This window comes from Mytilus edulis, chromosome 10 (assembly GCF_963676685.1).
Source record: "Mytilus edulis chromosome 10, xbMytEdul2.2, whole genome shotgun sequence".
Lineage (NCBI taxonomy): Eukaryota > Metazoa > Mollusca > Bivalvia > Mytilida > Mytilidae > Mytilus > Mytilus edulis.
This window is the reverse complement of record NC_092353.1, coordinates 72419126-72480073: the sequence shown is the minus strand read 5'-3', so window position 1 is coordinate 72480073 and position 60948 is coordinate 72419126. Positions and strand designations below refer to the sequence as shown.

General features: G+C 31.0%; 2 protein-coding genes across 16 annotated transcripts; one reads left to right on the top strand and one right to left on the bottom strand.

Annotated features, from left to right (window-relative positions):
* Positions 1–388: 388 nt before the first annotated feature.
* Positions 389–22091, bottom strand: LOC139491826 (protein FAM228B-like). Of its 12 annotated transcripts, none has more exons than XM_071279701.1 (9): positions 21856–22091; positions 20291–20452; positions 19290–19310; positions 14772–14849; positions 13149–13346; positions 12393–12473; positions 10895–10963; positions 8021–8253; positions 389–2963 (listed from the first exon to the last, which is right to left on the bottom strand). In XM_071279701.1, exons 1-9 carry the CDS (start codon positions 21961–21963, stop codon positions 2648–2650), a joined length of 1266 nt encoding a protein of 421 aa, XP_071135802.1. In that variant the 5' UTR covers positions 21964–22091; the 3' UTR covers positions 389–2647. The 12 variants fall into 12 exon arrangements, with proteins under 12 accessions (XP_071135802.1, XP_071135806.1, XP_071135801.1 ...); XM_071279705.1 differs by lacking the exon at positions 10895–10963 and adding an exon at positions 9505–9537; XM_071279700.1 differs by lacking the exon at positions 19290–19310 and adding an exon at positions 18308–18343.
* A 128-nt stretch (positions 22092–22219) lies between these two features.
* Positions 22220–39283, top strand: LOC139491832 (profilin-4-like). Of its 4 annotated transcripts, XM_071279719.1 has the most exons (6): positions 22220–22308; positions 27068–27152; positions 32974–33102; positions 33550–33684; positions 37605–37710; positions 39040–39283. In XM_071279719.1, the coding sequence occupies exons 2-6, from the start codon at positions 27099–27101 to the stop codon at positions 39066–39068; spliced, it is 453 nt and encodes a 150-aa protein (XP_071135820.1). In that variant the 5' UTR covers positions 22220–22308; positions 27068–27098; the 3' UTR covers positions 39069–39283. The 4 variants fall into 4 exon arrangements, with proteins under 4 accessions (XP_071135820.1, XP_071135823.1, XP_071135822.1 ...); XM_071279722.1 differs by lacking the exon at positions 27068–27152 and having other exon boundaries at positions 22231–22308; XM_071279721.1 differs by lacking the exons at positions 22220–22308; positions 27068–27152 and adding an exon at positions 30530–30641.
* Positions 39284–60948: the final 21665 nt, after the last annotated feature.

The window sequence follows — 60948 nt, the reverse complement described above, 5'->3', positions numbered from 1 at the left end:
GGGGAGGGTTGGGATCCCGCTAACATGTTTAACCCCCACATTCTGTATGTATGTGCCTGTCCCAAGTCAGGATCCTGTAATTCATTGGTTGTTGTTTGTTTATGTGTTACATATTTTTTTTTGGTTCTTTTTTTGTACATAAATTAGGCCGTTAGTTTTCTTGTTTGAATTGTTTTGCATTTTCATTTCGGGACCTTTTATAGCTGACTATGCGGTATGGGCTTTGCTCATTGTTGAAGGATGTACAGTGACCTATAGTTGTTAATTTCTGTGTTATTTTGGTCTCTTGTGGAGAGTTGTCTCATTGGCAATCGTACCACATCTTTTTTTTTATATATTACTTATGCAAAGATTTACAGATCGTTAAAAAAACAAAACAAAAAACATGTCAGTTTTTCATTAAATGTATTCTCAACATATTGAGTCATATCACAGATTTCATGACAAACACATTTCATGAAACAAGAGACAAATTATTTCACAAAGTCACATTTTGAATTTTAGTAATACATGACATGATTAGTTAAAAGATAATCCTGTCCAAAGGAGTTAATAAAATGATCCAGTGGAAACACTATAAATATAAAACCATGTGAAAACAGAATCGCCTGGCTAAACGGAAATTTCAACATTGAACCCATACTAAGCTTCAATCATTTTTAAAAGATAGCAGTGCTTCAACAAAAGTTTTTGTGACAAAAGAAAGGTTAAAAAAGGTTTGATTAAAAGGACTAACTATGCCTGTCCTACAAATTTATCTTCTATAAAACTAATTTTCATATGGTTTGTATTTTACAGGTGGGTACAAATACCTCTACACAGAAGCTTATACAATTAGGTTAAACACAATTTTTTTTAAAAACAACTTGAAACAAATTAATTTCATAGCAATAAATATTCTGATTAGGACAAATAAGCTTTATATCTATTTGCTGCAAGTTAAAAAAGAAGCACTTTCAATATTTACAAGTTTTACACGGACTTACCGGTAGTTTCACACACTGCACACAATGACTAGCACTGTACATTAATAAATGCATAAATACATTAGTTACTAGAAAATAGGTTCACAAACGTAACTTGAAAAATTATTAGATTATCTTAAAATTATCTTAAAATAGTTATTGGAAGACAAAAATGATGACATCTCAGTTAAAAATTTGAACAACAAAAATTTGATTGATTGATAATGCACGCAGCAAAGAGACGATTACCATTTTATTAAGCATATTTTGAGAGAAATGGTGCATTTTTCAGTATTTTGATTTTTTAATAGTATTTGTTCATACATACATGTTACATATTCTTATACATATATAATATACATTTAAAATCAAATTTACTGGAAATGTACAGTATGTAGAAAAGCCATTCAATTCCATATGGGTATATTACATATACCGGGGTAACTGGTTTTTTTAATATTTCGACTCATTCCAATTGATACCTATATGTATTTCAGAGTTAAATTCAAAAAGGATATACAAATGTGTACAAAGTACTTATTTTTTGTAAAAATGTACAAATTTGTACCACTTAAAGGAAGATAGCTAAATAAAATCTTTTTTTTCTTTACATATATTAGTATAAAACATTGAATCAATACTGTAAATAACACATAAAATTAACATAAAAATTTTCAACTTGTTAAAAAAAACAAAAACCTTTTCAACACATAATAAGTAAAAATTAATAACTTATTTCATCATTCTTTTTCATTTTGTTTGATTTTTTAATTTTTAGTCCATCTTCAACATCTTAAACAAATTCTACTTATAAGTTCAAGTCTCTTAAACTGAAGAGTATCTAAAACTTTCATAGATGTTATATAAAAATACTGTTTTGCTTTTTTCCCTTTACTTGCATAAATAAATACAATCATACCTCTTGCAATTTGAAGATCACCTTAAAAAAAAACCAACCAACCTTGAAACAAAACAAAATAATCAAGATGTATACCCACGTTATTTTTTTGTGTCTCTTTTTAAACTAAAAATCATCTAAATAAACACCCTGTATATATATATGGAATGAATTTATAAGGAGTTACTTCCCATTATAAGAACAATTTGACTAGAAAAAGCATGGAAACATTAACAATTTCACAGTAAATTTATGTTCAAGTTCTGCAGGCCTATCATAGATGAAAATAGGTATGAGGAAATGCCAAAATAAAATATGATTGTATACAAAATACAGTGTTTTGATAACAAATAAGTGAAAATGTAAAATAACAACAGTGAAGAAAGATTTTTAAAAAAAATTTCTGGAAATAATATAATTTAAAAACATCGTGAAGGCTGCTTCAATCCTTGGTGTTTAAAAATTAAAAGAGGAAACAGAGGCATGAAACTGTAGTCTGTAAGCATTGAAAACAAATTAATGAAAAAGATAAAAACAATTTCTCGTCATAATTATTTAACAAACATCAGTAAAACTTGTGCCCCTTCTATGTACAAAGCAAACAGTCATTTTAAGAATTAACAAAATAAAGAGTCAAACATAACAAGCAGCTTCATGTCATAATTGACAGTCAGTAAATGCAAATTAAGCTCTTGTTTACATCTATATTTCTAACTTTTACACAAAAAATGCACTTTTATTGCCATAGTGATTGAGTTCAAGCTACAAAGGACAAGGTCATTGATTAAGAGACAGCCATTGTTTGTTGATCTATTCCATTCTGAGTCTGTTGCATGGAAACGGTCAACCTTTCCTCTGGAATTGAGTCCATGTTACTAATTAACATATCCTCGGGAATAACTTGTGTATAACTATCATATGAAACACATTTTTTCAGACCTTGAACCTTTTTGGGGGGTCTGTTAAAAGGTGGAACTTCTTTAAACATTCTCTTTTTCTGTATGTGAAGTTCTTCGTCGACTAGACTGTGGTTGTACTGTGCTTGAGACCATTCCTCAAAATCTACATTACACTGATTGAAGACACCCTGCATCCTCCTTCTGTAAATAGAAATTAAAACTTTTAAATGACTGGATATTTTGACCTTTTAAAGCTTTTGATTTCTGATTGGTTATTGGAATTATAGTCATTTCGTACCCTAACCATTTCGTACCCTGCATTTCGTACGAAATGGATATTATCTTGGGTGCGAAACGGTAAATGTATGGTACGAAATAACTTGCTTCCGGTTATTGACTGTGGATTTATTATTTTTCTTAAGATAACAATTTTTATTTTTATTTTATTGGTATACACAGGAACCACGAATATAAAATTTTTATTTTTCTAGGCTTGTATGCTCACTTTGGAGAAAACCATAAAAATGCAATTTTTCCTTATGAAAATTGGAACATAGAAATATTAAATAATTCACAGATATAAGGGGAGAGTATAATTTTCTACACAGGAACTGAATGCTTCTAATCTAATTGGCTCAGCTCCTGAGTAAACATTTTCTTTTTCTAATTGCTTCAGAACCCGAGTGTTCTATTTGGCCAAGATCCCTAGTAATATTATATTGGATGTTTAGATTGTTTCACAATCTTAGAAATACTATACATTGTATTGACTTTTCTTATAGGCTGATATATTATAGATAATATTAATATTAGGATAAACAAAAGTACAATAAATAAAATATAAAAATGCATAAATCCTGCCCCCCCCCCAAAAAAAAAAATCAGTTCTAAATAATACTCTCTTTACAAAACAAATTCATATACCTCATGTATCTATATAAAATATACAATTGATGTTAAAGTGACTGTCATCTCCTAGTCCTATGAATCCCAAGTAATCCCCATAAAATTTACAGGTGATATATTGCTTTATATCATCATAAAAATATTGTTTCCACCACCATGTACATAAGGGTGCACTTAAGGTCAAGGTACAGTAAATGGGCTTTTTCACAGATTTTGATAAAATTTTGCTTTGAAATTTGGTTTGTTAATCCAACTCTAACTAAAAATTGAAAACAAACATTCATTTATCTCTTATTTTCCAAAACAGTACTGAATTATAACTCTTTGAAAAAAGGCAATCATTTGTACTGAAAGTTCATAACCCATTTACTGTACCTTGACCTTAAAGTTATATATTTAAGTGTTAATATAAGTTGGAGTTCAGGAGCAATGGTGGCCTCAATTAAATAAAAAAAATAATGAAACTTTCAAAATACAGTCTGAAAGAGAGTAGAAATTGTAAGATGCATGTTGATGTATATAATAAGCATATACGATTTTATAATGAATAAAGCAATAAGTATGAAAACTATGTTTTCTATTCTTTCATAAGAAACAACAATTAAATTATCTAAAAGTTGATAGTATAAATGACTAAAAATTAAAAGATAGGCAACTGGACAATGACTTTTAATTTAAAAAATAAAAAGAGAAAAATATGGGAATTATTTGTGGATTAATTCATAAAAATTCGAAGGATTTATATTAAGAAATTTAATTTTTAGGTGATAAAAAAAATTCTCATTTTTTAGTTCAAATTCTGCAATAAAAGTAAAATTCTGTATTTCATTGTTTTTTTAAATTTCCCCCAAGAAATCAAGCTAAAAAAAGTAACATATAGAAAATAGTCTTTAGGGTAATCTTTTTCTAGTCAAGTGTAAATACAAATTGAAAAAGTCGCATCTGAAATAGAATCTAATAAATTTAACCTATGAAGTATCTGTATTCTAATTTCATAAATTATTGGGATATACTGTGAATGCTGATTTACAACAGGGTGTGCGATTGCAAAATAAACTTCAATTCAAATATATAGCATGCTGCAATGAACAGAACCATGGTAAAATAACTCTAAGACAAAACCATGAGACACACAAAAATTATATATTTATTATCTTTTCAAGAATGTAGTCTTTGAATTTAAATAATTTGTGTATTTATTGTAATCTCATGTTTTTCTCTCAAATTTTACCATGGAATAGGCCTTACTTGCAGAAAGAAGATCAGGTTCATTAATGATCAGTGCTGCCACTATAAAATTTCATGAAATTTTAGTTGAATAAACATCGCATAAATTCAATAAAAAGAATATATATCAGTGCTAGCTAAACATCATATAAGAGATGTGCTCACGATCGTTTTCTTTGTCGTGCCACAATTTAAATGTTTGCCTCGGGAAACGTTTGCAACAAAAAATGACCTACACAATTTTTTTGTGAGATTAAGTCAAGATGCTTGATCTGAAATTCACTATAACAAATTCCCTACTGGAATTTCTATGCAACAGAACATTTTATTGTGCAAGAATGTAATGTTAGTGCCATATTGTAAAGCTGGAATTTATTTTTTAATTCTAACTTGTTAAATAATATATATAATATTTTCTATAATTCTTCAAAAAATACCTAACAAGTATAAGTATGGTACATTTTTAAAGAAATTGAAAAGAAAAGCATTTCGTATGTTAAACTATTACAGAAAATCAACTGACATGAAACTAATTTTTTGATATTAAAGATAAGTAATAAAAAGAAATCCAGATTCCAGATATCAAGATTTGTATAGCGTTCAAGAGTATCCACATGTTCAAAATCTAAACTACCCAGGGACTTGACAAGTGATGCATTTAAACACACGACTTTTCTGGGTTTGAGAAAACTGGAGCTCCTGTCCACCAGGACCTACAAAAATCAGACAGGTTCTCCATCTTGGTTTTGATGTCCAATTAAATGTTTGTGGTGTTTTAATATATATGGCATCAAATATAATTAGCCTAATCTAAATTATAACTATGGAAATAATTAATAGCAAAAATTTAACTGGAAATACAGGACCATCAATTTTTCACTGGGTTCAAAATATTTGAAGGCATTAAATTTCTGCCATTAGCACCAAAAGAACATAAGATACATTTAAACCTATATGAAATTCTGTATATCATGATAATTACAATAGCTGTAAATAACACTAACAGTTAATTCAGACGAATTTTAATTTTAAACAGACGGTCGGATTGTTGTCGCTTTGACACATTCCCCCCATTTCCTTTCTCAATTTTATTTCAAAACTCTGCCATAAATACCAAACCAGCATGAATTTGAAATACAAGTTCACTGTTGTTTCAACCTAAATACAAATCTCTATATAATGACCATCAAATACACTAGCCATAAATGGTATATAAATTTTACAGTAAATTTTAACGAACTAGGTCAAGGTATCTAAAAGGTAAAGGTAGAGGCAGGATTAAGGTACTAAATATACATGGGTTACTGACTAGTCTAAATATTCCTTACCTCAAATCTTACTCTACAGGGAAAAACATAGTATTCAGATCTACAGAAAATGTATCATATAATCTAAAGGAAAAAGTTCACCTTCAAATCTACAGAAAAATTGCCCTCTAACACTTTTACGCTAACTGGGAAAAGAAATCTTTATTCTCTACAGAAAATACGACTTGGCACAAGTTCAAATGTACTGTGATTTGATTATTCCTAATTAACCTTATAACATTTAGATCTCAAATCTGATTCTAATGAAATATGTTAATTTCACAAAATTTTCTGTTGAAGTTCAGTGCATACAAATTCCTCCAGCAAATACAAAATAAAATCATATGTGCCAAGTCTAATGTTCACATTGTATTGAAACTCACATGCACACACACAAATTTACTTTTTATCAGAAAATGGGGTCAGAACCAGACAAATCGAGTTATCTACATCTATGACTATATATATACACATTTAAAGTTTTTTTATAATTTTTATAAAACCATACTCAGTCCTTAATTTTATATAAAAAATTTGAATGGCAGGGTGTTCTGCAGTTTATGTATGTGATATATTGATAATTAGTTTTTCAAAAAATTATATTGTTGGTTGGAATAAAGGTGACAAGAAGTAATTCAAATTTCAAAGGGAAATAATTCAAATACCAAAGGGAGATAATTCATTACTTTTTGATAGAAACTGGATGCAAAAACTTTAATAGCAACATTTCAGGAATGATTTCAGTAACTTAAAATGTAAAATAAGTTATATTTGTATATTTTTACAATGCCAAGTGTATGAACTTTAACTGACAATACCATTCTTAGAAAAACTAACAATGATATATATTAACAAATGGGTATTACAGCCATATTACAGCTGCTATATTTTGGTAATTTGGTGTCTGAGTACTGTCAAGTATTAGTTTTGTATTGATATATATTGTTGATTATTTCACATAACATTTTAAAATTTGAAAATAACACCACATCATAATCTTATCAAGTAGAGAAGCTAAGCGACTTTTTTTAATGGAAAAAGATCACAAAAAATTTCCTATAATATTCACATGTAGTTTTCAATTTAAGACCTTATATATCTTATTATTTATAATTCATTTCAGAATTCATTAAAAATTAGCTGGACAACATTAACTTTTCTTTATACTATATGAGAATATTGATATTGAAAATAGATTATGTTTTAACTGTACTGATGACGTTGAAGATGAAAAACATGTTTTGTTAAACTGTCCTGTATATTCAGAGATTCGTAATGTTATTTTTAACCATGCTAGTATTGTTGATGAGAATTTTTTACATATGTCTGATAATGAGAAATTTATATTTCTTTTTACAAATGAAAATATGGTATTTTATACTGCCAAAATCTGCTATGAAATTTTAATAAAGCGAAAATGTATTTTATATTCGTGATAGTTGACTTACGTTGTATTTGTATTATAATTTAAAAAAAAATGTTTTATAGTCTCTCATAACTCTTTATAGAGTGGCTCTTGTTGTTAATTTGTGTTTTAAAAAGCTGTATATTTTATATGTAACAAGTGGTGAGACTTTAATAAAGTATTTGTCTTGTCTTGTCTTGTCTATAAAAAACAGTGAGCTTTTTAATTATAAACTTGAATTATTCATCACATGACTCAAAAGTGAGAAAGTTGGCTAAAAATAAAGATAAGTAATTTAAAGAAACAGACACATGCTATTATAAAACACACAATATCCACACTATTAAAATACACTTATAACCACTCTACAGAAAGATAAAAATCAATATTTTGGGTTAATAACAAATGTATACCTGCTAGCCATTCGTGGAGTACTCTCAATATTATGCAGTGGCATCTGAAGCCACTTAATACTGTCTGTGCCGTGTCTTCCTAGTGGCACAAGGGGTAAGGGAGGTAACTTGACCTGGTCTATATCCTTGTCTGTGTAATTGTACCCGGTCATGCATCTCATTATTGTACGCTCCTCTTCGCTACGTTCACGGCCTTGAGACAAAAGTGGGTCACGGAACTTTTGTGTCTGTACCTAAATAGAGTAAATCAGATTAGAAAAATGGTTTTAATAAAAGACAAGTTCATATGAACAATTTAAAAATTTTCAATTATCATAGAATTTTCTGAATTTAACTTTTAACATTTATTTATTATATCTTTAATTTTAAGAATTTCAAAGCAATTTTAAATTAAAACAGATTTCATAATATTGAATAAGAAACAATCACATAAAACTGTGTACAAATAGAAATGTCATAAATATCTTGAGAAATATACCAAAAAATAAACAAACACAAAAATCAATCTTTTAAATTCATATTACCTGTAAAAACCTCATCCTCAGAAAGGAAAAAAACAATGAATTTTTTGTATCATATCCTACTATGTGCTAAAGATTTTTTAAAATCAGGTTTTGGACTCCCTAATTTTGAAAAAAGGTCCAGGAAATAAAATTTTATGACCAGGCCTTGAAGGCATAAAACTTTGCTCAGTGCTCGGAACACAAAAATCATGCTCGAAACATGAAATCCAGCAATTTGATTGGTTGATTTTCGAGTCTGAGTACAAAAATCATGCTCAAAAGTTTTATGACCGTGAGTATGCCAAGAAACACATTATCGATGCTATATAATTCATTAATTCAGGTTCAATGACCAACAAGAGATTCTAAGCATGTGAATTATATACTTTGGTAATTTATACATGTGTTTAATCTACTATTCTCATACCAAAGCTAACCTGTCACAATAAATGGGTGGCAATAATAAAATTAAACTGAACTTATTTTTGTACCAGTATATAAATTAATACAGCATCTATTAAACTAATTATGGGAAAATAACTTAGCTCACTTATTAGAATACCATGGACCAATTGTAGCTTGGACCTTTAATTCATCTTAGAAAAGTTTTATAATAAATCTGTTAGTATTAAATTGTTAAAGTAACAGTTAATCAAATCCATTTCATCAATATTAAAGTAAAACATGGTTAACAATCTCTTTTATTTATTTTTTGTCTCTCCTTGTTACAATGCGACAGTGAAAAGAGTTCTCAAATATAAATTTTGTAGTTGCTTTTATTACATTGTAAAAAATCACAGGTGTTATAAATTTCAATCGTTGCCTTGTTTGCATTTTTTTCAACTGTTTAATAATACACATCCGGGTTCCCATTTGCAATTCTAAGTTCATAAATACACACACAAATATTTTTGCCTAAAACCAAAAAAAATGATGTCCAGAATCAAAACACCCTTCACATGTAACCTAACCCAAAATTACCTGTTCAAGATCTTCATCGCTAGCAAATGCTACCTGAACACATAAAACATCTAACAATTGAATTATCTCCCTTTATTATAACTAAATCATCCTTGAAGGATTTTTCTACAATTTATCTAAATTTTCTTTTTTGTTTAAATACCAACATTTCATGTTGATATTTTAATCTAAAAATTGGAATATTTTGTATTTTTGTAGAGGTTTGCCATTATATAGTACAGGTATATGTATAATTTATTAAATTATCCTCAACAAAATAAAACAAACCAAACCGTAAAAAAAAACACCTAAGAATATCCATCCACAGGACACCATACCCTGCCTTCAATATCACATAGGCATATTCAGTAAACCATGAATTAAGATTCATAGTCATATATGGTATGGGCTTTGCTCATTGTTGAAGGCCGTACAGTGACCTATAGTTGTTAACGTCTGTGTCATTTTGGTCTTTTGTGGATAGTTGTCTCATTGGCAATCATACCACATCTTCTTTTTTATACACTTACTTTTTGGAGGTTTTGCCTATTATGTTAAAAATTTCTATTAAGCACTTAAAAATGTTAAATTGTCAGCGCCAATATTGATGTCTATTATGAAGTATAGCAATCATCAGGCTTGCTTTTAATATATCTTGCATTTTACCAATAATCAGTTATAACAGTAATTCCTGAATTTAAAACTTCAGTATATTTAATTTTCATTTTGATGGAAGGGGCCTCCCTTCTGGGGCACCATCCAAAAATTCCCCTTTCGGAGACCTGATGACTACTGTTTGATTATTACATATATATATATATAATCTGAACCTTCTGCTTAGAAGTGAAATTCTGAATCAAACAATGAAATTATATAAATGTGTAGATAATATTGTGATTTCACAACAGAAAAAACATTTAATGCCAACGTAATTGTTATGTCAAATGTGATACAAGGTTGTGAGTTTAATTTTAACAAAAAGGAATATTAAATGAATTTTGTGATAAAATAATATTCAACAATTTAAAAAATCAACAATTTCAACATTTTTACACAAATTCTTGCACAACTAAGCCAACAAAAGTGAGAATATTTGTTTCATGAAAAAAGTATTAAATCCTAGCCTTCTGGATACTTTCTCTAGAAAGGTGATACAGGGGTGATCATTTCCCAAATACCATTTCTTTTTGTAACTCTCCCCACTTCTCTCTTCTTTTCTTATTCTTTTCCCCAAATCCCAAATAACCAAAATCCTGTCACCCCCGCTCTCTTCTCTTTGTACTGTCAATCTTGAAGGGGACTCATAGAAAACCCTGAAGCTCTAGGCAAGTAATCATTTTCAACTTAATATTCTAGCCACACACATAAGTCACAGTTTTGTTTCATTGTGGCGTAGTTGTGCATTCTATACCTTGAAATGTTGTGTGTTGAAATGCGCCTGAGCCTTGACCATGTGCTTACTCCACTTTAAGCACAAATTCTGATTATAAAATCATTAGTATGTTATTCAATAGCTGTTTTTTATAACTTCAATTAAACAGTTATAATCAGAGCATGCATATTCACTAATTAAATTTTATTAATTTTTATGTTATTGTTTACATGATGTAAAATATATACATGCATTTTTAAAAATAATATATATAAAAATAAAAATCAATTTCAATAGTATATAATATGAGGCAGCAAAATCTAGTACAAAAATGTTTTTTTTGCATATTTCATTTTAAACTGATGCATGGCAAACTACATTTTAGGGAATCAATAAAAAAAAATCCACAAAGTTTAGTATTCTAAAAAAGCAGCAATTTCTTAAGTAATGAAAAAAAAATAGGCAATTAAAAAAAATTATCATTCAAAATTTATGCAAATGATTTTTTTTACTCGAATCCTAAAAAAAAAATGAAGCAATTTATGTTAAAAAGTTTCTGAATATTATAAGTTTTAATGGCTAAAAGAAGCTATTATTACTACGCTACAAAGTTAACCCTGTTACCTCCTTGGCTGTGAAAAGGGCCTGTTCATATATACAATTCTGATCATTTTTTTTTCATTTTAGATGATTTTCAGCCAAAACTTGCATTAAAGTACATTTCTACATGACAGTAAAACTGCCAGCTACCTTTTAACAACTAACATTAAATTACGATTTAATTCTTAAAAAGGTTCCTTTATTAGAATAATAAAAAAATAAACACCCTAATATATTTTTTTCTTTTTGGCTTTTCAGATTTATAAGGTCAGAACTCCAGATCGAGAAAAAAAAATGAGCACATTTAAAGCTCATGGAAAGGAAATAACTCTGGACGGCTAAAATAATCACCAAAGTCAAAGAATAATTTTACAGCAAAGTAAAACCAAAGTAAACTGTTCATTGTGATTTTAACATATTAAAGTTAATTGCCAAAAGAATGACAAAGTAATTACAACCGAAAGTTTCTGGAGTTCGGGTTACCACAAACATTCGTTTGAGGGACGCCTCCGGGTGCGGGAATTTCTCGCTACATTGAAGACCTGTTGGTGACCCTCTGCTGTTGTTTTTTATTTGGTCGGGTTGTTGTCTCTTTGACACATTCCCCATTTCCATTCTCAATTTTATGTTATTGGCCCTAAATTTCAGCTATGGACTGTTTGGGAACAGATTTTGTTTTTAAATTATGAACTAAAAATCTCAAGTATATAAATAATAAAGATTGCCTTATCATTTCCCCCCCCCCCCCCCCCCAGAAACCCTGCCATTTTATTTCCGATTTTATTAACATGGTTACAAGTAGCAAAACATCTAATGAAAATATATATAGTGTTGTATTAAAATAATTTTCTTAAAAACAATTATGTAAAAAGTTAATATATATTTATTTATTTTAATTTTTTTGATATTTTATACCAATTTACATATTGAGTCATACCTTAATTGGCGCAGGTCTGTGTCCATTCAAAGCTTGTGCATAATATTCTCTTGGGTCCATTGTGTCCAAGAAAACATGACCCTGTAAATAAACCTTTTTCCTTAATTATCGAAGTTTTTTATAACAAGAGTTATCTTTCTTGTTTCACCTAGAGTTTGAGCAAAATTATGAAACAACTTCAATTTTATTGAAAAGTGATATATATCTTCTTTAAAAATATTGTTGTTCCTTGAATTTGATGTATACACTTTTTTCTTCAAAACAAATTCAGTTTTAGGCCAAAAATGTTACAATATCATAAAATAATAGATAAATGTTTCACATTTGAATTTGCGCTTGTAAGTCCGAAATTCCAAAGTTATATAATGCAAAATTTGAATAATTTGTCACATTGCCCAATTATTGTATCCTATGAAATAAATAATTTGGAAAAAATTATAAATCATTCAACATACATTTTGTTTAGTCATTAGTGGTTGTTGTTTGTTGATGCGATTCACTAGTGTTTCTTAATTTTTTTTTATATAGATTAGACTGTTGGTTTAACTGTTTGAATGGTTTAACAGTTAGTCGTTTTGTGGGCCCTTTATAGCTTGCTGTTCGATGTTAGCCAAGGATCCATGTTAGCCGAGAATCCATGTTCTTTGACAACACCTATACAGGTTTACTTTTCCAAATTGTGACTTGGATGGAGAGTTGTCTCATTGGCACCCATACAACATCTTCTTATATCTAATTTGTTTTTTGTTGTTATACCTTTTCATTAACAAATTCTAAATACTGTTTATGTAATTCCCTCTTTCGTCTGTCCAGTTCTGGCCAATCGTCACCGTCCATTACATCAATGATCTTTTTACGTAAGGGTTCATGAACTCTATCATTCCATTTTTTATGCAGCATTTCTTTCTTACGTAAATCCATCACATCTTTGTGACAAACATATTCTTCTATATCCTAAAATGAAAAATACAGGTAAATTGTAAACGTTTCTAAAAAAAAGTACTGACAAGAGGCTGTCACAACGACAGCAAACCGGATTTATTAACATTTATTTGTGTCCTGGCAATATCACAAGAACCATAACTGATGAACGGTGAAAGTGAAAATCGTCAATATCAAATTTAACTTCCATTTTGTCATCAGTATCAACACATTAAAATTTGAAAGAGCTTAGGTTGAATGGTTCATGAGTAAATGCAACAACATGAATGGAAACACCATTTTTTTTATCTTTCAAGAACCATAACTCCTGAACGGTAAAAGTCAAAATCAACATTATTGAACTTGACCTCCATTTTGTCATCAGTAACAACATATTAAAATTTGAAAAGCTTTGGTTGAACAGTTCATGAGTAAAAGCAGGGACACAGCTGGAAATGCCATTTTTCTATCTTTCAAGAACCATAACTCCTGAACGGTAAAAGTCAAAATCGTCATTCTTGAACTTGACCTCCATTTTGTCATCAGTAACAACATATTAAAATTTGGTAAGCTTTGGTTGAACAGTTCATGTGTAAATGCACGGACATGACTGGAAACGCCATTTTTCAATCTTTCAAGAACCATAACTCCTGAACGGTAAAAGTCAAAATCGTCATTCTTGAACTTGACCTTCATTTTGTTAACAGTAACAACATATTAAAATTTTAAAAGCTTTGGATGAACGGTTCATGAGTAAATGCACGGACAACATTTGGTTGCCGCCCATCCGACCGCCGTACATCCCCAAATCAATAACCGACATTTTTGTCACAAAAATCCGGTTAAAAATTTATGTGTACATTGTAAGTGTTTCTCAAAAAGTACTAAAGATGTATTTGTACATTTAAATGTTTCTGAAAAAAAAACACGTTTAAGTTATGCATAAAATTGAGATTGAAATGGGGAATGTGCCAAAGAGACAACCAACCAAAGAGCAGAAAACAGCCAAAGGCCACAAAAACAATTATGTCACTAGATCAGTGTAAATGGATGACAATTTCGACAAAAAGTGTTGTAAGTGTATGTATACAACTTGAGGAAAAATTGTTATGAAAGAGCACTCAGAGCTCTGTTTATATTTAAATGCAAAAAACTTTCTTTTTAAAAAGGAAACTTTCTATTATCACGAAAGTGACTACCCAACATCAAAATGGGCCATAACTATTGAAATAGAGGAAATATTAAATAAGTCAACTCATTCTGAAGTGAGTGATTCCATGAGTGTGAAAGTGTACAAAAAATGATAATACTCATAAATAGGTATGCTTATATTTTCTATTTGAAACTGAAATTTTCATTGACAGGAATACGGATCCCTTTTTTAGTATAGAAAAGCTCTGTCAAATAATAAAATTCTTAACAATTACCTTGACGAATAATAAAATTCTTAACAATTACCTTGACGAAAGTGCTTTCTGTTTCCAAGAGTGGGTTGTACAGCTGTCTGGCTGCCTTTGATTCCACATCAGACTTTTCCTAAAAATAAAATTACAGAGAAAATGAGCTGGATTTTTTGGAAAGTGCAGGCAATGTTTATTTTTGTTTTTAAATATCTTTCTGTATACAGTTTTTAAAAGGACTAACTTAAGTACATGTACATCACATATGAAAATTTGTGAATAAGGAATGAAATCAACTTAATTATAACGTTATGAATGAGTCCTATAAAAGTATATGAATTAAATACATTTTTGAACTTATCTCTAGCTGACTTCTAGATTTTCTCCAATTGACATATAATAATAACTTTTAAATATAATGATGCATGAAATAAAAAGCAGTGTCAAAAGTTTTTAAGAAATGTTTGTACACCTAGTTGTTATGATTTACAAATTTGCAAATCAACAGGTATCTATAAATAACCAAAAGATACAAAATCTGCCAGTTTGTCAAAATGAACCATCTGAATGTCTGTTCAAATTCTTTTTGTCTTTCCCAAATCTTTTATATATTAATTTGTTCTTTTACTTTTAAATTTATCATTCTTTAAAAATTTGTTAGCATTGTTATTTTCTAAAGAATCTAATATCAAATAAAAAAATCCTATCTACCATATAATTCATAAAAAGAGGAATTATATATCCATGAAATAAATTGAAGGAAAAAGAGTTAGCTTAAAATTCCTATCATTCTGTTTTGATTTTAACATCTCCTGATTTTGGTACTTGTTTCTTTATTTTGTATTCTCTGCCCTTTAGTGGCTATAATGTCAAATTCCCTATTGTATGATTTTGACAATGCAATGTGAAAGGCAAGAAAGAGAAAGCACACACAAGAAAAATATCATGTAGAAAGAGAACTTATTAACATTTTGTAAATCCTTAGAAAAGATTGATTCATTCCATTGTGGTGTCTAAGCAACACTTTCAGCATATTTTATTTGGCTATATCTTTGTAACCAGTTTGTATTTCTGAAGGAAGGAAGCCAAGAGTCTTTGAGATCCATGACCTTTAACTAAGGAAAGGAAACTGGTAATCCTAGCTAATTATAGCTCAGTAAAGAACAGAAAAAAAGTTTAACACCAGAGGAGCCACCATTAGAAAAGAACATCAATCTTTTATCACAAGAGAACGAATTATAAGTGTAACTGTGTTAAGTTCTTTCCAGTGTGTTCTGTTTTGACAAGGCTTTATAAGGTCTTAGAAAGACACCAAATTTTTGTGTGCAAGAATTCCTCTCAAGCCGGTGCTAGAATCTATCTTATACTTACAGTGAGGCGAGATTTTTTTATTTTTGATCAGTGTTGAAGACATCACTATGACTTTGAGATGAAGACCAGCAATAAAAGCACTGTTCGTTTGCTAAATTAATGTGTGTTTTTCTTGGTTGTGTCTATACTAGTTTTATGTCATGGATGGATACCCTATATCTTTTGTTTTTCTATTCTACCAATGAAAGATAATGACATTTCTACCTCTAAATTCATTGTAATAAGTGAATTTTGAAATAATTTGAAATAATTTTGAAATAATTTGAAATATAATTTGAAATATATTTTATCACATATCACAATTTACATCATAATTAGCAAGGATATAGGCTATTAAATATTTTAAGATAATAGACATCTATAGGTGTTCAGTACTTTGTGTCTTAAATGTTTTTGTAAGTTGTATATGTGCTGTGTATACATATCTATCTGATGAGTTTCACCTTCTAAACATTGTCTCAATCACACTCATATCACATCTTCTTTTTATATACAGCTTTGATTTTTTAAAGCAAATTTTATTTCAAAACATGACATATATACCAAATCTGATTCAGAAACATTTGTCCTTATATCAATCATGTAATAATTTTAGTTATTAACTAGACTACATGTAAATTATATATATATATTTCACAATTATCATGGCAATTTGGTAAAAACTAAATTGACTTTCTAATTTGATATTTTATTATTCAAGTAAAACAATTTTTGTTATTTATAATTTATGAAAGAAATTTGTTAACAGAAAAAGGATTGACACAAAAAATGTTTCGACAAATAAAATGATTTTTTTTTAACTTTCATTGTAAATTGTAATATAAAAAAAAACTCCCAGAAATAAAGCAGAAGAAACTCTTCTATTTTTATCTTGTATAAGTCATTTGACTATAATTCTATGGAATTTATTAACCACTTAATGGATTTTCTCAATGCACTTAACACTTTTCTTACTGAATTATCATTTTCAACTGAAAAAAATGTTTAACATTGTTTTAAGAAGACCTAAATACATGTATTTCCAATTATTTTCCAAATTGACTAATGTTATTAACAAATGGTAATCTATCATAAATTCATGTGCTCCATTTCCTCCCTTTTTCAAATATTTAAGGTGGTAGACCTTGGTTCAGGGAGATAACTCTTTAAATCAGTTATGTGTTTGTTAAAGTCAAGTTTCATCAATGTTTTTCAAGCATTTACCTGAAACAGATTGGAAATAATCTATGTAACGTAGAAGCTTAGAATATATTTATGAAAACGGTTGACACAAACGTACTGATGATTTTATGAGTTATTTCCCTTAACCTAGGTCTACCTCCTTAAATGATATACATTAATAAGAAATCAGAGAAATGTGAAGACCTGATTACCCAACATACAGTTAAGGAGGAGTGGAACATTATCCTTAAGCAAGACTATAAAGCAAGATAAGAGAAATGCCTGTAATGTCATGTGCAATCTGATTGAAACACTGATCTGTGTCCACACTTTGCTTACAAAGTTTCGAAAAGCCTTGGTTCTACTTTCTTTTTTAAAAGCCTTTCTGAATCCTCCAGTGTTTTTGTATTGATACACACCTATCACATTTTAGAAGTAGAAATTCTTTTGGCTGATGTAATATAATTACCAGAACAGAAACAAGAATGCAGGATGGCCAGATCTTTGTAAGAAAAGTGTGGACACAGATCTATATTTCAATAAGATTGCAATATGTGTAGTATATAGTATTGTGCTTTCCTGTAAGCTGATGAATGTATAATAAGTCAACAATAATATTCAGGAGTCCTGACAAGTTTGATGATTGATTGATTAAAGTGCATTTAACAAAAAGATTATCTCCTCTGATATAATGCTGCTACAGGGAGATAACCCATTGAACAAAAGAATTCCCTGGCAGATTAATACATACTTTACTTATACTGTGGTTTCATTAATTGTCATGAGTACCAATTTTCATAGATTAGATTGAGGAAAACATTTTTTTTTGTGGCTTTGCCAATGTCTATATATATTCTCACAGAACATGTGTAATTCCATGAGCAAATTTGTAAATTTGTAAATTTATGGGTCCTATACATGTATGTATGTACCATCAAAATCAATGAAAATTGGTATACAACAAGTTATAATGAATCCCCAAGGCAGTATTTCAAGAAGTTTTCAAACTTATACTGACTCCTGTCTTTGCTGACAACAGTTATACAGGGTTACCATGGTTACCTGTTTATCTACCCATGCTTGTGGAATCGTAAACAACTGGAAACAAAAAACATTCACATGCAACAAATGTACAACATGCAATTAAAATAAAGACCAATATACACTGTTGTAAAAACATAACAAACTGTTTGACATGCAGTTAAATGGAAGAAATTGAACATGCATTATGGGTAAAATAGGCATTTGCTCTACATTTACAAAAAAATCTACCCCTTATAAATTTAATACATTTTAGTATCGATGCATCTGGTGTTTAATGGATGAAACTTTCTGTCAAAGTATGACTACTTATATCTAACAGCCAACAAGGCCTACAGCGATTTTTCAAAATATCATAAGTGAAACTGCATTCATGACTACAACATGATTTTATATTTCACGGGAAACATATATGTACATGCAACCTACATATTGGCCTATTTCAATTTATCGACCTAGAATCTTATTGTAATGAGTCCCATTAAAAACCCTCATATGTATGTATGAAACTGTAATTAAAAAAAAAGAGAAAAAGATCAGCCTTCACTGTAAGTCTTAGTCTAATGCCCTAATTTTATTTAATACGACTACAAAATATTTCTTTTGACACAAACTGAAAATGTTGAAAAATGCCTAATTTTTACTTCATCATGTTCTTAGAACTTTCTAAGTAAATGGTATTTGTTTACATATTTTTCAAATCAAATAAAACCTTTTATGATCATTTATCAGAAAATTTAAATGTAACCAACAAAAAAAAAACAAATAGCCATTAACCTTTACTTTCAGTACTTCTGACCTGTATGAGTGTTGTACAAAAAGCAGACAATATAATTACTTTGCATATTTACCATATTAGAAACTGATTATGAATTCAAAACCTTTTATGGATTTTTGGTAGCTTATAAGTTATGTATTAGTTATTCCCCCTTTCACAGTAGAGCAATGTTAAAAATAATATATTTAAATTAAATCAAAAAGGCTTGAGTATATATAGACATACCAGACGTAATTTAGCCGAACTCTATGGATACAAGAAAAAACAAATCTAGCATATTATGAATTTGCTTCCTTATATATAATATATTCATGTATATTTTTAAGCAATATTGATACAATATACATATTAACTTATGGATATGAATATATATTTATATCAGTATATAAATGTATATATTTAATAAGCAAATGCTGCAATATTGGGCAATGAACAAAGTCATTTAAATTCTATGATAAAATTATGGCTATTTCAGAAATAAACATATGGGTCTAGGAAGCCTCAATTAACATGATTATTACAGTTGTTCATGAAACAAAGGTTTCAATACACAACATGTAAAACACCTTGAGTTGTAAGTGTTGGAGCTCACTGGGCTTGTTTAAACATAGTTCAGCGTGCATTTAGCAGCTTATTGTGCATTTTGAAGCTTTTATGCTTTTTGCAGCTTACTGTGCATTATCATAAGAAAAAAAATACTTTGGAAGTTTTATTGATTATAAAATTCTTCCTAATTTCCTTAATCTTTAAAGCATATGAAGTGAAAAAGTATTAAGAAAATAAAGTAATGTATATATATATATTTCTATTCAATTGTAGTGAACAAAATTGAAATAATATTCTTTCGTGAAATCAAAGGTCTTATTATAGAAATCCTTGTTGTAAAACTGAAATGTTCATACTTAAACAAGTATGTTTTTATTTCTTTAAGACTTTTTGTGTGAAATAAGTCCCTGGAGTATGTCTTATAATAAACATTAATTTGTAATCATTCTAATTGGTACTAATTTTACTACTTGTTGACAGATTTTTCTACATAATTTCAAAATGTCGGAGAAATCATATCATTTTCTTTTTATAGTCAGCTTCTATATAATGTATTGTTTCCTACAACTGATAAATCACAATCAGTAAGTGATCATAAATTATATAAATTTCTATGTTCAAAATTGCTACATCACACAGTACAGTATTACTGGCTGTGGCTCAATGTAAAGTTAATTTACCTGTAAACTCTTGACTGTCTTTTCATTCAACCAATCTTGTACTTTGAGTGTCTGTCCAATCAAACTTTTTGAATCCATTCCTGTACCAGGTTTGGCCCCAGCTGGAGTGGAATATGGTCTCTTTGATGACCGCCTCCTCTGCACAGCTGATCGGTTCATCATCTTAATGAAAAAAATACAACAGTTCAAATATTAAAATAGAAAATTTAAGGTAAACTGTGGGATTTTGTCAATTATCATGCTGATATGGCTTTTAAAGTAAGACATATTTTTTCCATCCATGGCTACATATATTATATATTCATATGCTTAATAAATTTAATTCATTTTTTCTCTTTAAACTACATACCATGTCACAATGCCTATATTCATTATATAATGTTATGAACATAACTTTAAGCTACCAAAAATCCATAAAAGGTTTTGAATTTATAATCAGTTTCTAAATATATGGTAAATATGCAAAGTAATTATATTGTCTGCTTTTTGTACAACACTCATACAGGTCAGAAGTACTGAAAGTAAAGGTTATGGCTATGTGTTTTTTTTTGTTGGTTACATTTGAACTTTCTGATAAATGATCATAAAAGGTTTTATTTGATTTGAAAAATATGTAAACAAATACCATTTACTTAGAACTATGAATGGATTTCCAAATAGCCATAAGGTGAATAAAAATGTGAATCAGGGTCTGGTCATCCTTGTAGCTGTTCGCCCAGAGTACGTTCGCCCTGAGAGCCCTATTCGTACATTATTATTTTTTTTGTACTCATTCCAAGCCGACTAGTTTATCAAAACAAAATGTTGTTTTTATCATTAATCCATCAAAGAAAATTATTACAACAATCAGTGATAAGTATAATTACAAACAATTACAAAATGTAACATAAATGCTGGGACGTCTGAGGATCAGGTGTTTTAAAGCTCAGAATATTGGGATTGATCCCTTTAGGATTCAGGGTTCATTTTTCGAATTTCAGGATGGCAGGATTTTAAGTTCTTTATATATAGGACTTTTGGATTTCATATTTTTAAGCCCTGGAATTAGGGATCAGGACCCCTCCGACTCCGTCATATCTGAATAAGTTTAATTACCTTTAACATGTTTAATAGTTATTCCCTCAATATTAAAACTTTTGTCAAAAAAGTAGGGAGAATGAATCATGGGCAAACAGACTCTATGGGCAATGGACCTAGGGGAACAGACCTTATACAGATACACCTTATCGCTAATCCTGGCTGACCCGGCCGCTTGAACTTTTGACGCATACAACAATCACTTTTTAATTGTGGCGTCAGATATTTTGTATTGTGACGTCAAAATTTTACGGGAACCTGAGTGATATCTAGTAATGGCGGACAAATAGCAATAAGGTGTATTGATATTTGGTGGTGTTTTTCTACCACATTTTGTAGTACACTTATTATACAGATGTATAAATAATATGACAACAAAAATGGCATTTCCTTTTCATGAAATGCGATCAAATGGTCAAGTTTTTGATAGTCTTTGATTAAAAAATCCTAGCATATTACAGAATATGTAAATCGTTAGGTGAACAAACCGTGGTTGTGATATGATCCTGACTGTCGATCATTAATTCTTCAATGGCATCGTTATTGTGGACTTGTAATTTACCACCTTGTTGTTTCACACACAGCAGGGACGCCATGGTGCTGCTACACACCAGTTATTGTCCAAGATAAATGTTTGTTTAGGAGAGAACCTTAAAAGAAAGAGAGGCTGATGTTGAGCATCAGATGATGGCCGCCATTTTCGTAAACAATCTGACGTCACATGGAGATATATATTTAGACTGTTATTTGCGAAGGTATAACGTTTAAACGATGTCTACGGTATTTGAAAATAAAGTTTATTATAAAATCAAAGTGTCACTTTACTAAATACACAATATTATTCAACAGGCAAAGAGAAAATGCTGCAAAACATCTCCTTGACGACAAAGAAGATTTCCTATCAAGGGAGGTAATTGTGTTTGCACATAAGAGAAAATATGGTAAAGATTTGTTATCATTTTGTGGATACGTAAAACTAGGTTACTGTGTGTTATAAATTACCCCCAATTTGAGTATGATGCAAATTTATTGATTGTGTATCAATGTTATCAGTCCCAAAACATCGAGCTAAGTTATTTTGTGTAAATAAACCACTGGCACTGGAGTAGTGGTGCCAACTTTTAGCATGATGTACAGGCCTTTTATTTAACACATTAACAAAATGTTGTCAGATTCTCGCTATATGTAGAGACAATGGAAAAAATATATTTATAGCAATACACTGACCATGTTTACCATTTATTCAACACCCCAAAAAAAAACTTCGTCAGAATCTCACTTTATTTAGTCTTTAGTATCAATGAATTTTTTTTTTATAGTAATACACTAATCAAAACTCGATTACAAATTATTGAGAGTGAATGTGTAGAGTGAGAACGGACTTTTGGTGCAAATATATAGGTGCAAAAGTGAAAGGGGGCGAACGTGAATTGGCGTGAATGCACTGAATTCCTTGACTCCCCCCTCTCATGTACATTGAAAATAAAGACAGCTGTAGTGTATGTGTCATTTTTGTAGGAGGGTTAATTTGGGACCTTGATTTCTTTCATACACAAGTTGCCTTTTTATGTTATCTTTTATAAATATCATGAATATTTGGCACCTGATTATTCTCATTTCTATAAGAAATTTTTGGCCTTTATTCTGCATTTTTTGTCAGTAAATTTATACTCTATTTTGTAAATCTCATCCAGACATTCATGAAGTTAGCTATCAGTGCAAAAACACTGTTGGTGTCCCCTGAGGCTACCCTTTCAGGGTTTGTTTTTACCTAATGTGAGTCAATTCTTCTTTATTAAAACATTTAAGGAATGACTGTAATATTTTTTCTGTCTATGAAGAAATAACATAAAAAATTTGGTGCACACTGAATAACGCACGTAGCGGGTTATTTAACAGTGTGCACCACATTTTTTATTATTTCGAATAGACAGAGAAAATAATACAGTCATTTCTTATAATTTAATTCTAAATTATATTTTAAACCGTAGAAAACCATGAAAAAACGTTGATGACGTCACGGTCACATGACTAAATTATGTCTATGGGCTCATAACAAAATAACGTCAGCCAATCAGAAGACGCGTTACATCCAAAATTAAATTATATGAAAATAATAAATTTAAAGATTCTCTTTAAGAAAATTTTCAATGATGCTTTAACTGTTTGACTATTCTTTGAAAATGTTTAATTTATTATTCATCAAATTTAAAATAGCTTAAATATACTTATAAATTATCGGTGGTAATCTCAACAAGATTGATTTTCTCGCAAGCTGGTATGGCTATAAATACAATGAAGTTGACAGAGATGAAAAAATGGTCCGTTTACTGCTATTTTAAATTTGACAACATTTTTAAATGGCAATGGCACATGTGTTTCTAGCAATTATTTTTCATATAAATTTTGAAACTTTACTGTCATGACTGTGCTGAGAAAGGAAATTACCGGTCAGTAAAGATCAGAGGAAAATTTTGTAAATTAGCAATAATTCACAAAACAGGTCCAGGTATTATGTCAAAATATTTTTTTCCACAATTTCCTGTCAGTCATGGTTTTAGAAAACATTCTCTTAAACAAAACTGCATGTGCTTTGTTTGATTTTTCACAAAATGATAACAATAAATTGAAAAGTTTTTCCTGTCTGTCTCTTTAATACCCTTTTAAAATTTTCATGTCCTAATTACGGGATAACAACATTCAGTTTCCAATGGCCTTAATGATATAAATACTGTTCCAATATATATAATTTGAAAAGATATTGACTACAAATGGCCTCTTTGTATATATATATGTAGGACTCTAAAGTGCGACGGTACTCTAAAGTGAGATGGTTACGCTAAAGTGCAATGGTCTACGCTAAAGTATGATGGTGTCTCACGCTAAAGTGCTATGGTTGTTTGTTTGCTAAAGTATGATGATGTATCATGCTAAAGTGCAATGGACTAAATGGGTAAGATTCAAGGGATTAAAACAAGGAGGTTAAAAGCAGTCTTTTTACAAAAGACAATTGGTGTAGATTGCCGTTCACACAGTCTATCACTGATTGGAACACCTTCTCATACAGCCGTTATTGTAAATTATAAATACAAAATTAGATTATTGTCGGTATATGTCACATTTTTATGCCCCACCTACGATAGTAGAGGGGCATTATGTTTTCTGGTCTGTGCGTCCGTTCGTTTGTCGTCCGTCCGTCTGTTCGTTCGTTCGTTCGTTCGTCCGTCTGTCCCGCTTCAGGTTAAAGTTTTTGGTCAAGGTAGTTTTTGATGAAGTTGAAGTCCAATCAACTTGAAACTTAGTATACATGTGCCCTATGATATGATCTTTCTAATTTAAATGCCAAATTAGAGTTTTGACCCCAATTTTACGGTTCACTGAACATAGAAAATGATAGTGCAAATTTCAGGTTAAAGTTTTTGGCTTCAGGTTAAAGTTTTTGGTCAAGGTAGTTTTTGATGAAGTTGAAGTCCAATCAACTTGAAACTTAGTATACATGTGCCCTATGATATGATCTTTCTAATTTAAATGCCAAATTAGAGTTTTGACCCCAATTTTACGGTTCACTGAACATAGAAAATGATAGTGCAAATTTCAGGTTAAAGTTTTTGGTCAAGGTAGTTTTTGATAAAGTAGAAGTCCAATCAACTTGAAACTTAGTATACATGTTCTCTTTGATAAGATCATTCTAATTTTAATGCCAAATTAGAGAATTTAGTCCAATTTCACAGTCCTTTAAACATAGAAAATGATAGTGCGAGTGGGGCATCCGTGTACTGTGGACACATTCTTGTTTGGTAAGTTTTAATTTAAACGAAAGAGAGGGGCGATGTTTGCTGACTTTTCTTCTTTGTCATAGTGACCACACAATCATATTATATTTTCCTTCAATATACAAAATAATGTTTTAGCTGACTAAATCAAATTATAATTAACGCATGAAAACAGTCAAGTACTTTTATTTTACCGACGTTACTTTCCAATAATATCGACAATATTTTAACTGGAACTGCAAAGTAAACTACAACATGAACAATGATTGAAATGTATCTGTTCGCTTCCAACAAAAGCAGGATAAATGATATCCATGCTAATACTATTTTGTATCTATATACTTGTAGTAAAATGGTCGACTGCATGATACCAGTTCTTCCAGCTATTGAAAAAAAAACACATTTGCCTCAGCCGACAAATTACAGTCAGGTTTCAATCAAAATTTTGTTTTAAAGGTGTTAATAAAATATTTGTACTTTATCTTCCGGCATGTTCAATTTATAGTTTGTATAACTGTTAACGTCATAATTAAACTACGTTTTTACGTTTATATTTCCCCGGACCATCGCACTTTAGCATATGGAATCATCGTACTTTAGCGTAGACCATCACACTTTAGCGTGACCATCGTACTTTAGCGTCACCATCACATTTTAGAGTCCTACATGTGTGTATCAATGATATAGTTTTTATTATTTTAGAATTTACCTCTAGTTTAGTACATTTTTAGTTCCTATTCTTTCAATAAATGTATAATCAGTATGTGAACATGATTGAATTAGACTACTGTAAAGAATGATATCAGAGTGTGAAAAATAAGCATAAACAAAGTGCCAATATCTAACATTTATGTTTAAATGGTAAAAATTATAATTTTTACAATTGTGATCTTTTGAATTGTGAAAAACAACTGTATATGGTTTTACTCACTTTTCTTATATAAATTATTAATCTAGTTTTGAATTTCACCTATTGATGTACATGTACAAAGTATCTCAATTTCAACAGTTTACATTTACATTGAAACATTAACATTCCTACTTCAAAGCCTTTGTGGGAAAAGTTGTATTTTTAGATCTGTTTTATTTGATTGATTCAAATTAAACTACAGTTTAATCAAGGGGTAATTTAACAACCTATATTTGTGATATCTTCAAAGGGGAGATAATTTATAATGTTTGGTTGACAAGTTTTAAAGGTTTATCTATTAAGAAAATTGTAAACATTATTGAAATGGAAAATTAGAACCCAAGTTTATCAATTTGATATAAGGATGTTTGTTTATTTTATTTGATAAAAATTAAGTATTCATTTTAAGATTTTTCATAAGGGAAATTTTTAAAACGGAATGATTCTGAAAAATGATATAAATATTTTAGACATCATTTTTTATGAGAAGATGATTTTGTTGATTTATTTTGAAGGTTTCATTTGTAATTGATAAATAAGCCTGACAGGCCTAAGATATTTTGATCTGAAATTTCAATAACAAATTGGAAAAAAATATTTTACCCCATTTTACCCCCTTCTGAAGTTCATATAATTGGTTAAAAGTGAAATTCGTAAACACAAATAACAAAATTGAATATCTCAGTGATGGTTATGAATTATGCTTTACTTCATATTGGTTTTTTTCATTCATGATATTTAAAAAAAAATTCAGTCTCCAACTTATTAAATTGAGTAACAAAAATAATTATTGTTACGTACTGTATTATAAAAATAAGAAGAAGTGCTTTTTATTTGTTTGAATCAGTGATTAGCAACATTTGTAATAATTACAGGATAATGTTGCATGGAATATTCTTTTGAATAGTCATCATTATATGCATGGAATTTTACTTGAATGGTCGTATTTAGATGTTATTGTGATCAACATTTATGATTTTTTTCATTATTAATCAACTTATTTTATGACATTTTAAGCAATTGGATTAGATAAGACATAAAAAACAAAATGGGAGATATTGATTTGAAAAGGAACCCACAATTCCAAGTCTCTGGACTTCCTGTAAGTAGAGCATGGTCTTTTGATAACAGTTGCAGCATGTGTTTCTTAATCATAAGCATGATAATGTTTAATCATGATCATAATAATTGCGTTTTGAAATTAATAAAATTTGTTGCATAAGGTTTCGCAATAACAAAGTTTTGTGTTCAACTAATTAGTTTCAAAACCTGTGTGTTATTTCCCTTATACCTAACAATAATGCCCTCGTGAAGTATGATTTTTCTTGGGTGAACAAATCTTCATATTTCCCTCAAGCACAGGAAATAAATGTATAATGTTCAATGTTAAAATGTATTGTAACTGGATCTCAAGGATTCTCATTAAGGATTTTTCAAGACGAGGCCATGGACTCGTCATTTTTGGCAATGGTGATCGAGTCCAACAGTGGGAAGATGAAATTTTGTTGAGCTAAGACTGCTTCATTATTTCAGTCTCCATGACAAAAATAAAAAGCTAGACTAATTATGACATATAATTTTGATTATCTTAAACCTTTGTTATAAAATTATGATATACATGTTTGTTCTCATTTGATACCCTATTTTAAAATTTTGATGCAACTTTGGACTCATGAGTTTTAAAAATGACCAGCCCAGATAGGTATTCCAAAGTCTATTAGCAGGACTCATGGACTCTCCTCAGCATGCCTTAGTGAGAACCTGTGATCCCTACTAAGCACATTTTAATCATGGATTTAATAGGGCTCTTCACGGTTAGTTCGGCCATATTGGATAGGGGGCAGATTTTTTGGAAGGAGGTGGAAATGGTATGAAAGTGTGGGAAATCCTATGTGTGTTTCCAAGCAACAGCTCTGTTTTAATGATGTTTTCCCGTATTTTTCACACCATTTTTACCTCTATTATGAAAATCTGCCCCCTATCCAATATGGCCGAACTAACCGTGAAGAGCCCTATTGTCCATTGAGCATGTTGACAGGAAGAGTATCAGGTTATAAGCTAGGATACATTGTGATTAAAATACTAATAAACCAGTTTGCTGCATGTGTTTGAATTCTAACCAAGAATATGCTTGAATGTATTTATACATTATAACTATGGAAATTATATTTCAGCTGCATGAAATTCTTTCAAAGGGTAGCAGTTGACAGTTATCTGCTTCTAATTTTATTGATTTATGTTTTCCCTTTTTTTACTCAAATAGTACATATAGTTAGGTTAATTAAGGAGGCTCGAGGGTATAAAAATTTCAGAAAAAAATCAAACATTTGTTTTCATTACAAATTTTATTTATTTCCTTTTGTAGTTGTTACTTTATCATACGATACAAAAATCATTCAAAACAATCAATTCGTGTTGGCTCCAGATGACTTTCAAAATGTATACATCATTGAAAAAGTTCCAAATTATCTCCCTTTGGTGGAAAAATGCCATTTTTTGGCTCTAAAATTGAAATATCTTTTTCAACTCATCGGTGACCTATCTTTTTTAATATAATTTCCATAAAAGTTGTACTTAAACTAAATTATTGTAAAATTTTAGCGATTTCTGTAATAAATTTCTTTTTTTTATTTCGATATTACCTTTATTTCTCCTATTACTTCAACAGAAAAAAAACACCTTTACAAAAATGTATGCTTCTTTCGAAGGCAGATTGTGAGCGCAAATGAACGGTGACCACACTTTTTTATTTTATTTTTCTATTAACTATAAGATAAAGTCGTTTATAGAAAAATATAGAGAAATCCTATATAAATGATTTAGACCCGTGAACCCCCTTAAATGCAAATTTAAAATTTGAAATACATTTCTTTCTCTCAATTAATATATTTTGTTATTATCATGACATTGTAGGTTTGTTATTTACTTAAATGAGTCTGAATATCCTTTTGGAATCTTTCACATATCTATTTAACTTATAACTCTTTATAATAAGGGTATACTTTACCACCTTTGCATTTTATAAAAAAGAAGATGTGGTATGATTGCCAATGAGACAACTATCCACAAAAGACCAAAATGACACAGACATTAACAACTATAGGTCACCGTACGGCCTTCAACAATGAGCAAAGCCCATACCGCATAGTCAGCTGTAATAGGCCTTGATAAGACAGTGTAAAACAATTCAAACGAGAAAACTAACGGCCTTATTTATGTAAAAAATAAATAAACGAAAAAACAAATATGTAACACATAAACAAATGACAACCACTGAATTACAGGCTCCTGACTTGGGACAGGCACATACATGAATAATCACTAATGTGGCGGGGTTTTAGTTCATTTTAAATCCATATCAATGATCAGGTCAGTTTTTCTTGTAAAGCAAATATTTTGTTTAGCAATATTTAGATCACTGTGATATTTGCAAATACATTTACATCATATTATAATTAACTTAGTGACCACAATTTTCTTGTAATGTACAATTAAGATCAGTATTGTGTTAATTTAATTTTTTAAAGATATACTATTTTTAAATTATGAAAAATTCATGTGAAAGAAAGAGAAGAAGAAAACATTGAAAGTTTTCATTTTGTGATGGAAAAATATAAGTTGGAATTGTGTGACACAACAGTAATATCCACCTCCTTTTTGGAAAAATTGTGACCGTCTTTTGACCACTATATCTTAATAAATCTTTCAAAAATTGGAAATATTTTTATGTTTTGTTTATATGTCCTAATTAATGTATGTGAAGTAAACTGAAATGTCTAAGTTTCTGATACGTAGCAAGGTTTTATTTTTGGATGCAGTTGGTGCAAATTTGAAATTGTTAATTGTGAGCGTAAATTTAAAACATGCAAAATATGCATTGTGTTGAAATTGACATTTAATTTCTAAAATCGTGTAGAAAAGAAATTTATTTTATAAAGAAATATAACAAAAACTTTCCTTACCTTATGCCCATCATGATTTGATAAGTTCTTAGTCCAGAGTATAAAAATTCTGAAAAAAATATAGTTTGTTAAGCAATTTAAATGCAAGCCTAATTTTAGATAAGTATTTAGATAACATTGCCTTTGTACATATATTGTAATATTTATTTTACTCTTAAGTTGGTCTTTTTTAATGGTCCAATATCAAATATTTAACCATGATTTTGACATTTTACCTTTTGTTCCAAACTCACCTTTTAATATATCCTCCCGCTAAGCTGATTTTTAAAATCCAATTAATTTTAAGATGTTAACAAAAAAGTTTGACAAATAAACTCTTATTTTATAGTTTGAACTTTTTATACCTACATAATGGTTGCTGGGGTGTATAGTATAAGTTGAAAACAACTTTGTGAACAAGTTGAAAAACGAATTGTAAAAACTTTTTCCGCAAGTTTAATTTTGAAAGGATCGGAGTCAGTTAATCAGTTAATTGTTTTACTAAAACAAAGGAATCTAATTTAAAAGAAGGAATAGAATTTCTCTCTGAAGTGTGTTTGTGAAAGGAGAAGATTTCATGGTTCGGTGGACGGACACATTTGAATATGGAGAGTAGGGCCTCAGAATGTAGCGCTTCAGTTGATTTGGTGGTAACTAAACCATTGTCAGAATGAGTTTCGGGGAACTATGGGAGGGGATGGAATATATATGTAGTCTAAGTTAACCTTTAAAATTCTTTAAAATATTTGTAAAAAAGGGAAAATCTTGCATTTCTCAAAGAATAAAAAAAAATAATTAAAGAATGTTATCATGATTGTTAAGATTTGGATAAGAAAATTTGTAATATTAAACATTTTCTTTTTAAAATAAATATAACAAATTAAAATGCATTAACCCTCCGATGCCTTTTTTGTTGCTATAATTAAAAGGCTAATATAATCAGATCTTTCTGCAACGTCAACTATTATAATTTGTACAATAGCAAAAAATTTAATTAATGAAATTGTAGACTTTTTTGGTATTTAATGCTATTTGATAACTGATATAGTTTACATGGGTTAAATTTCACTTCAAAACAAAAATATTTTCTAACTTATTTAAATCCTTATTTGCTTTTAAATTGTTTGAATTATTTAGGAAGGCAAGGAACTTAACATATAGACTTTTGGAATCTGATCGAAGAAATATTTTTGGATATAAAAATGAACAACATGAATTTCTTGTTCAGGAGGGAAAGCTTGGATATAATGGTAATTAAATAGAGTGTATTTTGAAACTTAAAAAGAAATTCAAAAAAGAAGGACAAAAACTTAAAATTTCATGAAAAACTATTTATCATTAATATTTATAAAAATCTAATATTGTCAAATATACCAGTAGGTGTTTATTTATCTTTAGATATGTTTTTTAAAAGTACTCTGCTAGATATTACCAAATACAGAAATTATTGCCATATTCTTTTTCTTATAAATGAAAAAAATGCGACAGATTCAGGTTCACAATATTTGACCTGTGCCAGATTGATACTGACATGATACAAATAAATATCCTAAAATAAATCTTTTTTTTAAGAACCCTACAAAACATACCAAAATACATCTTTTATATTTTATTTGAATGTTGCAAAATAAATCAAAGTATCATACATGTACATGTATATGTGTACCCATGGCATGAGGTCGTTTTCTATCCAACTCATCTCATTTATTAAAAACAGGCAATTTATGATTTCAGTTGTGATTTTCCTACATAATATTTTTGGCAATTGTATTGATTATAGATATTTTGCATTTTTGACAGAGTTTAAGGATTCACAATTTATTTTACAAAAGAATTCAAATAAAAGTTAAAGATGTTTAGAGCATATATGCATATGTAAATTATATAGATATTATTTGTCAGAGAAAATTGATAATTGTAGAGTTCAGTCTCTTTATTCCTGTCCATTCTCTCCATCCAATTAAACTTTTAAATATTATAAATAAAATGAATAAATATCTACTTTAAATTCTAAAAATGAACCTAATGTTTTTAAAATACCAGAATTTTAAAACTGGTGATATTTTGACAATTAATCATTTTAGGCCAACAAATTTTACAAAAAATTGATTTATTGACAATGATACAAGGATTATGAATTATTGATAAAATGTGTCAAGTTTTATCTATCTTCTTGTTCTAGCAATATAATCCAACCAGAAATATATTCTGGTTAATGGAGTAATATTGGAAAATTATATACTATACTTCATCTTATAAGTTTTTGTGGATAGTTATAAAATTTATTTTGTTTATTCATAAAGAATTTCTGTAAGAATTGGTGCGGAAATAACTGGATTATTTTATTATGTTTACAATATTACATTCTCTAGGTTCAATGGATTTGGTAAGGAATTTTGTTATAGTTATTTTTTCTCATATCATTATTTTATGATGATATTTTTACAGGAAAAATGCAATATACACTTAATACTGAATCGATGACAAGGAGACTGTCACTAAGTTAAAATTTGAATAGAAAGTATTAGGCTTATTCAGGGTACCATGAATCTGCAGGATACATTAAAAGTGCTGTAATACTGTTCCCTGCCTTTATAGACAAACTGATTGAAATTTATTACCATCTAAATATTAGAAAGGATAAAAACAAGTAATGGAGACAAAAATCAAACGTCTTCTTGATAAAATACATTCTCAAAACATGTTTTGGGATGGCGAAATGCAATTTTTAGACTTGTGCATGTTCTGTATGATTTTCCTATAATTTGCAAAATGTAACATAAAAATAAAATTGAGAATGGAACACTTCACTTATCATAGAATTTTCTTAGAATATAGGTTTCATATATGAATTGTCAGATCAACATTATAAATGACCATATCAACTTTTGTTTTTGCTGTTTTTGCTTGTTCTATATATGCAAAAGATCTATTTCTTGCCAGTACTTATGCTTGTTAAAAAAATTGTTTTCTTCGTTTCAGGATGCAGTAAAGATGAATCAGCTGCAGAATTTGCTGCATGATGCACTGATTTCCACTGACCATGTGCAGCACTGCGCCATCATCAGACGGAAGGACTGTAACATCAGAGCTAGTTCTGTAGGGTTTAATGTAAGTAATAGTATCATGGTACATACTTTAAAAACCATGTTCAACTATATTTACTGCATAGATTAATTGTGGGGTGTACATTTCTATCTATATATATATATATAGCTAGGACTATCAACAACAAAAATCAATGGTTAGTAAAGAAGGCAAGACATTTCAGTGTGGGCACTCTTGTTATAAATTCTTATGAATTACAATGAAATATGGCAATTTGAAATCTAATAAAATTTGCTTTTGTTGAAGAACAAATTTCTTGTGACAAAATTTTAATTTATCTTTGGAAATTGTTATTAGATGGTCTTAAAATATCTGTAAGTTTTACAAAGTAAATGCTTTTAATGAATTTTTTTTCATTGTTACTAAATTTTAAACCTTGTTTATATCTTGTTCTAAAACAATGTATAATTACTGACTTATGTTTAAAATTTTGCATTATTATATTTTTAGCTTCATCAAGAACAAGTACAAATTTTACTAGATGCTTTTAAAAATCCCCCACAGACAAGAGAAGAAGGAATTTACTTTGATGACAGACAGTACAAATGTGTGCGAGCAGACAAAAACTCCATATATGGTAAATGTGTAAGTATGTGATATTAGTGGTATTTGATTTTTTTATATGACAACCCTGCATACCATCTGGTAATGTATCCACTCAAGGGAACTCTACCAGCACAAAACTGTTAACATAGGGGGCCTTGGTTCAGCAGCTCTTTATTTATTTTTCTGAAAATAAAGTTGGATAAAAGTTAAATACATACTGGTATGCCAGAAATATAGAGCTGTAGTTTCATAAAAAATTATAGCCTTAGTCTAAATGCAAAGTTGATATTCACTACTAATTTTTCAAAGGTCAGAACATAGGGCTGTGTGGAATATTTTCCATATTTATATGCCGAGAACTTTTGAGAACTTAAATTTATATTAAAATTCTGTAATATCACTCACTGCACTTTAGGTCTTCTCAGAATTCAATTCCACCACCTAACATGTAGGTTTTAACTTTATTCTATCTGGTAAACGTTCCCAAGTATTATATCTCTATGAGATGAAACATACAAATCATATCTGGGAATCAGTACAAAACATCTATGACTATTATAAATCTCCCCAAAAGGGGCTTTGTTTCTTAAACGGCTGTATGTACAAAGTGCAAAGTTCTTCAATGCATCTTTTTTTATGTGTTGTTGGGTTGATATACATACCTCCTTCCTCCAAATGTAATATTTTGTAATCCAAATTAACTGAATAATTTTATTAACCGGATTTTTGTGACAAAAATGTCGGTTATTGATTTGGGGATTTACGGCGGGCGGGCGGTCGGGCGGGCGGGCGGCAATCAAATGTTGTCCGTGCATTAACTCATGAACCGTTCAACCAAAGCTTTTAAAATTTTAATATGTTATTACTGACAACTATACGAAGGTCAAGTTCAATAATGGCGATTTTGTCTTTTACCGTCCAGTAGTTATGGTTCTTGAAAGATTGAAAAATGGAGTTTCCAGTCGTGTCCGTGCATTTACCCATGAACTGTTCTACCAAAGCTTCCCAAATTTTAATATGTTGTTACTAATGACAGAATGGAGGTCAAGTTCAATAATGAAGAATTTGACTTTTACCGTTCAGGAGTTATGGTTCTTGAAAGATTGAAAAATGGAGTTTCCAGTCGTGTCCGTGCATTTATGCCAGACTTGGGGTAATTGTAATTGTAATCATTAATCAGCTGTAATTGATTACATTTTTTCAAGTGATCAGTGTTATCATTAATCAGCCAAAAATCTGATTACATGTAATTTAATTTAATCAATTACTTTTCAAAATACCCTGTAATCATGATTACTTTTTGATTACATTCTGATTACAATGAAAAAAATCTAAAATTGTGTTGTGGTCATTAAATGAACCTCTTTGTTATTCATATTTGATAAATTTTAAACATACTAAAATTATTTGGTTACTTTAAGGGGCAATATCTTTTTGCGCCAAAAAGTAACTCATTTGCGCCACAACTTAATTGCGCCAATACCTCTTTTGCGCCACCTAATTTTCAAAACTATAGGTATCATTTGCGCCAATAAAATAATCATCTAATTGCGCCATTTTTATATATTTTTATTTATATATAACAACTAAATGATTGACTAGGTACCAACAGCAAAAAACTCATCTGACATTGTACACTGAAATTTCAAATTAGCCTCGCATCCTAATAAAATTATACCGCTTTCTGGATCGTTACACAATACAAAGTCATCATCTAAATTATTCTTTGTTTGTAAGAACACCAATATCATCCAATATTCTGTGAAATTCTGCTCGATTTCTTAGATTAAGCCGGACGCAGTTTTCTTCTCTCTCTATATAGGCTGACACACATATTTTAAATCTTTCTTTTCTAAATTTTCTTCTACAATTTTGAAGATCTCTGAATTTATTTTTGTAGGTCGCTCTGACAACACATTGGTTGCTTTTCTTTTACACGCAGTTCTCAAAATTTGACGTTCTAATTTCTGGACACTGATAATGAAAAAAATATATTTCTTTTTACAAATGACAAATATATGGTATTTTATACTGCCAAAATCTGCTATGAAATTTTAATAAAGCGAAAATGTATTTTATACTCGTGATAGTTGACTTGTATTTGCATTATAATTTTAAGAAAAAATTGTTTTATAGTCTCTCAAAACTCTTTATAGAGTGGCTCTTGTTGTTAACTTGTGTTTTAAAAAGCTGTATGTTTTATATGTAACAAGTGGCGAGACTTTAATAAAGTATTTGTCTTGTCTTGTCTTGATAAAGGTAAAACATGACGTACAGGTATGATATAGGTAAAAAATATTAACAGGTAAATGTGGCGCAATTTCATTTCATTTATTGGCGCAATTAATACCATCAAAATAAAAGAGAGTGGCGCAATTAATACCTTTTCAAAACTGCAATTGGCGCAAATTGATTCTGCCCACTTTAAGCATGTCTACTTCAGTAAAAAATAAACTGTTACAGTATTGAAAAGTCATCATTAGCCTAAGGAGAGACATATAATACAATTATATATCTTTTATCTTGGTAAAAGATATTTTACATACATGTATATTCATCGTTTTATAATGATCTTCATATTAATATTTGATAATAACTGTTATATATTCAAGTAATACTTTTCTTTAACCCTGAATTATAATCTTTTGTTAATTTTTGTGATTTTTATCAACTTTGAATTGACAGGTAGGAGACTAATTAAGGTTTGTTTTTATTGCAATTACAAATTGAGTATAGCTGTAGGGAAATATATATGATAAAAGATAAATCGGACATGAACATTTATCTAATTAGCACAAACTAAATTAAAAGTTGGACAAATATGTTGTTTAAACTTTTTTGTATTGGACTGGACATGTAAAATGCAATGATTTTTAGTACTTACATATTGTTTACAATTTGATTAAACACTTCTATTCAAATTTAACATAGTTTTAACTGGTAACTTTATTTCATCCATACTTAAACTTCCATAAACTGCAACTTGGAATACATATAAATTAGAAGACAAACAAAAAACTCTTCATTATGATTTATCTTTATTAAATTTAATTCAAAATAATTCAGAAATCATTGGTGATAAAATGTAATGTATATAATATATGTAGTGAAATTTGGTGTTTTTTTAAATAAATGAAGTTTAATTTGAAGTTATCATTTTATAATTGAACCAATTAAAATACTTTCTCAAAAATGCTATAGTGTTATTGAACGTTTATTCATTCACATTATTCAAAATGTTTTGTTTTTAAATTCATTGTAATCAGATGTAATCATGATTACTTTGCCAATGTAATCATTAATTTAATCAGATACTTTCAGAAATGATGTAATCATTAATTTAATTTAATCGTACAAATGACAAAGTAATTGTTATTTAATCAATTACATTGAAAGTAATCGGACCCATCTCTGATTTATGCATGAACTGTTCTACCAAAGCTTCCGAAATTTTAATATGCTGTTACTGATGACAAAATGGAGGTCAAGTTCAATAATGACGATTTTGACTTTTACCGTTCAGGAGTTATGGTTCTTGAAAGATTGAAAAATGGTGTTTCCCGTCGTGTCCGTGCATTTTCTCATGAACCATTCAACCAAAGCTTTTGAAATTTTAATATGTTGTTACTGATGACAAAATAGAGGTCAAGTTCAATAATGACGATTTTGACTTTTACCGTTCATGAGTTATGGTCTTGAAAGATCGTAAAATGGCGTTTCCATTCACGTTGTTGCATTTACTCATGAAACATTCAATCTAAGCTTTTCAAATTTTAATATGTTGATACTGATGACAAAATGGAGGTCAAATTTGATATTGACGATTTTCACTTTCACCATTCATCAGTATAATGGTTCTTGTGATATTGCCAGGACACAAATAAATGTTAATAAATCCGGTTTGCTGTCGTTGTGACAGCCTCATGTTGAAGTTTGTACCATTTTTTCATGTATTTCAGGATAAAAGAGGACTTATTTTAGTGAGAACACAATCAATGTTGCTGATATCCACTTACTCAGAGAATATGTTTCCTAGCGTATGTGTAGAGGCTGTAGAAAAATTAGGTTTGTATTTAGAGATTGTCAGATAGTTCCAAATGTAGAGATTATGTTGAGAGATACAGAGAGTTATTTCAAGGGGAATAATACACACCCACCAATATTCACTGGAAACATCATCAATTATTTCTAACTGAATCGTATTGGGTAATGTAAATGGGAGGGAGGTATGTTTTTTTTCTAAAAAAAATGTTTTGGCAAAGAGGATGAAAAAAGTATTATGACTCAGACAAATAACCATTACCCACCCCCCTTGGAAGTTAAATGGTTGCTTTCTTATTGTTAATTCTGAAATTAATCTGTGAAATATTGTTCATTAATGCAAATATTTGATTAATGGCAAAACATGTGAAAATTTATTACTGTGATTGCAAAAATTTATGCAAGACCATCAGTACTGGAATTATGAATGCAAGTTTTCTATCATAAATACTGTTGATTTTTTTCACATTTATAAAACATTACAATAATTTCTGATTATATTGTATTTGGATAACAGTACATTATAATATTTATGAAAACAAAAATGAAAAAAATCACAGTAATAAATGCACACAATCATTTCTGAATTTACAGTATATAGTCTCTGTTAATTGAACACAACAGATTATCTTTTGGTATCTAGTCTCAATTCATATGTGAGTTGTGATACTTTTTTAAGCTGAAACATAAATATCATAACAGGAATTATCAAAATTACTAAAAAGTACAAATAATATCAATGACCAGCACCCTACTGCTTTGAAAACAAACATTCAAAGACAAATATGAGTAAACCAGAGCAAATGGCACGGGCATCACCTTTCTTTAGTCAAAATTAAGTTAATATTATTGTTTTTGCAGTTGAATTATTATGGAAGACATAGCCAGATAGTGGACAAGACAAAATATAAAAGAAGAAGAAGTTGTTTGATTGCCATTGAGACACATTTCCAACAGAGTTCAGTCAGTTGTCTCATTGTTAATCATACCACATCTCATTATTTTATATTTATTTTAAATTGCATAGATTTATCAACTATAGGTCACTATATATGGCCTTCAGCTATGAGCAAACCCATATGGTAAAGGCAACCATATAAGACCCTGACATGTCAAAATGAGAAACAATTCAAACCAACAAAAAAAACAACCAACCTAATTTAAGACAAAGCAATAAAAGTAAAACAAATAAATTGACAAACAGCAACTTACCTTAACCATTGAATTACTCTTTATTTGGGACAAGCACAATGAGAAAAAAAAATAAAAAAATTATGGAATGTGGCAGGGTTAAACACATGTTATAAGTTTATAACCTATGTTATTATATGAATATATTTGTTTCATTTACAGCTGATTATTTTAAAGAGAAGGGAAAGTGAGGACCATGAATGATAGTATGTGTATGGTACAATATGGAAATTGACCTATCAGTATCAGTACTTCCATACAGATTTGTGATAAAGATATGGAGATTGTAAAACTGCTGAAAATACTGAAAGAAAACTGTTCATGATCATTCCGTCCATTGATATAAATTGTGATATTGTTATTAAATGTTTATGACTTATGTACTTTTTTATCAAATGATATATTGGTTCAAATTTAACCTTTTTTGATTAATTTAACAGTATGAAGTTGCAGCTAAACAAATGACACCATAGCAAATGTTTGATTTAACTGGTATGATTCATCTTTATGAATTAACACTGGAACAGCATGGATGAAATATAAAATATGATGGCAACAAAGTTTAAAAAGGGTCCCTACTTGAGTTATTTTCAAGAGTATAATTGGGGTATATATTAATAAGACAGTAACCATGCAATGTAATAAATACCAAGTTATGAGCCTATAAAAAGTAAAAAAAGAATTAAAAAAAAACTCCAATGAAACTTAAATCTTAAAAAAATCCCTTTTTATCAAATGGCTAAATCAAATGCTCAAATACATCAAATGAATGAAAACAACTGTCATTAATTAGCTATATAGTTGTTCAGTGGTTGTCAATTGTAGCTGTATTTCATATTTATTTTACTCTCATTATTCTGTAAATAAATTAGGCCATTAGTTTTCTTGTTTGAATTGTTTTACATTTATCTTTTAGAGTCCTTTTATGGTGACAATGCAACATTGGTTTAAATCAACGTTGAATGCCTACAGTGACCTTTAGTTTTGAATTTCTGTGTCAAATGGTCTCTTGTGGAGAGTTGCCTCATTTGCAAGCATACAACATCATTTTTACACATAAAGACTTGAAAGCACTTGGTAGGTTTGGGGCAGGTCTTGAAACTTGATGGCTTTAAAAATGGGCCTTAATGTTTTTCTGAAATATTCCTCATGAATTATACTGTAATTAATTTTTTTTTCTAAGCATGTGACTTCTGTCACTGAAAGCTTCACATATATAGGGATAGTGCTCCAGCAGCCATGGCAGAGTTAACAAACTTCTTAAAAGTTTTATATTTTAGAAAGTTTTGTAACTTCATCGTTGGAACATAAAAGTTATGGTTTACGCATACAACTACTAGTATATGATTTGATTGCAGATATGTTTGCAACTGCTCTAGCTTTAGTAGAATGTAGTCCTTTACTTTTTTGTTTCGTTTTGCTTAATTTGTTGATCACATCCTGAGAAGGAGATGTGTCATATTTTGCCAAAGTGGCAGCTATTAACTTTATGCTAATGTGGACAAATTTGTTAAACTTGGAGGTCACTGCACAGCTTTCAATCATATACAGTATGCAAGTTATTACAGGCCTCTGAACAATTCATTAACTTCATGTTAATAACAGCAAACAAACAATATGGCAGACAGTCACCAATGGCAACAACTGAATGTAGGCTCTTATCTGTGAAGAAGCACATAACGAATATGGCAGGGTTAAACATGTTTATGGATTTTTGAGCATCCAAACTATCACATACCCTTGATCAGTGATAAGCTCAACAAAGAAAATATGTAGAACTATTACCATAATGTTACTGAAAACTTATATGTGACAGAGGCGGATTAAGGGGGGGAGAGGGCCTTGACCCCCTTTTTTGGAAAAAAATTGGTTGGTTATATAGGGAATCACTTAAGTGTTACAGGCGCGGGTCCCCTCTCAGGCAGTTAGTGGACCCCAACTGATGAACATTTCTGGATCCACCTATGCATGACTCATTTTCCTTGTAAAGTCAAAACCATTGAAGGACACCTGCATAGTAGAAACGGTTCTTGAATAGTAATAAAACTGTTAATGAGGTAAGGGGAGTAAGATAATGTCAGTATGAATTCAGATAAATTATTAACAAATTAATGATTGTTGTTCTACTTTTCTGTCACTTACATGGTACATGTATGAAAAATAGTTTTAAAACATTTAGTATAATTTCTACCTGATATACATGTCTTCATGCTCTTCATTTTGTAAACTGAAGAAATTTAGGTAAAACTAATTATATAAAACAATCAAAAAGAAGAAAAAAACATGTAAAGATACCAGCCTTATAATATTGTACATGAAACATGCGTTTCGTCTACACAAGACTCACCAGTGTCGTAAAGTTTTGTTTTCAACCAACCCTCATTGTCTATTTCTAGATGTAAGTCAAGATATGAGGCCGACTTAACTGTATCTGTTGTATTCTTTATCTCTAGTTCGAATGGATAGATGCGTTCAACATAGTCACCAAATTTTGAATTATTTAGTGAGAGAACATCATCATTAACTCTCTTTTAATAAAGGATCGTCACAGTGTAATTTTGCTTAAAAATTCTTATTTGAATTTTTATTAAGAAAAGCCTTATTTTAATATTTGAATTACAAAACTGATTTTACAAAATCTTTTACAAAATGTCCGAAAAGTCTCAAATCAATTTTTGTCCATTTTTCCACTTTGACAACAACTGTTTTGTTATAATTGCAATATTTCACTAAGGGATTTTGTTGTTTTTATTGTGCAAGATTTAAGTCAAGTTTAGAAGATTAAGATAATCTAATTTCATGTTTTAATTTGTTTTTCATTAAATGTAAAATTATTGCAATATAAAAATTCAAATATTAAAATAAGGCTTTTCTTAATAAAAATTCAAATAAGAATTTTTAAGCAAAATTACACTGTGACAACTCCTCCCTGTCACAGCTGAAATTCAAACAGTCAACATCACACTGCATCTGCCTGTCACACTTGCTTCAAAAAGGTCTACCACAAAGAAAGAACAAACACACCCAAAAAACAAGTTTTACAATTGGCGGCGGACCCAAAGTTCCCAGCAAGAAGAGACAGCAGACTACAACTTCAGGACCAAGAATTGATGAGTTACTGGTTAAGATCTGCAAACATGCAACCCCAAAATGCAGTAATAATGGACCAACCCATAGTGGAAGAAATATATGTTCACCCAGAGAATCAACCACCTCCACCTGTTCAGAACCAACCACCACCACCTCTACCTGTTGAGAATCAGCCACTAGTATTGCAGGACCAACCACCACTGGTTCCAGTGCAGCCACCACCAGTTCAGGCCGCAGCTTCAGGGCAGGGTAGCAATAGACCCGCGCCCCTAGGTTTTACAAATTCTAAGATTATGGTAAACTTAAAACATTACAATGGTGACACTGATGCGGTTCAAATTAATGGTGGGCAAGTTTTCTTGCCTACATTACCCTTCAGCGAATGGCAGAATGGGAGGCAATTCTTGTACTACCCTTTTACTTATGTGGCATTGCCGAACAATGGTTTGAAATGATCGATTCAACCACAAAAGCCTCGTTGGCAAACATAAAACTATCATTTCTCAATCGATTTAAATAAAGGCAACAGTAGTATACCGCTGTTCAAAACTCATAAATCCATGGACAAAAAACAAAATCGGGATAACAAACTAAAACCGAGGGAAACGCATTAAATATAAGAGGAGAACAACGACATAACACTAAAATGTAACACATATAGACAAAATCCCACGAGAATAACAAATATAACATATATATATATAACATCAAAACCAAATACATGAATTTGGGATAGACAAGTACCGTGACACGTCTTATCGCAATGTGAATTTACACTCAAAAATAAGAGAAAACAAACGACACAACGTTATAATGTAATACACACAGAAACGAACTATAATATAACAATGACCATATTCCTGACTTGGTACAGGGCATTTTTAAAGGAAAAAATGGTGGGTTGAACCTGGTTTTGTGGCATGCCAAACCTCGCACTTTTATGGCCATGTGAAATATAACATCAAAATGACAACACAGGACTACAATATAAATAAATTGGAGAACACAATTGACAAAGAATCACACGAACAACAGCCAACAAAAGGCAACAAGTTCAAAATTTTAATACGCCAGAAGTGTATTTTGTCCACACAAGACCTATGTGTGACGCACAGATACAAAAGTTTGAAAGCCGAAACGAGTACAAAGTTGAACAGCATCGAGGACCAAAAGATCAATAAGGTTGTGCCAAAAACGGCAAGGTTTTTCTGTTAAGTTACCAGAAAATCCCTATAATTTAGAGTAATTTATACTTTTGCAAACAGTAAATTTAATAAAATGAATATTCAAAAGATGTACATGATAAAGCTGAAGTATTAACTAATTACAGGAAACAACTGAAATACATTTACATAACCAGACATTTGAAACACAAAAGTAGACACATCCGAATACGTTTAAACCTCTACGCCAAGTGACGTCCTATTTGAAACTGAAAAATGACGAAAAAATGACGTCATTTGAATTAGTAAAACAGAGCATCAAAAAATGAAAAATGACTTCACATAAGAATGAATAAACAACACAAACAGGAAGACATTGGTCTTACTTATCTTAGACAACAAGAAAACGAACCTGTCGATCAGTATATACACAGAGCCTTGAACTACAATAAAACAAACTGTGTCAGAACAATTTTTAGTAAATCTTGCATATAGAGGTTTAAAACCACAGATTCAACAAATAGTTGTACCACAAAATCCTGTGTCAATGTCTGACTTACTCAGCAAGTCGATTACAGCTGAAATTACCGTCAATATGGTACAACCCCAACAATCGAGTGTTGAAAATTCTATACTTAAAGCTGTTTCATCCATTGAAGACAAATTATGGACAAAATTTCTCAAAGATTAGACTCTATAGCCGCAATTAGTTCCAACAAACAACAGTCTGATTATGTGCCTTACAATCCAAGAAATAATGCTAATAGTTATCAAAATTCACAATCTTTTCAGGTGCCTACTTACAATGACCGCCAGCCAGTTCAAAGACAAAGACCATTAATGAGTAACAGTCCACCTGGATCCTGTATTGGGTGTGGTAAGTCATGTACATCAAGGTCAATCTGCCCCGCTTACAAAAAGTCATGTCATAAGTGTGGCAAACAAGGTCATTTCAGATACGTTTGTTTAAGTAAGGGAAACCAACATGTGTCACAAGGAAATAGGGCATATATAGTGATTCGAGCCTTCCTTTAGGCAGCAGTCTAGGGGTTGGCACAAGGATGATAAAAATCGTCATGAAAATGACAAAATTAGTACAAACAATGAGGTTTGCACAATTATTTCTTTAGACTCAGACAAATGCACAACTTACGTCACCATAGGTACAACCAGAACCAAAGCTTTGATAGATACAGGTGCAAATATTTCTGTCATAAATAGAAATCTTTTAGATAGGACCTCTTATGCTAAATTCCATTGCAACCTGGGGCAATGAAACAAGTTATTGCAGCCAATGACAATCATGTACAAGTTCTAGGCAAGCTTTCAATTACCCTTCATGTTGGCAATAAGCAGTTTACTCAAACTGTTCATGTACTTGATCAACTTCATCATTCTCTCATTCTTGGTGTTGATTTCATGAAGAAAAATGGAGCTTTCATCAATTTTCAAGATTGTACTTTAGAGTTGAAAGATAACCCAAATATTGTTCTTAGTTCTATCACTCTAAATTCAGGCTAAGTTCGGACTAAAAAGGTAGTTACTCTTCCTAAACACTCTGAAACCTTAATTCAAGTATCTGTCTCAAAGCAAGACGAAGATAGCACAGTGCTTTTAGAACCTTTAGATGCTCCTCCTCAATTTCTTCAGAATGTAGTTGTGGCAAAATGTCTAGTCAAAATTCATAATGGCAAAGCTCATTTAAGACTTTTAAATCCCACGGCTACAGACATTAAGCTAAGACCACACAAAGTTATTGCCAAGGTGTCACATGTCAACACTGAGGAAATTCACTCTATAGATGATAAGCAATCAGCTGATACTCCTTTTTCTCCTACTACTAAATCAAAGTCTGACGACATGACTTTTGATCTTTCTAGTGCTTGTTTGACTTCAATTGAAAAACAAAAGCTTCTAGCTTTCCTTCAGAAAAACAGGTCTATCTTTGCAAATTCTCTCAAAGAGCTAGGATGCACCCATTTATATAACCACCACATAGAAACAGTTCCTGGTGCAAAACCTTTTAGATCACCTCCATATAGGCAAACTCCAAAAGTTCGAGCAGAACAAGATAGGCAGGTCAAAGAACTTCTTGACAATGACATTATTGAACCCTCATGTTCTAATTGGGCTTCACCCGTTGTCATGTGCTTCAAGAAATCAGGCGAGATGAGGATGGCGATTGACTATAGGAAGGTCAATGCGATTAATATTCCTCAGACCTTCCCGTTACCCCATATGGAGAGTGTATTTGATGCGATTGGAGAGGTCAAGGCACAAAAGTGCCTTTATCACACAGACAGGAAACTATCAGTTTAAGAGGATGCCATTTGGTTTAATGAACAGTCCTATGACCTTTCAGGCTATGATGTCTCATGTTCTTAGGGGCCTCAACTGGAAATTTGTATTGGTATATGTCGATGACATTCTCATTTTCAATTGTGACGTCAATCACGTGCAGCCCATGTTCTATTTGAATTAGAACATGGCTTTGTACCCAAAGCTTAAGAAGAACGTCATATTAGAATTCTTAATACAAACATAGTAAAAATGATGGCCATTAGAGAAAAAAATCTGTTTCTGGTTTATTCTTTGATGAACTATTTAGATTTGACCTTGTTATTTGAGGAAACTATCCGATTAACAACAAAATTAGTTGGAGATCGCCTTCAAACTGTTGACTTTCACTGATATATATTGAACATCAAATTAAATCAATTATATAAGATCGATATAGCAACAGAAATTAACTTTGTATATTTATATGAATGATAATACTTGCAAGTAAAACGAATATAGTCCTTACTGTGAACAGTGCATAACTTTCATTTTTTATTTGATACACTTTCCAAATTTATTTCTTGATATTTAATGCATAAAATTACATGTTAAAAACATTTGGGTGCTTCATCTTTATGTTAAGTAGACGTGATTTGGTCAAGTTTAAAAACGTCAAATTTTAATACGTCTAATATGAGAAGATAGCTTCAATATTATGCTTTCAGATAAGAAAAAGAAAAAATGGGGTCACCGAACTCGTTTTCTTGCTACATGTAAAAATGGGTAAATTCCTAACACATTCTATTGTAAAAGTAACACTATCTGGATTATCTGCCCTTGCATTTGAGTTGCCTCCCCTTATTTGACAAAGTTGGAAAAAAATGAATCAAACAAAAGAATTCCTATTTTTGTAAAATACAATCATAAATATGATCAAACATGGCATTTTCTATATTACAATGAAAATTCTTACACATGAATTACCTACTACTATAAAAATTTGCACTTTTCATCAAAGATCTAGACCTTTTTTCTAGTATTTCAAAATCCAAGATGGAGGAAGACACCCTATCTACCTTAACAAAGAATTGTCAATATTTTGAGTTAGAGTTGTTAGAAGTTTCTATAATTTTGATATTATTAGTACCAATAGTAATAGACTACACCGTAAAAATCTTTTTGAGATACGGCAGTTGAGATTTTTTTAATTTGAATTTATTGTCTAAAAGAAATGCACTACGAAATAAGTGTGTTCTTGGTCCTTATGTGAGGTTGCATTTTCAGTCTACGTAGCCGAGTTATCGCGAGCGCTGGACAGGGTGTAGAAGATTATGTCTCGATTTCCCAATAGCATGAGCTCGAATCCCGGCGAAGAAAGAACAAAAAATATCTCAAACTGCTCAGGCATCTGACCTCTACAGTCATATCAAACTGTGCGCCGCAGATCATTCAATATTTTATATATTAATGTCAATGTTTGATAAAATTTATTCAACGTTGGTGACACACAAGGAAGAATAGTATTACAACTGATAAAATTAGGATTCTTTAGATAAAGAATATTTCTGTTAAACAAAACTAACATTGATGAAATGTATTTTAATTTTTGATTATTCATATATATAACATAAATATTTTAACTTTTATGTTCTTATATGAACAAGATGAGATGTCCGTTATACGTCAACTAAAGTGTGAAATATTGAGCGTGTGGCGTTCAACAAAACAGTAATAATGTTAATCAAAGTAGCACAACCAGTTATTTTGCATTTCTCATTTTAAAGTCATTGCAACAAATCGTAGTTGTTTCTGTTAGTTCATCATTTCATAAATTCATTGTTTGGGTTACAACTTACAAGTCTACATGCAAAACTATGTGAAAGTGATGACAGACGATATGCTGTTAAATATGTTAACATTTATAAGTTTTGGAGTTTGGTTTAACGTTTGTTTTCATTGGACTAGTACACAATTTGTTTAGAGGGGTTTTATATAACTGTGTTGAAGACCCATCGGTGGCCTTGGTTTGTTTTCTGCTTAATTTGTTGGGTTGTTGTCTCGTAGACACATGTTTCATTTTCATTTTCGATTTTATTACAGCTGACCAAGCATTTGTGCTTTCAATGATAAGCTCACTTATACAGTATAGCAAAAGGAAAACGATTCACTAATTCAAGTAAAAACATGAAACAGAAAATAGCTATGACAGATGGTAACCAATGACAACAACTGAACTGTATGCTCTTATTTGTGGACAAGACTAAGACGGGCGAAAGGCATTTAAAAGCGCATGTTTTACCCAATAGCAAAGCACTGTGGTGTAGCAGCAAAACCACTCGAGAAAAAAAAATGTAAAAATCAATAGAAAAGCTCGCACTTATTTTCATAGATTTGTACACTTGGCAAACACAACCAGCAGAATGACTAAAACAAGAAATAACTGATACTTAACATATGTATAGAAATATTCAGATAGTAAAAAGAAACCACTTTAGTTCTGCTATGCAAAAGTTAAGAAAACATATTTTACTGTCTACAACATTTAACAATGAAAAAAAAAGATACCGAATAGATGGCTATAAAAGACGACACGAACAATTCAATTTATCATTGGTATATCTTAATGATAAACGAATTATAAATAACTATTATTCATCGTCTCCTAGGTGATTTTTGTTGTGTTGTTCCGTCTCATGTCTGGCATGCGTAAGCTTTTCATATTATGCAATAACAGAAGACTTATAAATTGTTTAAATGGAAGTTATTTTGGCACTGGTTTTTGGAATACTTATACTTATACTCGTAGTATTTCTATGTTCAGAAGGTAGGAGAAATTATTAATATGGCCTGGTAAGAACTGAATATTTGATCGTTATCCTAGAGAGAATGTAAATAAATATTCTGCACAACAAACGACAGGACTTTACTGTATACAAAACTGATATATTTTTTTTGCGCAAAGAAAAAAGGCGGACTAGCAAAAGGTCTAACTGTTATTCTATCCTCTAAAATGATTAATCCCCTACAGCCTCCCCCACGAAAAAATTCAATGGTTGTCCCCAAAGCAGGGTTGTCAATACGATTTAAAGTAGGAGGTTAAATAATAAAAGTAGCAGGCAACACCGGCGGACGGCGTAGCCGTTCTGCGCGACGAGCTTGCTCGTTGCCCTTCACGGCGAGGGGTCTGGGGGCCGCTAAAGGCCCCCAGAATTTTTTTTAAAAATGGTGCAAAATCTCCTGCACCCTGGGGGGGGGGGGGGGGGGGCTCCTGAACTCTAATTTTGTTCTTCGCAAACACCATTTTTTTAATGATGATAAGGTAAATGAGCAGCAAGATGGTCATATTTTCTATAAAGTTGATCACATATCATCAAGACTTTCAGCTAACAAGTTATTGAAGTTGTTTGCAGATTTTTGAGGAAAATAATGAAGGCATGACTGTAAGACATGGTGATCATTCAGGAAAAGATTTAAATTTGATTTTATTACTTGAAAATATTTTTAATTTAACTGTAGACATGCAATAGTAGTATAGTACTTGAACGACTCCAGCGCACCCCCAAAAAAAAAATTGACCCCCAAAAAATTACCCTCATTTCAAGTAAAAGAGCCCTAAATTTTCATAAAAAAAGCAAAAAACACCCAAAAAACACCAAATTTTCTTACTCCCCAAAAAATTTTTTTTACTTTAATTTTTTTTTTACTTTGGAAAAAAAAAAAAAAACCAACCAAAAAACCCCCAAAAAATTCCAATTTTTTTTTTTTAAAAAGCCGGGAGATTTTGTGGGATTTAAGAGAAAAAATAATTTCCCCAGTGCGCCCCAACCTCGAGAAATGGTATAATTTTATCAATATAGTCTAGTAATAAAACGGATCAATACGACTACAACTTAAATTGCTTTTTACAATTTGTGAAGTGCTATAGACTAAATCGATCATTGGAAATATTTACATGGTTGTCAAGAGTGTGTTTACATGTTGCCTGGGTGATGTAAACATATAGCAGACGTTTATTGACGTGATATAAAATTATCAAGATTCCGTTGTAACATTTTATTGGAATTTCGTCAATTTGATCATATACTCAAAAAATGATTGCTACACAAAATTACACATGGACGGATGAACAAAAAGCAACTATTTTAGAACATCAGGCTTTTCATATGAATATGACTACTTTTTTAAACAAGGTTGTGATGGAAAGTCGTTCAAGTACTATACTACTTGCAATTATTCAAATAGTTCTAACCCATAGAAAACATTTTTCAGTACTAATAATTTCAAATACTTATCACAATAAATTAGATGATGAATTCAATGGACTGTTGTTTAAAGGCAAAAAGGATGCACTTTGGTGAAATTACAATAATCTAGAATTTAAAATTGATACCATAATTCAGAAGAGCATTAGTTAAGAAGCAAACAAAAGGAAAGAAAGAAATCTAAGATCTGCTTAAATTTTGGTTTTAAAATGACTTTTTGTGAGTTAATAATTGAAGTCTTTTATTTAAGAAAGGAAAAATGGGATCATCATGGTCATGGGTCAAAATATTTTACCCTGTATCATAGGAAAAAACCCAGAGATTAAACATGACAGAAATTCCAGAACCTGGCCAAAGTACATCCTTGAATGCATAATGCAAGACTCACACTTCTTTATAATCATAGGGAGACATCATCCTCATCTTCATCCTCACTTTTTATTATTATTACTTGGATCAGGTTAGTCGGGGCATGATTGTGTGAGATTTCTTTTTTAATAGCATTGTGTCATGTTTGTTTGGGGAATGTAAAGCAAGACCTGTCATGTGTGATAATAGTATATCCTCCTTTACACAATATATCTCTTGGTGTCAGGTGGTGGCATGCTCCTAGTCCTAGTATTTATGACTATTTGAAGCTACACAATGACATGCAGACGAGCTATCTCTACATTTTTTTCTTTCATTTCAAAAGAAAGGCCATGGGACAGGTAAACATATGATTCATGATTTATGGTAAAAATAAAGAGTTTGCTGTTAAGAGGCTCTATCACTTGAAAACAAGAAAGTGAAAATCACTTAATGAAAATAATGCGATGTCTGCTTTTACGAGACAAGACATTGCTCTTTTTTTCATTTCATCGTAGGACCACGATCATGCACTTTCATGAACATGACCAAGGAGGGTGTCTCAATTATTTGAATGTAAATGTCATAGAAGAAACCTTTTTTCACTTTGTTGTTGATTGAAAAAAATCTGAAATTCTTTTCATTTCTCCGACTATGCTATTGACTGGTTACAAAATCTCGTTATTACTATGAATGCATACTTTTCCTGGTTTCAGTACAAAATCTTATAGTACTTTGCAGCGAAATCAACAACCAGGATCTATTTTACCGGAAATTCAATTTTATTAACCAATCAGAAATGCCGTTATATATCTCTCTAGATTGTCCTAGATAGTGACCGACGATCTAAAACTAAAAGTACGATTTATATTTTTTTGACATCAGAAAAACAACCGATGGGAATTTGATTATAAACGACCATTTCAATCGGCAATCGGTTCTTAATGAATACGCTGCCAAGCTTAGCCGGACTAACAACAGGTGAAACTGAATATTCCATCCGCAAAAACCCTCTTTCCTTCCGTCCCAGAATATCAAATGGTCGTTCCCTAAGTTTTAAGTAGGTTTTATTTAACAGATGAAGAACAACTGTTTGAAGACCGAGATCTTAACAAAAGCAATGAAAACAAACTAAACTATAAACGTTAATTCAGGTAAAAAACATGGTTTTCGTTTCATTGAAATGATTGCATATAACATTTGTGGTGTCAGATTTTACAATGACCGCCACTGGGTACAGAATTTCGCGTTTTAACTTTTAATCTTCCATCTTTTTGCCTATTTTTTTTCCCCCTGAAAGAAATATCAACATTAGAAACCCTAAATTGCAACATCCATTACCCTTGTATTGGCTTTTCGTAATATGAGGCAGGCATTACCTGTGAATGGGGACGAAGTCTGTATTATTTTTTTTTTATTCAAACATGTTGATAAACGGAAATACCGTAACGTTTCCGATATTGGTTCTGTTGTTAGGGATTTAATTGTGACGTTATTTAAGTTACGACGTCATATTCAATGTAAACAAAGAAACGCTGTTACCAGGTAAGGTTTTTTTCATATCAAACAATTATTTAAAATATATTTGTTGATATGTTGATAAATATACATTTTATTCAAAGTCTCATGCCAACAAGACCGGAATAGGAAGCAACAAGACCGGAACAGGAAGTAGATCTGAAAAAAAAAACTAAATGATTTTGAGTTCAGAATGGTTTTGTAATCGTTTACACGATACCCGGCAAACACTGACAGAAGATTTTGCAATCGAAGACAAAAGTTGTAGAAAAGTTGTTTCTAATATGAGGCAGGCATTACCTGTAAATGGGGACGAAGTCTGTATGAATTATTTTTTTGTATCTCAAGTATTTGTTAAAAAAAAGAAACGGAAATACCGTAACGTTTCCGATTTTGGTTCTGTTGTTAGGGATTTTTAGTTGTGACGTTATTTAAATTATGACGTCATATGCAATGTAAATAAAGAAACGCTATCATCAGGTAACGTTTTTTTCATATCAAGGAATTATTAAAAATGAAATTGGTATTGCACGTTCCTTCCTATTTTATACAAGACTGATAAATATATATTTTACTCAAAGTTTCATACAAACGTGACCGGAAAAAGGAAGTACATTGTACATTTCTGCGCCGGTCCGGGATTTCAAAACACGACCAAAAAAAATTTGAAAGATTTTGAGTTCATTAGTATACAATGAAAAATTCGGGAAATTTTCCCGAATTTTTTTTTTATTGAATTTTCTACTGTTATTGGGGACTTCGTCCCCATATAATAATAAATAAATAAATAAGCTTTTTTTTTTAGAGTCGGCAAGGTATACAAACATAGACAAACATAAGCTCTGAATGAGCTTTAAACCGACATATGAGACATTTTTAACAATACAACATTTATAACAATACAACACAAAATATAATACATATGCAATAATTTTCACAGCACAAAAATGAAGCACTAAAAGAAGGATATAACCATAAGCTAGGTATTAAAGCTAAAAGCATATAAGTGTAAACTAGGCATAAAAGCTGGCAAATGCATAGCATAAAAATTTGAAAAAAATGGGTATGATCTAGATGGTAAATAAATTTGAATAATATATAAATTTCCATTCCATGACTTTAAATTATTTTTGAACTGACTAAAATTATCAATTAGATCATTCCATAAAACAGCAGCTGTATATTTAAAAGAGTTCTTACCATAGGTCGATGTTCGGACCCTAGGTATATCTACAATATTAGAATATGTAAAATTATATTTACAATCTTTTAATACACAGTGTATGTAAAGTGCGCATCCTAAACTACCATTTTCACTGTAACGTAACGGTACCCAAATTGCACCGAGTACCCAAATTGCACCTATTTAGCAAAAATAGCAGCAGAAATCTTACAAGATTTCCTAGAGACTAAACAATTTGTATTTTTATGATTTTATACTATGCACGTCGTTCAACATAGGTAAAAATATTTTGATATACACAAAAACGTTCACAGTATTTATCAACAGATGAAGTGTTTACTGAAAAAGCAAAATGTACCGAAACGTCGCCATGCGACGTCATCAAAACGTTATCTGTTTAAAATTAGCAAATACAATATGTTCCAAGTAACCATTTCTTAAAAAATGAAGAGTAAGCATGGAAAAATATCCAATTGTTCAAAATATTTGAAAAAATTAAACAAAAGCTCCGTTATTCGACTTTTGACGATGCGAATTTAAGCATGGATGCAATTTGGGTACTCCTCATAACAGAATCATTGATGGTTTGGAGGTTAGTTCAGACTAATTTTTCTATGATTCCATATGGATTGAAAATCAAATTGGTGTACCAATATAATAAAGAAGGATACGGCTACAAAATAAACACAAAATGATTTTTTTTGTCTTGATCATAAAAATACGTAGTTGAAAAAACTGTCAAAATAGGTGCAATTTGGGTACCGTCACGTTATATGTAGAATGGTAAATAAACAGGCGAAAAAAATATGATTTTTTGAAGAAAATGAAGAAAATTGTTCACATGTACTATATTTAGTAATAAATAATATACAATTATGGCCCGTTGAAGAGGTGAATATCCAAAATTGTCAACACGAGAAGGTTATTTCATTGAGGGCGCAGCCCGAAGTGAAATAACTTTTAAGGGTTGACAATTTTGGATATTCATCGACTCTAAGGGGCCACAATTGTTTTATTATACCGAACTAACATTGGAAAGGCCTTTCGAACACTTCTTTGGACTTTACACAACAGTCAACACAAACACAGAAGCTGAAAATACCTTTAACGGCTTTGTGTTCTAGAATTTCTCGAATGTACAACAAAGGTAGAATCTTTTTGTAAAATATTGATGGCCCTGAAAAGGACCGTTTATAAGAGACACGGCTACTGGCACTCTTTTCATGACCACTGCCTTATTTCTATTTCTCTCGGTGGGCTTCCAGTGTAACGTGAACGCTGCCATTTTGTTTATTTACGTCTGTGACGTCATTTGCATGGGAGGTAACTCAAGTACAAATCAACAAACTGAAAAGGTTATTCACCGGTGAATAATAGGGTTATTCACCGCTGGTGCAAATTTTTAGGGTTATTCGTCCTTCCTTGCAATTGAATGAAAAACAACTGAATTATTCCATGTCACGTGATAACGTTTCACCCAATAGAATTGTTTAAAATATATGTAAGGTATAATAATACAAGTTATACAAAATAAGAGATGGGAACGGGTTTTGAATGCGCCGAGAACCATCCATACGTGAAATATATACCGAAATAGGTGAGTATTTAGGACGTTTTACGAACAAATCGTGCAGGTGATTAAAAACTAGCAGGAAAGATGTAGTTGCAAAAAAAATATTCATTACAACACAATTATTAATGTTGTATTACGTAGAATAGCTTTTGTTATTCAGTTTGCCCATATTGTATTGAATTCCACTATGGTGCTATCTTTATGCGAGTCATGTTTACTGTTGAATAATGATACTTTACTTTCATTTTCACTGTGGAGCGATTCATTAGTATTGTATATGCGGTGCATTTTCACTGTATGAATTTTATTAATTTTTATGCATTAAATTCCAAATTCAGCCGACTTGCACAAACAATAATTAAAGAAAGAAAAGGATTTGATAGTGCTGACTTTAAGATGAAAAGTTTGATTGAACACTCAAATAAATTCAATAGAATTGATATTTATTTCAAATAAAACACATCGTTGTCATAAAATAACAATATGTGGATCATTTCAGATCATTAAGTTAGATCAATGCAAAATATTTTTAAATGCATGCCAATTTGATAAAATTCACGTTTCTGCAGTAGTCATTATACGCATGTGCAAACAAATTTTATCATTGGATTTCGAGTATGGGTCTATTTACCAATCAGAAGAAGCATGTCCTAGAATTTTTTATAATTCATCGGAATCTTTATTTAAAGTGTAGTTGTATTTATACAATTCATTGAAACTTCATCACTGAATACGTACATCTCGCATGTCTATCGGGTGTCTTCCTCGAATGCCAACATTTCATATGTTACCTTTCTTCTTCTTTCAGTAACTTCCTCCTGTGGTTAGTAGCACATCAATTTCTTGATTATACACAATGGGCTTATATTACACGGACTTGTACAGCTAAAATCACTTTGTTATTTCACAGTATAAAACGCAATTGCATATATTAAAAGACGATGGGCTTATTTTACACGGACGATATTAAAAGTTATTCACTTTGATAATTCGTTAAAAATAGTCTAAAATCTAAAATGACACTGATTCACTTAATGATATTAGTAAAACCGTGGTCTGACACTATTAAATATGACTCTATATTCTAGAAGGCATCAGCTACCACTTTGATACGGCAATTGTCTGTATATTCCGTATATTATTGATAATATCAACGTATTCCCAAGTACATATATATCTCAACTGTCCTCCATGTACTTCTCACTTCTAACTATTCTTTATGTTCACTATTTTATGCTCTGAAAAGGATCGAAAGAAAGCTCAATTCCATGTTATTGTTAATGGATGTATATATTATGATAGAGCATTAATCTGACTTAACCTCTGTTGATGTAGTTTATCACACAGATTCCTAGAAATTGTTTCAACCATATTTAAAAAATTGTTGTCGTTTGGAAGTATAGAACCCGCTAGTTTTCTGCAGTCAACAATTAATTGGCTTAATGTTTCCCTATTTTGAAAATTTGTTTTCCACTGATCAATCCCTATTTTATTTATAACAGCCTGTTTTAGTGGGGCATAAAAAGTCCTACGGACCCCTTCCAGAGATGGACATCTAGTAAGGAAATGTAGAAGGTTTTCTTCCTCGAGTTTGCAGAGGGGGCAAATTGGGTCTGTACTTCCTATATTAAATTTAGCTTTGGTTGCTTGTAAAAGGTAGGTCCCAGTTAGTATTCTAGCTTTTGTTATGGCTTTCTTTGTATCCCCCGGAATTTCTGTTGCTGTTTTCCAAACTGGATGTATTTCTCCTATATTGATAATGTCAGTACAGAGCCTAATCAGGGTTGATTTTTCTTTACTAGAGACCTAAATTTATTACTCCAAAATGTATTGATAACATGTCTAACGGATTGTTTCCATTTAATTTTTGTTGGAAGAAATATTAGAAGCTCATCAATGCTTGGTAGGCTATATTGAAGCAGGACATTTTCAGTTCTGTGTAGAAAAGTTCCATTGCAGATTTCTAACCGATACTGACGCAACAAGATATCCCTAAGATTTTGATTTTCAGACGCTAGGATTGAATGCAGAAGGCTTAATTGTCTTTTGTGAAGCTCGGCCTCTATAGGGAGGGCACCCAGTAGTGAAAATACTGCAGCAGAAGCTGTTCTTGTTGGAAGAGCCTGAATATTTTTTAAGAAGGATAAATGGAAGTCACTCAAATCGTTGATTTGGCTGTTCGTAAGAGGCAAGACTTCTAGACTGTAGAGCAGACGGGGTAATATGTAGATTCTATAAATGTTATAGGAAATCCTTGGATTCAAGCCGTTTGTACCATGTACACCTGTTGACATAAGTGAATAGGTTGTTCTTCGAGCTAAACTAATGCGGTCTTTCACATTTATTATATTTTCATTTTTTGATGATCTTATAATACCTAGATGTGAGGCCTTATCGGACTCTGCAACAGACTTATCCCCAAGAGACCAGGAGCATATGGATGATTTTCTAGAATTTGTGGAGTTTTCATTTTGTTTAATGAGAACACTCTTTTCAGGGTGGATATTATATTGATGTTCTTTCGAATATGAGTCTACTACATTGAGCATGATTTGCATTTCTTCATCCGAGTTAGATAAGAGTAGGATATCATCTGCGCAAGTAGGACATCCTGCATAGTTTGTGCCTAGATATAAACCAATATTTGAATCTTCTAACTGTCTTAAAAGGTCTTTAATATAAATTTTATAGAGATGCGTGGACAGGATACCACCTTGACGGACTCCCTGTTGAACTGGAAAGCTGTTGCTATGTTGGCCTTTCCAGTTAACCCTTGAAGTAAGGTCATTGTACATTTCGTATATAGTTTCCTAAATCTCAAGGGGAATGTCTTTTTGGAACAGTTTATCAAGAAGGATGCTGTGGTTGACTACGTCGAAAGCTTTTTGAGTATCCAATGCTGTCAAGAAGAGAATTTCCTTCATCCTTTTTGAATTCATATGTGCCTCAGATATCAGCAGAGCAGCCATGGTGGGGGAGAGACCAGATGTAAAACCAAATTGTTGAGAAGATACATTCGAGATTGGATCTATAATTTTTTCCAGAAGTGCATGTTCAAATAGTTTTCCAAGAACAGATGAAACCGTTATACCACGATAGCTATCCATAATTTTGCCGTCTTTTCCTTTTTTACAAACTGGTGTTATTATGCCAGATTTAAAATGTTCTGGGGTTTTTCTGTCAGCTAATATTTGATTAAAAAGATTCTGTATATATGAGATGATTACTTTACCAGCCAATTTTAAATGCTCTGCAAAAAGGCCATATTCATCTCCAGCTTTTCCTGAATTAAGATTTTTAATAGATTGAATTATTTCTTCCTCTGTAAAATTAATTTTAGTTTCTATATTATTTTCTGAGAGTTCCTTAATTATGTTACAACGGAGCTGGCACATACGAAGATATTCCTCATTAAAATTTGTATCATCTTTTGGCGTGGCTTGATTTTTATAATACTTGGCCAGGACTTCTCTTTGTTCATCTGGGCAAGTGATGTCTTTTTCTTCATGACGAATGACTTGGGTTACAGAAGTTTTGTTATTGCCTAGATTCCTTTTTATGAGCTGGAAAAAGGTTTTTGATGAGGGTTTCTGTTCTAATTGACCAAAAAAGTTTTCCCTTTCCATAGCTCTTTCCTTCCGGATCATTTTCCTGGCATTATATTTAGCTTCCTTAAGTTGTTTAAAGGAGTCATCTAAGCCTCTTTTTCGACCACCAATATCCCATATCCTGTGTTTTTGTTTACTGATGTTTAGCAAAATTTTGGTTTCGGCTGAGACCTTCAGTTTGGGGCCATTTAGTTTAACGATCCTTGACGGAATAGCAAATTTTTCTGCTTTTTAGCTCACCTGGCCCGAAGGGCCAAGTGAGCTTTTCTCATCACTTGGCGTCCGGCGTCCGTCGTCGTCGTCCGTCGTCGTCGTCCGTCGTCGTCGTCCGTCGTTAACTTTTACAAAAATCTTCTCCTCTGAAACTACTGGGCTAATTTCAACCAAACTTGGTCACAATCATCATTGGGGTATCTAGTTTAAAAATTGTGTCCGGTGACCCGGCCAACCAACCAAGATGGCCGCCATGGCTAAAAATAGAACATAGGGGTAAAATGCAGTTTTTGGCTTATAACTCAAAAACCAAAGCATCTAGAGCAAATCTGACATGGGGTAAAACTGTTTATCAGGTCAAGATCTATCTGCCCTGAAATTTTCAGACAAATCGGACAACCCGTTGTTGGGTTGCTGCCCCTGAATTAGTTATTTTATGGAAATTTTGCAGTTTTTGCTTATTATCTTGAATATTATTATAGATAGAGATAAACTGTAAACAGCAATAATGTTCATCAAAGTAAGATTTGCAAATAAGTCAACATGACCGAAATGGTCAATTGACCACTTTAGGAGTTATTGCCCTTTATAGTCAATTTTTAACCATTTTTCGTAAATCTTAGTAATCTTTTACAAAAATCTTCTCCTCTGAAACTACTGGGCCAAATTTATCCAAACTTGGCCACAATTATCTTTGGAGTATTTTGTTTAAAAAATGTGTCCGGTGACCCGGCCAACCAACCAAGATGGCCGCCACAGCTAAAAATAGAACATAGGGGTAAAATGCAGTTTTTGGCTTATAACTTAAAAACCAAAGCATTTAGAGCAAATCTGACATTGGTAAAATTGTTTATCAGGTCAAGATCTATCTACCCTGAAATTTTCAGATGAATCTGACAACCTGTTGTTGGGTTGCTGCCCCTGAATTGGTAATTTTAAGGAAATTTTGCTGTTTTTGGTTATTATCTTGTATATTATTATAGATAGAGATAAACTGTAAACAGCCATTATGTTCAACAAAGTAAGATTTACAAATAAGTCAACATGACCGAAATGGTCAGTTGACCCCTTTAGGAGTTATTGCTCTTTATAGTCAATTTTTAACCATTTTTCGTAAATCTTAGTAATCTTTTACAAAAATCTTCTCTGAAACTACTGGGCTAAATTAATCCAAACTTATCCACAATCATCTTTGGGGTATCTAGTTTAAAAAATGTGTCCGATGACCTGGCCATTCAACCAAGATGGCCACCATGGCTAAAAATAGAACATAGGGGTAAAATGCAGTTTTTGGCTTATAACTCAAAAACCAAAGCATTAAGAGCAAATCTGACATGGGGTTAAACTCTTTATCAGGTCAAGATCTATCTGCCCTGATGAATCGGACAACCCGTTGTTGGGTTGCTGCCCCTGAATTGGTAATTTTAAGGAAATTTTGCTGTTTTTGGTTATTGTCTTGAATATATATTATAGATAGAGATAAACTGTAAACAGTAATAATGTTCAGCAAAGTAAGATTTACAAATAAGTCAACATGAACGAAATGGTCAGTTGACCCCCTAAGGAGTTATTGTCCTTTATAGTCAATTTTCAACAATTTTTATAAAATTTGTAAATTTTTACTAACATTTTTCACTGAAACTACTGGGCCAAGTTCATTATAGATAGAGATAATTGTAAGCAGCAAGGATGTTCAGTAAAGTAAGATGTACAAACACATCACCATCACCAAAATACAATTTTGTCATGAATCCATCTGCTTCCTTTGTTTAATAGTCACATAGACCAAGGTGAGCGACACAGGCTCTTTAGAGCCTCTAGTTTTAAACAGTATATTAAATTTCCAACCAGTACAGTAGGTTAAATTTGGAGATTGGTTTTCTTGAAGTGTTTCTTTTAATTTTCCTTGGTACTTATTTTAATCCGCCCTATCCCATTCAATTTTAAACTTTTTCCCTGAATTAGAACTTTTTTTAATGTTGTTAGATTGTATTTTAGCTGCCAGGACGCAGAAGACTGGAACATGAGTTGATAGATTGTTTCCGCAAGTGTTTTCTATTAAGATTTTATCTACAATATCCAAATCCTGAGTCAGTATATAGTCAATTTGAGATGAAGATAACCCATTGTGATGGAAAAAAGTATCGTTATCCAGATGATTGCCTTTATTTATCCATTTGCCTTGAGTTTTGAATGCTCTTAAAAGCTTATCATGGGGGTTTTTCCTTGATGTTTTGAGAGTTCCGTTCAAGTTGCCACAGAGGATATGAGTAAGATCAGAATATTTTTCGGTTATATGTGACACTATGTCTAGATGTTCTCTATAGCCTATTTGTGAATTTTGTGCCAGGGTTGGCATGTATGCATTTATGAGACATACTGTATGGTTTTCTAACTCTATCTTTATAGCCATTACTCTTGAATTACCATCTGGAAGTTTATGAATAAATTTATTAAGAGAAGAAGGCCACATGATTGCTGTACCTGCTTGTCCTCTGCGTGCTTTAAAATTAGGAATTGGATCATTGTCGTCATGGGAGCGTGAAAAAATGGTGTGTAGAGGAAAATGCTTTTCGAAGAAATTTGTTTCATATCCCCAAAGCCAGTGTTCTTGTAAACATATAATAAGATTATGGTCTTTAGCAAGGTCTTGGAGATAGTTAAAATTTGATTTTATCCCTTCAATGTTGAGAGTCATTATTCTAAGTCCCGGGTGCCTGTCCACTGGAACTGGTTTATATTTGGTGGTTTCTTCGATGGAGGAAGATATAAAAAAATGATGCGTAGGATCGGTATGAGCGACATCTTTCTCAGGAGACATAGTTTGTATTGA

Excerpts from the sequence above, each read along its gene's own strand:
- LOC139491832 (XM_071279719.1), top strand. The coding sequence starts at position 27,099 with ATGGGAGATATTGATTTGAAAAGGAACCCACAATTCCAAGTCTCTGGA. Across the intron at positions 27,153-32,973 it reads TCCAAGTCTCTGGACTTCCT|GATGCAGTAAAGATGAATCA; the intron begins GTAAGTAGAGCA and ends TCTTCGTTTCAG. Across the intron at positions 33,103-33,549 it reads CTAGTTCTGTAGGGTTTAAT|CTTCATCAAGAACAAGTACA; the intron begins GTAAGTAATAGT and ends TTATATTTTTAG.
- LOC139491826 (XM_071279700.1), bottom strand. The coding sequence starts at position 21,963 with ATGGCGTCCCTGCTGTGTGTGAAACAACAAGGTGGTAAATTACAAGTC. Across the intron at positions 20,453-21,855 it reads AGGATCATATCACAACCACG|ATGATGAACCGATCAGCTGT; the intron begins GTTTGTTCACCT and ends TTTTTCATTAAG. Across the intron at positions 13,347-14,771 it reads CAGAAAGCACTTTCGTCAAG|GATATAGAAGAATATGTTTG; the intron begins GTAATTGTTAAG and ends TTTTCATTTTAG.